At 35.4% G+C, this 66042-nt stretch overlaps 2 protein-coding genes across 3 annotated transcripts; both read right to left on the bottom strand.

Moving 5' to 3' along the window:
- Positions 1–7418: 7418 nt before the first annotated feature.
- On the bottom strand, positions 7419–38819 carry TMF1 (TATA element modulatory factor 1). Its single transcript, XM_034998605.1, has 17 exons — positions 37897–38819; positions 33429–34621; positions 31645–31748; positions 30466–30592; positions 28076–28181; positions 22512–22654; positions 22099–22265; positions 21657–21813; positions 18008–18100; positions 17133–17289; positions 13783–13975; positions 12954–13023; positions 12635–12727; positions 11660–11761; positions 11221–11373; positions 9945–10070; positions 7419–8980 (listed from the first exon to the last, which is right to left on the bottom strand). The coding sequence occupies exons 1-17, from the start codon at positions 38036–38038 to the stop codon at positions 8837–8839; spliced, it is 3270 nt and encodes a 1089-aa protein (XP_034854496.1). The 5' UTR covers positions 38039–38819; the 3' UTR covers positions 7419–8836.
- Positions 38820–40318: 1499 nt separating this feature from the next.
- UBA3 (ubiquitin like modifier activating enzyme 3) lies at positions 40319–64434 on the bottom strand. 2 transcript variants are annotated; one of them, XM_034998004.1, is made up of 18 exons: positions 64349–64433; positions 64122–64163; positions 62138–62258; positions 60704–60784; positions 56864–56946; positions 54222–54302; positions 48987–49030; positions 48603–48667; positions 48141–48296; positions 47160–47262; positions 46731–46844; positions 43101–43154; positions 42567–42603; positions 42402–42483; positions 41984–42084; positions 41586–41649; positions 41422–41476; positions 40319–41114 (listed from the first exon to the last, which is right to left on the bottom strand). In XM_034998004.1, exons 1-18 carry the CDS (start codon positions 64366–64368, stop codon positions 41026–41028), a joined length of 1392 nt encoding a protein of 463 aa, XP_034853895.1. In that variant the 5' UTR covers positions 64369–64433; the 3' UTR covers positions 40319–41025. The 2 variants fall into 2 exon arrangements, with proteins under 2 accessions (XP_034853895.1, XP_034853896.1); XM_034998005.1 differs by lacking the exon at positions 64122–64163 and having other exon boundaries at positions 40672–41114; positions 64349–64434.
- Positions 64435–66042: the final 1608 nt, after the last annotated feature.

The following is a 66042-nucleotide window of genomic DNA, read 5'->3' as shown; positions in this document are numbered from 1 at the left end:
CAGCACGTACTGGTGGTGGGGATTCTCTGGGGTCCTCGTACATTATACAGCAGGGTCCTGGCCCCTCTCCGTACTTCCCGGAAACTCGACAAGTTCAAATGCTGCTTTGCGTTAAGTTTTATCGTTGTATTATAATTATTTGAATTCCTTTGTAATTATATTATTTTATCATAGTTATTTGAACGCCCGTCTCCTACACTGACTGTCTTCGGTCCTGACACCCTTGGTTCTAGTATGCTATCTACTGAAGAGCATAGTAGAGTTGATCATTACGGATTCAACTTGAACTGATTAAAGGAAGGTTGATAACATCAAGATAAACTTACGCGCAGACACATAGAGTCACCACTATTAATATGATATAAAGAAACAAGTTTGCTTCCGAAGGCTTAAATGCTTTTTAAATATTTTGTTTAAGATGCTGTTAAGAGAAGTGTTACAAGTTCCATTAGTAATCTGCTAGATAAGGAATGTTATCTGGATTTTTTTTTTCAAATAATACTGCAAAGACACATGTAGTATTTGACATGTCCCAGGCATAATTCTAAAGATTTTATTTTTATGTTTTGACAGAGAGAGAGACAGTGAGAGAGGGAACACAAGCAGGGGGAGTGGGAGAGGGAGAAGCAGGCTTCCTGCTGAGCAGGGAGCCCGACCAGGACCCTGGGATCGTGACCTGAGTGGAAGGCAGACACTTAAGGACTGAGCCACCCAGGCGCCTGCAGGCATAATTCTAAAGCACTTTACAGTATTAACTCATTTACTCTTCATGTAATAGACTGTGTCTAAGGGAACTACTGCTCTATTATGTCATATACTTTGCCCACCCCATACCAATAAGGGCAGTAATTTTAAAAGTGCTTTCTCAGCTTACTTGTCATGTACATTTTTGTCATGTACAGGAAATGTAGCTTTCCTGTTAGTTGATTCAAAATGAATTGCACTCATTTAAAATAGATTTTTGTCACTGAATATATTTGTATTTATGTATTTTAAACCTAATACATGAGAAAAGTTTCTAAAAAGAGGTTAGTCTCATTGCAAGGACAACGAACCAATTAAATTGGTGTGACATACAGGTGGTACTATTTTAAATGGCTAAATATTAAGTTGTGGTCGTTCAGGCTAAGAGGAAACATGACAGAGCTTTAAGAACATCAGATCCAGTTCTAACATACTGCAGCAGCCATTTGCAACATAGAATTTCCACCCAAAATACCAATCTTAAAATTTAAAGTTTTTCCAAACTGACATTAAAATAAACTCAAATGTCCATTACTAGGAGATTGATTGAATAAACTGTGGTATATCCACACAATGTAGAACTATGCATATGTAAAAAAAAAAAAAAAGAACTGAGAAATATCTCTATACACTTCAGGGTTTGTTATTGAGTGGGCAAAGGATGTGTAATATGCTATTATTCATCTAGGAAAGGGGATATATATATATATATTTGTTATTTTACAAATAGAATAACATTTAAAATGATTACCTATAGGGGGAAGGAGGGAATATGAGTATAGGGACAAAAGATAACTTCTCTGGATGTACGTTATATAGAAGTGGCTTTAGAATCATGTAAATATTTTACATTATAAGACAAAAATTTTAAAAGGTAATCCTTAAAAATTGAAAGTAAAATGAAACTAAATTTAAATGCCATCCAGTTGTAGCATATATCACAACGAAGGAACCATCCCAAGTGACTTTGAAACATAATTAGCACATCCTGGTGGATGTACCCTCAGGACTAAAAGAATTTAAAAAATCACAAACTGTTTTCAGGAACCAAACTGTTAGTGGGAATATTGGTTGGGATACACCAAATAGGAGTAATTAAGATGGTATCTTTGAAGCTGAATTTTTTGGCATGTGGTATAGATGTAAGCCTCATGAGGTTATATAAAAATCCCGTAGTTATGAATTTGGAGGTAATAATGTAAATTAACATATTGTTAAAAACAGATCTCTCCTCCATCATCCATTGAAAAGGCCTAGAACCAACCAACCCTGTAGCAAGATGCACCTGTTTGCCCAGACTATGATCTGCAAACATTTCCCATTAAAAGGAACATGGGTTCCATAGAAAAATGGATCATCTTAGATATGGGGCAGGTAATGTACAAGAAGAAGCTGAAAAATCTTACATGAGGAGGCAGGGAAGCAATCAAAGATTATGAGGGCCATATCAAAAGGACTCAGGAACCAATCTGAAAAGGCTTCCTCTGGCCAAAGATAAGATAATTTAAAGCATCAATAAATGTAACTGTAGGGGCGCCTGGGTGGCTCAGTCGTTAAGCGTCTGCCTTCGGCTCAGGTCATGATCCCAGGGTCCTGGGATCGAGCCCCACATCGGGCTCCCTACTCCGCGGGAGGCCTGCTTCTCCCTCTCCCACTCCCCTTGCTTGTGTTCCCTCTCTCGCTATATCTCGCTGTCAAATAGATAAAATCTTTGAAAAAAAAAAAAAAGAAGAATTGAGTGAGAATGCAAGAGACACAGAGGGGACGGCCTGAGTCCCGACATTTTAGCCCCTGGGTCCAGGTCCCATTCTCACCTGTAGGATTCCCCTCACTTGAGTTCCATGAGATACACCTTCATGATTAGAATAATTTTCTCTTTTCCCTTTAAGATTGCTCTAAGTTGCTTTCAGTTACTTGCAGCCCAAGAATCCTGCTATTTAGCACTGTAGATGCTCAACAGTTACCAAGGACAAAGCATGCGTCCTTTTCCTCTCAGACCTTAGCAGGAGCACATCAAATGTGCTGCTTAGATACCTTATGATTGAATGAATGAACATCATGCCCCAGGCATGGTGTTCTCTACAACTTCTCTGTGCCCAGATTTGGAGAAATCCTTTTACTTCCTGTCTCCCTGTCAATCCTAGAAATCCAATTGTGAATGCAACACGCTGTCAATTTTTCTATTTATGCCATCTATTCCCTCGGCACGCTAATTTCATTCTTCCTATCTGGCAGGGAAAAAGGGACTCGGGGAAGGTGTATTTCCCCTTTAAATACCATGAAAGTTATGAATATTTCTTTCCCAAACTGCCAAAATAATTGTTTCATTTACAGAACTGAAATTCTCCAGGGAACGTCCCAGTGATGTTCTAAATTGCTAACATCAGATATGCAGAAAACAAATATGGGGCGATCCATATGCTCCCAATCCTGAATTTAGCATCTCAGCTCAACACAAACTTGCATTTCAATCACTTTCAGTGAGTTCTGGGTTATGAGTATGTATGTGCAGGGTTAGGGCTGGACCAAAGCCACCGGCCTGGAACCTTTTTGCAGAAGGGCTCTCTGTCTGCACAGCCGGAAGCCTGCCCAAGTTACCGTTTAAAGAGTTCACTTTAAATTAATACTTACAGGCTGCAGATCCCCAGTCAAAGGGGAAGCACGAGAAGGCACGGGCTATGTAATTGCAGGAGAGGTTGCCAAATTTTCTCTCTTCTTATTACTGCTCAAAGAGTCCTATTGCTCAGGGGTTTGGGGGCATGACCAGGAGTTTACCACTTCTCAGGGCTCCATTATGAAAACAACATGTAAGAAGGAATAGTAGAGGGGCACTTGGGTGGCTCAGCCGTTAAGCGTCTGCCTTCGTTTCAGGTCATGGTCCCAGGGTCCTGGGGTCGAGCCCCGCATCAGGCTCCCTGCTCGGCGGGAAGCCTGCTTCTCCCTCTCCCACTCCCCCTGCTTGTGTTCCCTCTCTCGCTGTGTCTCTCTCTCTGTCAAATAAATAAATAAAATCTAAAAAAATAATAATAAACGTAACTGTAATGTTGCTTGAGGCACACATACACTTAAATCCTATAATCAAAAAGACACAACCAGTCAACCAAATGCACAAGCCAAAACCTCATTGTCCATCTCTGATGGCAAAAGGGAACCAATTCTTATGTGAAAACCGGTAAAAAAATAAAAACAAAAAACATGAACACTGGTAAATGAAGAAAATGATTCAAGTGTATTTATCCCATCTTTCCTATATGAATCATGATGCAAGTAACCAAATAGTTGACGAGGTACTTTTTACAGGAACGTTCCATACTTAAACATGATAATCAAGTCCTATGTCTGCAGTTTTCTTCTGAATAGTGTGGATTGAGATGAAGCACAAGTGAACTATAAACGAAACGAAATGGGCCCTGAACTGTTGAACAGTTAAGTTTATGTTAATGAGTATATGGGGATTCATTGTCTGTTCTCTCTCTTGTACAAGTTTGAAATTTTATATAATCATTTTTACAGTGCATTACAATCTTTCTAAATGTGTTTTAAGCTCGTTGCACATATATTGACATTTGGAGAGCTCACAGTGTCAGCAAAATGCTGAACTATCAGAATATATCTTATTGGTTATCTGATATATCCCACTGCTTAAAATGTAATTCAACAGTTCTGAAGTTTTAAGCAAATAAATTTTGACAGAAGTTGACCTTATGCTACAGTTGATCTATACATTTATGGTTTCACAGAAAAGGAGTAAGAGAGGCAGCATTGCAGTTAATGGTTCAGAGCATGTTCTCTGGAGCCGAACTGCACAAATTAGAATCTCATCTTTGCCACTTACTTACTACATGACCTTAAGCAACTAAACCATTCTTCATTTTAAAAATGGAGATGATAATAGTGACTTTAAAAAGCTGATTTGGGGCGCCTGGGTGGCTCAGTTGGTTAAGCGACTGCCTTCGGCTCAGGTCATGATCCTGGGAGTCCCGGGATCGAGTCCCGCATCGGGCTCCCTGCTCGGCAGGGAGTCTGCTTCTCCCTCTGACCCTCCTCCCTCTCATGCTGTCTCTCATTCTCTCTGTCTCAAAAAAAAAAAAAAAAAAAATCTTTAAAAAAAAAAAGCTGATTTGAACATAGAGTACAAGTATACAATCCCTTTTCCAAAATCCTTGGGACGGTATGTGTTCCTGAATTTTTTTGTATACAATAGGGTATGCACACTAAGTTTACTACTTAACACCCTCGATGTGCCCTGGGTCAACACCCCATAATCTCACACAATATTTCTGCAGCAAAATGTATGAATATTCACACCGAATGAGATAAAGTCTCTAAATAGCCCCATGTCAGTAAAGGTTAGGCTTTACCACCAAAGCAGATTTGACAGCAAACATAAAAACACCACCTATCAGCTTTCAGAGCTTTCTACACTTCAGAACAGTGGATAAGGGATTATGATCCTATTTAAGTGAATTAGTTCCACAGTAACAAAGCAAGCACTGTGTTTCCTATAATCAACATGATCACAGATTTTTGAACAGAATGTATTTTTAAAAATTAAGATTATAATTTCAAGAGACAAATGGACATGGCATTGTATAAAACCGAAAGGAACACCTCTATCTGTCCATCACTACCTATAAAAGCAACAAGAGAGTTTAATATTAAGTAAACAGCAATAGCTCTTATTACCCCTTGCTTAGTATTATTTGAAGATTCTAAAATTACATTTACCTTACTTAGGAGCAGGGCAAAATGGAGAATAAATTCTGGATAGCACTAACAGCAAATTCTCTGTACCACAGCTGTGGACTACTAAAGTATTTTGGGTTTTTTGTTTTGAGAAGCATTTAGTATTAAGAAGAAAGAAACAATTTCCATTTTATCTTATTAAAGGATCGTGATTTGCTAAAGGTAAAATGGCTATGTGTAAAGGCAAAAGTTTACAAATACTTTTAAGGATCAAAGTTGCAGAGTTCAGTATTAAAATATGAACTCAGAATAACTTATGAATAGAGGACAACTTATTTTATCATTATTATTTGAATACAGAACTGTTTTAAGACTTTTAGAAGAGTATCCTGACAGTGTTTAAGATTTTTAAGACACAAATCATCCTTACAGTAATTTAGTTGCAATAAGTAAATTCTCAGAATTGTTTTCCAAAAACATATCTTCATTGGAAAAACTATGTCTAATACTAATAACACTCTTCATAATATAACTCAGAAAATTTGGGCTTATCCTCATTTTAAAATATGAATTCCAAAGTTATACAAGTCCTATTATCTTCATAAAACGATACTACCTTCATTCATTGGTACTGGCCAGTCTAAATTATGGTAACAGTGAAATACATTAATACTATTTTAAAATCTTTATTCAAATCAGATCCATGCTTATTTATATTACCTTTCATTTAGAATTAAAATATTTTATCAATCTGTGTAGTTGAAATCATACTTTAGCCCTTTACAAAATATGAAATTAAAATTATAGTGTAAAACTGAATGGAATAGGGAAAATTAGAATTTTAAAGGGAAATAAAAAATTATGATACACTAGGAGAAAATGTACACATACCAGACAAATAGTAGTAAAACAAGATAAAGTATAGTCATTTTCTCTTTTCTCTTGTGGCTTTTTTCTAAATACTACAAATCATATACTTTTAATAAGCATCTGAATAAAATTTTCAATTTATTTATCAAATGCCAATTGAGGAATCATGAGAAAAAAATTTTTACTTGCTTAACTACAGAAACTCATGTTTCCCTAGGTCAGAAATTATCCATATTTAGAATGTCTTAAATCACAATATAGATACATTCAATACATTCCCATTTGTTAAACAGTACACAACTGAAACTTCTCAACAGAGTCAATGAAAAAGAAAAGTCAATCTGGCTTCCCAAGAGTTGGAAAAACACCTACAGTCTGTGCTCAGTTGTCTACGTATCAACAAGGTTCATACCTCTTTTACATATTTCTGAAATTGTTATGATTTTTAGTATCTATTTTCTTTTCAAGAGAAACATCTGATTGCAAACTATTCTCTTAACCATTAAAATATTAACATTATTTTATAAAATATGGATAGAGAAGTTTTAATGACCAACAGTAAAATATAGCAACCAAAATTTCAATAGGTATTCTGCCACTTAAGTGTTTTTCAAGAAACTTATTCACTACACCTTCTCAACTTATAAATGTATTGAGAGATCCAAGTGTATAATAAAACGTATGTGAATATCCATTATTAATTTTTGCATAAAGAACATATGGTAATAATATACAGCCAGAGCCCTAAATAATTGCTTATCATTTTTAAGTTAAATAAATTAAAGACACTTTAAAATTTTAAGTTAAACTGATTTTATTAATGTTAATAAGAATTAAGAAAAGAGAATGTTTAATATTATGAAATTGAAAGGTATAGGAATCTTTTCTCCACAACTGAAGGTTTTATTTTCTCGCTAATGGATATTTTAAAAGAATAATTTCATAATTCCTGAACTTCTAGTTTCAATGACAATTTTGCAACTTAAGTTTCCTATATTTTCTAATTTTATACATTTCTTATTGCTATCAATCTTGTCATTCCTTGTCAGCTCCTGAATATTAAAAAAAAAAAAAAATCCCCCCCAAAAAGTCCAAGCTGACAAAAAGCTATTACACTGCTTTTTACCACTAAAATATAGAAAATTAATTTTATGAATTTGGTTCACACTGAAAGAGTATTTATTAGTGCTACAAATCAGAGATCCAATGACAGAAATACTGTCAGGAATAAAAAAGAACAAAAATGAGGTCACTTGAATTGCCCTGAAAAGCATTCCAAATTCTTCAACATGGCTTGCTTGTAGTTATACTCCAAAGTTCTAGTGTTTAAAATTCAACTAAAAATTAAATGAGAGTTTTTATTTGCAAGTAAAGTCAGCTAAATGACTTCTAGTAATAAGATGTATCAAAATATTTCACAAATCTAAAACAAGGCCTGGTTAACTTTTAAACAAAATAACACTTGGAAGAAAGCACAGCTATTTTTTTAAAGCTATTCCACATTGTTTTTTGTGTAAAGTTCTGAGAAAAAATAAAATGATAAATTATACAGAATTACAGAATGCCAAATTTAAATTAACTCCGATAATTTCTCTACATTGTTATGAATATTCTGTAATATCAAACATTGATTTTTAATGTGCCAAAAAATAAGGCTTTACAAAATGTGAACAATTAGTTTTTAAGTGAAAATGATGGTATTATTTTAATCACTTTTGATTCATTTTATAGGATAGTAAAACAATACCTCTTCAAAATCACTCAAATGTCACTGATATCATCACAAAATCATTTTAAGTAAAATTTTCCACTATCCAATCATGCCTATATAACTAACTGAATAGCTACAGCTTTCACTAGAGAGGTACCAAAATTTGTACAGACTTTATTGTAGAGTCCGGGTGACAGAAATTCTCAGACCACAAAAATTTTAAAGTTTAAATCATTCACCCTTTAAACTTCAGACAGTTGTCAGTGTGACTTCTACTTTAAAAGAAAAAAATTAGTTCAAAATTTAGTAACTGCAGGTTTAATAATTTTTTTTACTAGAACACTTAATGTCCATGTTCATGAAGTAGCAATTAGATATGTTGAAATGTGAAAGATTTCAAAGTTTCAATATGTTAATATCACTCTTTAAATGTCCTTAATATATACAAACACATATAAATTAGATACAATTAATTATATATTTACAATACAACATATGAACACTACTCTCCTTCCCTAACCATATTGATATGAGGAAAAGTAATCTCTGTGCTGATATTCAAGACAAAAAAAAAAAAACAAAAACAAAAAAACCACTGATGCTTTAAAAAATAAATCTTTAAAGAATAGTTTCAAAAATAAAGTTCAAATATTGCACAAAATAATTTAACTGCAAGTATTACTATATACTATAAAACAATTTTTTTTTAGTTTTTGAACTCTACAGTAAATTCCACTTTCTATTTCTATAAAAGAATTTATTGGAAGTCTACATTTAGATATTAAATGTTTACATTCAGTTTGATAGGAATGTAATTTTCAGAAGTTAACTGAGCCTTTGTCTTAAAAGTTCATCTATTTGAGTCTTATACATATTTTTTACATCTTCAAGATCTAATCGAAGTTCTTCTGCCTCTTCTGCTTTTTCTCCATACATCTGCAGAATAGTGTTGTATCTTTGATCCAAATCCTACAAAACATGTGTTCATAATTTTTAAAATAACTCCACAAAACATCTTTAATATTATATTTATATTATAAATGAGTCAACAGTAAGTACCTAGTTAGTAATCTCTTATAAAAATTAAAATGATATTCCAATCTGCTGGAATAAATAGCCAAGTAAAGGAATTAAAAAAAACAACAACAAAAAACCCAAGCCAGATGGTTATCAATTTTATTTTATCTCTCCACTAATCTACAATTCTCCCTATATAAAGCTTAATCTGTCTCTTTTCCCATTAATTTAAACACATGTGATCAAATTTTACTCTCTCTGGTTCATTGTGGTTTAAGTATTACCTGGCATTTTACCCCATAAAAAAAGTTGAAAGAAAATATATTCTCATATACGGCTTAACAATGACTCCTAATACCAAATACGCAAATTGTGATGATACATATAACATCAATGAACAAAATACTAACAAGATCATGTAAAAGAACAGTATTATAAATGAGCCTTGGTCAAATAAAATCCAGTTATTTTCCTATTTGGGGAATGACATGTTATGAAAAATACTTTGTGTAATGTGACAAGAAGAAGATTCTTGAAACTTCTTTGTTGAAATATTAATACTGTTTTCAAAGAAATCATAAAACTTATACATTTTATGTAAACTAACAATATGGAATTTAATGTAACTGGATAAAAATACCTTGGACTCATCCTCCTCTTTTTTTTAAGGATTTATTCATTTTAGAGAGAAAGAAAGAGAGCGAGCGCATGTGTGCGAGCAACAGGGGGAGAGCCAAAGGGAGAGAATCCTGAAACAGACTTCCTGCTGAGTGTGAAGCCTGACATGGAGCCCGACAAGGGGCTCGATCCCATGACCCTGAGATCATGACCTGAGCTGAAATTAAGAGTCAGCCGCCTAACCAACTAAGCCACCCAGGTGCCCCCTTGGACTCATCCTTAAAGGAAGAATACTTACTCTTAGCTGAGTTCGAAGTTTGGGTATCTCCTTTACTTTCTCTTCGAGTTCATCATTTTGATTTGTTAATTTAACTAGCTCTTCAGCCATTATTGCGCGTGTTTTTTCTAGGTTGCCAATTTCTAGCTGAGAAACATTACCGGAAAGTAATTTAAATCAAAGTATATCTTGTTTAATACTTCTACTAATATAAATATATTCAATATTATTTTTGGAGAAATAGTATGTCAACATACAGCCATGAGCTAACTCTTTCTTAAGGAAACAGTGGCAAAAACAAGAGTTTCTGCTCTCCTCAGAGGTTACTGCTTACAGGGCTTACTATGAAAGAAAAAGAACTAAAGAAAATCCAATCATCTGTTTGAAATATGCAGCCCTATATTTTTCTCTAGAGAAACAGCATGTATTTCAGTCATTCTAAATTACTACAGAAATTCAGAGAAATAAAAATATAGTTTAATGCAGCCCCAGCTGTGCAGGTCATATCAACAGAATCTATCATCACTACCCAAGAAGTTAATCTGGGCCCTCAAGTACAGCACTCTGGGCTACATGAACATAACACATACAAAGATTATTCTGATCTTATTTTCCAATTCAAACGCTTGTTCTTTAATAGAGTAATATTTCAACTAACTAAAATTATATAGTAAGATTAAAAGGAAAGATTTACCTCTGAGTGTATCAAGTGCAACAACGAAAATAGGTAAAATGTTTTAACATCTTACCACGTTAAGTTTTTAAAAGGCAAGGTAAGATGGGAGAGTACTGCCTCCCTATTCATGATGCTTCCTCTCACATGCAGGATGTTCTAGTTCTAATCTCTCTAATCTCTTTCACTCCTTCCTCACAAGGGGGAGTGACTTATCTAAGTGGTAAATCTAAGAATAAAATGACTGTTCAGATCAGCAACTTCCCTTTTTTTAATGTTTGGGAAAAGGTGCCTACTAGGAGTTCTCTGCTCTTAGATGCTTAAAATCTTAGCTGGCAGGCTACAACACATAGGAAGGCCCACTCTGGCACCGCATTTGCTGTGATGGGGTAGATAAGTCACCCTAATTCTGGCAGTCAGTTAGCAGGCTCATTTGGCTCTCTTCTTTGGCTATTTTCTCCAACTAGTCTTTATAATTAATATATGTGATATATTTTAAACTTCACATGCCACTATTTTACTTTATTTCTCAATTTGCTCAGAAGTGAGGTAGAGACATAGGGTGCTACTTATTGGGCCCCAAAATTTCATTTACTTCTGTAGCACATTTAATTTTTCTAATACCTGTAAATGAGTAATCTCTCCTTCCCTTAGCTTTAGCTGAGACTGTAGATTTTCAATAATGCTGGATCCTGCTCCCATTCTCACAGCATCATAAAGATTGTTTCCATTTGCTGATACAGACATTGGTCCAAATGAGTGATCATGAGGCTCATCCTATATTAAACAAACCATACACAGTTATTCAGTTATTATAAATGAGTTCCATGATAAGGTTCAAACAAAACGGTTCTGCTAATTCTTGCCTCAAAATGTCCGTGACTTTCTCAAGGGTAGAAAATCATCTCTATTTCCTCAGTGCAATTAGCACTCCTTCACGAATATACAGATGAATTGCCTATGGAATGGCAAGGTCATTGCTGACAGCCAAAATGCTACCTGCATATTTCCTTTATCATCATTGAGTTTAACAACTAGGCACATGTAAGAAATAAAATATCACCTGAGACAGAAAAGATGTTTGTAGCCCTGCCATATCAACTCCACTTATTGAACTCGAACGTGACATGGTGGGAGTGCTAGAAACAGAAAATGGCTTCCGTTCCTTAAGGAGTGAAAAAAACATTCAGGTCACATTAAAGACTAAAATGGTAAATAAAAAAAGCAAGAAACTTTTCTAGGACAAATGACAACAAAGACTCATTCTCATTTCCTCATAAGATGTTAGAGATAGGATTTCTGAAGTCTTATTAAAGGCACAATAGTAATTTAAAATTGTAGACAGACTTGGTCAAATCATCCGAGGACCCATTTATATTACAACATAATTTATTTTTAATGGAATGAGAATGTTTTTGTTCTAACAAGTATATGAACTAACTTCTTCATATTATTATATATTATACAACATATCACCAATTAAACCTAATTCTTTAGAATAAGATTACTAATGAGTTTTCTATACCATCAAGTTTCCAGCTTATCCATTTTATTTTTAATATATATTTTTAAAATTCCAAATAAATTCAAAAGGTAATTTCCATGTACATACAGGCAGTTTTAATATAACATGCTAACTACCAAGTATACTCCAATCCTTCAAATACAGGAAACTCACTTCAGAAAAATTACCTTCCTTAACCAGAAATAAAGTGAATAAACCAGTTTTATTCCCAAGGTGCCTACAGGCCAAATGAAGTGCATTAGTTTCAGTGAAAGACCACAAAATTCATTTAAAAATGGGCAACAGATTCTATCATTCAAATCCTAGAAATCACAGATCTCTTTGGATAAACTCAAATTACTTTGGAACCACTCTGACAGGATACTGATTACGATACTAGAATCTGTCCCTCTATTGATTCTAGACATAAGAAATGATATTTATAAGGTATAGCTAAAATTACATAACAATGATTAATCACAACAGCTACTAACTGGTTACACCAAAAACAAAACAAAATCCAAAATTCAATACCTTTTCTTTTATTGCTTCTTGGGTGAAAATGGCTTTCTTCCTTTCCTGTTCAACTTTCATTTTCTCCATTTCTAACTGACTGTTCAGTAGTGTCTAATGGAGAGAGGTACAGTTAGATAATTTCTGTACTAAATTATCCTTCTAAGTCCATTCCAAAGTCAGGAACATAAAGTATATATTCCTCTTTGTTTTACTACTAAGGACCAACTTCCGAAAGTAGTCACATCACCCACTTCACCATGGCATCTCATTAGTTGGCTACCATCCCCAGCCATTCTCTAGTGGAAGACCGAAGAGGCAAGCAAACACTGGTAAATACCTTTTCTTTCCTTGTCTCTTCAAGCGTTCTTACATATTCATCTTTTAGGTTTTCTAATTCAACCTGGTACCTACAAAGATGACAGTACACACTATTGAAAACTCACTACTTTATTAACTCTTTAATAGATATTTCTACTACCAGCTTGATTTTCCAAATGTATTTTCCAGATGACAGGGGTTTTACACTCAGAAGCCAAGCTACTACTTTTGTGCTTTTATTACATTGCTGCTCTGAGCTAGGATTTAATTTAAAAAGAGACTTTCTAAAAAGAATTTGTATACCACCATTCTGGAATAGATTCAGATTCTGCAAAAGCTTGTTAGGGAGTCCTATGAAAATATCTGTAGAGGTTCAGGTATTTTACTTCATAAATCATTTTTACTTGACCATTTTTTTTTACACTAAAATTTCTAAGGAAGAACTCAGGGAGTAAAACCACACTAATCACAGCCTTAATACAATTTCAGATAGATGAATTTTATTGCTTGTAGTTCCAAAGAACCCAGACATTTATTTAGAAAGATTGGAACACTGCTAAGACCCTTGCAAAATATAAAAATATAAAAATAACTCCAATGAGTAGTCTCCAAACTATTTTGTAGTTACAGTTTCCTTTAAAAAACCTGACTAAAGTAATGAATCCTTTCCCTAGAAAATGCAAATACATATAGAAGACGCCACACAATTTCACGAGCCTATGTTAAAGTTCAATGAATCCCAAAACCATCCCGCTATAATATCCTATTACTAAACACTGTAACATCTTTTTAAAATGCTTTAAGATGTCACAAAACTACCAAGAATAACACTCAAAAAACATGCTCACCTATTATTTTCATCCTCAAGTTTCCTTAGCTTATTTTTCTCTGATTCTAACTGGGCCTGAAATCTACTGTTTTCCTGTCTTAAGAGTGAATTCTGTGACTCCATGGAGGACATTTGAATTTTGTTGGCAAGGAGTTCTTCTGTAGCTGCACGTTCTCTTTCAACTGCTGCTGCCAACAAAGTCTGGGATTCACCTGATCGTAGGATAAAAAAGAAAAATCACATATACCCAAAAGGCCAAGATATCAAATATATTCTGACTTCAAATAGTTAATAATTCAAGTAGCCACACTGAACTCTGGAACTGCTTATTGCCTAAGGCAGGATTGCCTACATAGACAAAAGAACAAATCTTAACTTATATCTGCTTTATTATTTTCTTCCTAAAATATTTTAATTTGAATGTGGAGACACATATTAAAAGGATAATGGATCGACAAATGGTGCTGGAGCAATTGATATCCACAGGAAAAAAAAAAAAAATCAAACTAAATTTATACCATATATGAAAATTAACTCAAAATGGATCATAAACTTAAGTGCAAAACAAAACTATAAAATTTTTAGAAAAAAAAAACAAAACAAAACATAGAAATCTTCAGGATCTAGGAACAGGCAAAGAGTACTTAGGTTTGACACCAAAGCAAAGCCATAAAAAGAAAAACTGATAAATTGGACTTCTTCAAAATTTTAAACTTTTGCTTTTGTGAGCAGGATAAAAAGACAAGCTACAGACTTGGAGGGAAAAAATGCAAACCATATTATCCGGTGTCTAGAATATATAAAGAAATCTCAAAACTTATCAGTGAAAATAAAGAGAATCCAATTAGAAAATGAGCAAAAGACATGAAAAGGTGGGGCACCCGGGTGGCTCAGTTAAGCATCTGCCTTCGGCTCAGGGATCAAGCCCGAGTTGGCCTCCCGACTCAGTGAGCCTGCTTCTCCCCTCCCTCTGCCCCTCCTCCCTGCTGGTGCTCTCTCTCTCTCTCAAATAAATAAATAAAATCTTTAAAAAAAAGAAGACATGAAAAGGTATTTCACTGAAGAGGATATACAAACAGAAAATAAGCACATGAAATGATGTGCAACATTAGTCATTAGGGAAATACAAATGAAAATCACAGTAAGATATCACTACATGTCTGTCTGATTGACTAAAAGAAAAAATAGACACAACACAAAATGCTGGCAAGGATGTAGAGAAACTAGATTACTGTCATACCTATAGCCACTTCGGAAAAACAGTTTGGCGTTTTCCTAAAAAAACTCAACATACAACTACCCACACAACCGAGTAACTGCACACTTAGACATTTAGCCAGAGAAATGAAAACATGTTTACACTAAAACCTGTACAAGAATGTTCACAGCAGTTTTATCTGTATGGAAAAAATCTAGAATGAGCCCATATATCATTCATCAGGTAGATGGTTAAAGAAAATGTGGTATGCACATACCATGGAAACACACTCAGCTTAATGAAAAGACTAAATCACTGATACACACAATAACTTAGATGAACCTCCAGGGAATTATGCTGCGAGAGAAAAAGCGAATCCCAAATTGTCACACAGTATATGATTCTATTTATATAACATTTGAAATTCCATAATTTTAGATGGAGGACAGATTAGTGGTTGCCAAGATTTAGGACACAAAAGGAGGGCCACAAGGGTGACAAATTGAGGTTCCAAAAGGACAACATAAAGGATCTTTGTGGTGTTGGAACCGTTAAACATCTTGAGTGGGTACATGAACCTACACAAAGGATAAAATTGTGCAGAACTTAATACAGACAGACACACACACACACGTTAAGTACCTGTAAAACTGGGGAAATCTGAAAAAAACTAATACATTGTATCAGTGTCAATACCCTGGGTCATGATATATTATAATTTTGCAGTGTTAACATTTGAGGATATTGGGTAAAGCATGCAAGGGACCACCTGTATTATTTCTTATAACTGCATGTAAATCTACAATTATCTCAATAAAAAATTTCAGTTAAAAAAAAATTAGTGGATACAACTCTGAGATTTATTTTTTCCCCACCAAAGTAGACCTAATACTATCTCTATTTTTTTACTTTATATTGTTACATAATGTATTTACACTCCTATTAAAAGCATTATTTGGTATGTGTGTCCCATGGCTCTGCTTATATTCGAGCACAATACCACATATCACTGAGAGGATATAAAGTCCAGTTTAAAAACCACAAGAAAAACAGCTTCTAGTTTTCATTTACTGCTAAAAAATTCATTTCAGAAGCTGTCATTTTCAGATGTCTCATTTTCATAGCAAATGGGTCTTAATAACAAATGACAGACCTAAAATTTATACCTATAAATTAAATAATATATAAAGGTTCACCTAGTTCAGTGATTTTTTAAGCAGATGAATCTTTTTCCAGACATAATCTCACATGGAATTCAAAAAATAACACAAGATCAAAAAGGACGCACTACTTTCATTAAAGCAGCCTGGGATACATCAAGCACCTTAATTATAGAGCTGCCCTCTCACCACGACAGCTAGTCCTAAGACATCTAAGGGATCCACTGAATACTGTTTGAAAACCACTAATCTAGTCTACCCCTCATGATTTATAGGGACACCCATTCAGGCCTGCTTTTATCACTGCTTTTATCATGGTGTCTCTCAAGTTACAGTTAGTTTTAGGCATAGAAAGGACACATGAATTTTTCATGAATTAGCCAGCTTCTGGGATATCTAATAGATGTGTGTGTGTATATGTGTGTGTGTGTGTATGTGTATATATATATAAAGATATATATATATGTATATATGTGTGTGTGTGCGCTACTTATCTGTGCTTGCATAAACATCTTGGAATAATTATTTTCTTAATAACAGCACACAGAGACAACCTGAAGCATTTCTATACAGAAGAATCTTAAGACTCCACAGAATCTGTCTGGTAGAGTTTGATCAGGATCCTTCTTAGACCTATCTCTGGCTCCTGGAATTCTACCAAGGACTAGAATCATATCTGATCTCTATCTCCTATATTATTGCAGACAAGCTAGAAAGGGGTCAAATGTAGCAAAAGACAAGGAAAAAAATGAGTGCAGTGGTCTGTAAATATGGAAGGATGACATGGAAGTATATGGGACAGTATCGGACACACTGTAAGGGAAAACAAATGGTTTGAGTCAATTAGGATATTAGAAAATAAAAGTAAAAAAGGAGAAGAGGTAAAACTCTACAAGTTAGACATAAAGTATAACTATCAAATCAAGTGAATTTCAATTTCATACCATTATTCTAATTCTATAAATAAGAGGAAAGGGCTTTTGCATTGAGCTTAAGAACTAAAGCAGTTACCAAGTCTATCAGAAAGATTCTTCTCTAACTTCTCCCACGATGATGTCTGGGACCCTAGAGTTGCTTGCAAATTTTCTATCTGTCGAAGCAATGGTCTTGTTGTTGATGAAACACTCTGACTCAACTCTTGGTTTCGATTCTCTGCTTCCTGGAGTCTCTGAATCATGAAATTCTTAAGTCACTACCATTAATGGCAATGAAAACTCTAAAAATACTAGCAAACAAACTTTATGAAAGATTTCTGGAAAATATTATTTCACCAAGATAAAATTATTTGTTTTTAATTACATTATTTTCTAATTATTCAATCCTTAAGTTAGAGTTAGAATGCATCAGTATCTAAATAACTACTTCTTTACAAAGCTTTTCTAATATAAAGATAGCTTTTGATTACCTTAAGGTAAAAAAAAGACTGTAATTTAAACCTCCCAGCAGTTGCCTCATCATCCAAATATTTCTAAGTATTTACAAAAACAGAAAGATCAATCTGAGTTGCATTTTCTCTCCATTTTCCCATGCATGTTCACTGACTGAAAATTAACTGAGTAGTGGTATAAAAACTGGCACTGATTATCTGCCCCACAGTAATCAAAGACTGATACTAATAAACTAGCTGTAACGAATGAAAAAAACAATACTCACACAAAATAAATCTATTATGATAAAATTATTTTCTATTAAACAAAATTAAGGCTTCTTATGTTCATTTTTAAAGTGTCCACTCTGGTTTTATTCATATAAGCCACAAAAATATAGCAAATGATAAAGTATGGTAGTAATCCTCTCAATTCCATGAACATTATCTCCACTAAATGACTTTTTTATTTCTAGGAAAACATATCTTTGATTTGTGTTTAGGAAAACTGTGACAGTACCTGTTGGAGTTCACCGATCTCATGGCGTAAATAATCCTCTTTTCTGGCAGCTGCTTGTTCTGCACGTTGCAGTGCCAGCCTAAGGTCCCCAACCTGTATGGGGGGAACCAATACACTATCACAAACAACATCAAAACATTACTTACAACTTCCTAACTACATACTGTATTATGCTGACTTACTGTTTATGTATATTATTTACACTATCCAGTGAGCTTTTACATATTATAACATATCCCATTCATCAAGCAATTCTAAACTGTATGTATACTTGATAAATATATATACTTAGAAAAGCACTGTTAGCGCCCCCCCCCAAAAAAAGGCATATAAACAGGCACAGCCATTGCCATACAATATAGAAGGAGCGACAATGCATCTATAAATGTTTGCAACGTAAGGCAGAATGTGATAGGTATAAAAGCTAGCTGCTATATTCACACACAGCTGCAAATGTAAATGCTATAGTCTTTTTGTAAAACATTATGGCAACATGTTTAAATAATCATAAAACTTTTCACCCTCTTTCACCTGGTCATCCTAGTATTGAGAATTTACTCAGTAGAAGCAGATCTAAACATACAAAGATACTCCCAATACTGTTAGCAAAAAAAGACAAAACTAATATTCTAAATATCCATCAGTAGTAATCTATTTTTGCAAATCTTTATACAACACGAATATGCTCATTAAAAATTATGATGAATGTGGGGCACCTGGGTGGCTCAGTCAGTTGAACGTCTGACTCTTGATTTCAGCTCTGGGTTGTGATCTCAGGGTTGGGAGATCAGCCCGTGTTGGGCACTCAGCAGGGGGTCTGCTTCTCTCCCTCTCCCTCCGCCCCTCCCTCACTTGTGTGTGCATGCTCTCCTTCTCTCATAAAATAAATAAATCTTTAAAAATAATTATGATGGATGTAAAGAATATGTAAAAATTTATAATTTAATCTTAAATGAGAAAACTATAACATATATGATACCAATTATTTAAAAATACATACACAGAGATGAGGACAAGAAGTTAATACCCAAAATTGACATTATTTATAAAAGGTGATGATTTTTCTCTTTTAAAGATTTTATTTATTTGAGAGAGAGAGAAAAAGAGACAGCGTGCACAAGTGGGGAGGGGCAGAAGGAGAGGGAGAGAAAATCCCAAAGAGACTCGGCACAGAGCGCAAAGCCTTATGTGGGGCTTGATCCCACAACCACGAGATCATGACCTAAGGCGAAGCCAAGAGTTGGATGCTTAACCCACTGAGCCACCCAGGTGCCCCTAAAAGGTGATGATTTATAAACGGTAGCCCCATATGCTCTGTCTCCCACTCCCCCAATTTTTATTATTATTCTAGCGTATTTTTAAATTGAAAATATTAAGATTTTATCCAACCCAGTGGTCAGAAACACAAGGGGTACATGGACATGGTGTGTTTTATAATGACAAAATACTGGAAACAACCCAAATATCCATCAGTAAGAAATGACTGAATTAACAATGGTATAATAACAATATAACAACAGTATAAATAGTAACAGTGAAGTATTACAAACTGTAAAAAGAAATTCTGTAAAAAGCTCTAAGTTCTATTATGGAATGAATGATCACCAGAATATTTAAAGAAGGTGAACTGTAAGATGGTATAATACTAAATTATATTTAAGTAAGAACGATGGGCGCCTGGGTGGCTCAGTTGGTTAAGTAAGAACGATGAAGGAGATACAAATAAAAATGGGTATAAATGGGGCGCCTGGGTGGCTCAGTCATTAAGCATCTGCCTTCAGCTCAAGTCATGATCCCAGGGTCCTGGGATCGAGCCCCGCATCGGGCTCCCTGCTTGGCGGGAAGCCTGCTTCTTCCTCTCCTACTCCCCCTGCTTGTGTTCCCTCTCTTGCTCTCTCTCTGTCAAATAAATAAATAAAATCTTTAAAAAAAAAAAATGGGTATAAATGTATCTGTATATATATGTGCAGAGGTATATAAGTAAGTGTATAGATTTATATATTTTCTTGCATTTACAAATAGAAACACTGAAAAAATAAACCAAACACTAATAAAATGGTTACTTACAGGCAAAGAAAGGGGATGGGGATGAGCTAAGTTGGAAGCAAATGTTGTCTTAATATATTGTTATGTAGCTCTCACTTTGGAACCATGTCAATGTTTTACATATTTGTGTAAAATTAAATCAAATCTGCACTGGGGTAAATGAGGAAAGAATAGTCTTTTCAACAAATGGTACTGGGACAGCTGGATATCCATGTGCAAAAAACCTAAATGTGAGAGTTAAAACTATAAAATTCTTAGAAGGAAAACAGATGAAAACCTGCAAGACCTTGGATTAAGCAATGGGGTCTTAAACATGACACCCAAAGCATAGGCAGCAAAAGAAAAAATAAATAAGTTGGACTTCATCAGAATTAAAAAACTTGTACATCAAAGGCCATCGTCAAGAAAATGAAAGACAACCTAAAAAATGAGAAAAAATATTTGCAAATCCTACATCTGATGAGGACCTAATGTGCAGAATACATAAAGAACTCTCACAATTGAACAGTTTTTAAAAAGCCCAATTTAAAAATGGACAAAGGATTTGAGTATTCGAATAAATTTCTCCAAGGAAACTGCAATAAGATATATACAGCCAGGGGCGCCTGGGTGGCTCAGTCAGTTAAGTGTCCAACTCTTGATTTCTGCTCAGGTCATGACCTCAGAGTCATGGGGTCAAGCCCCACATTGGGCTCGAGCCCCACACTGGGCTCTTTGCTCAGTGGGGAGTCTGCTGGAGATTCTCCCCCTCTCCCAACACACCGCCTCAAATAAATAAATCTTAAAAAAAAAATACATATGGCCAATAAGCACATAAAAAGATGCTCAACATCATTAGTCATTAAGGAAATGTAAACAAGGACACCACAATCAGATACCACTTCACACCCACTAAAAGGGCTATAATGAAAAAAAAAAGACATAACAAAAAAATACTGGCAAGACGCAGACTGTCATATATTGCTGATGGGAATGTAAAATGGTGCAATTGCTATGGGAAAGTTTGGCAGGTCCTCAAAAAATTACATATAGGGTTACCGTACTGATCTGAGAGTATATATACATATCTAGAAGAACTTAAACATTCACACAAAAACTTGCAAATGAATGTGTATAGCAGCATTAATCATAATAATCAAAAAGTGAAAATAACCCCAAATATCAATCAACTGATGATTTTATAAGAAAAAGCCTGACAAATTTCAGTTTTCCTCCTCTATCTGAACTACATGGACTCCCACAGATGTTATGAATAAGCTCAGGACTTATATGGATTCTCCTAAAATTATAAGCAATGTTTAGTATTTATCTGCATATGTGCAGTAACACAGTCTTTGCCTTTCATAGTATTATTAAATAAGTCTGAAAGTCACAAAAAATAAGCAATACAGTACAATGTAAGCATCACTTTAACAAAGTTCAAAAAACACACGATTAAGATTGGCACAATCAAGTACTCTTGGAAAAGTGTCCAATAAGATTAGAAAGGAAATTTAACACACGTACCAATATATAAAGTTTGATTCAAATAACTAACGTAATCTTTAATTTGCAAAAGCATAAAGTTTTTAAAGACTAATGTAACTCATTATCTATTGCTTACTTGAATTGCTAATGTTTCTTGCTGCTGACGGGCTTCTTCTTGGGCCTTCTCTAGTGCTGCAGAAAGCTCTTCTTTAGCTTTCATTTCACGACTTAGAGCAGCTTCCTGTGCTTCACTATCCTTTGCAGCATTGGCTTTGTGGAGATCAGTAAGTTCTCTTAAAAAATTAGATGGATAATTTCTATTTAAAATAGTTAATTACATGGCCAAGTTAGTAAAGTTTGCATGTAGATTTCCATAAGAGTTACACAATGAGGGAGAGTTCACCACATAATAAACATTGACTACGGTAACAACTCTTGTGAACTTGCTTTGACCAGTTACAAGTTCATATATAGCTAAGTTTATAAATATTGTTAGTGATTAGATAACAGAAAAAGTATTTTTTCAATATCCCATTCTGATAATTTTAAATGGGTTGCATATTTGTTCATTTTCTTACTTGTATGCACTATCCAGAGCAGCCTGAATACTTCGGTTCTTTTCTTCAAGTTCATCCATATCTACCTGAAGTCGGCCAAGATCCTTCTCTTGGCGTTCCACCACAGAATTTAGTTTTTTAATGCTTTCTCTATGCTGTTTCTCAACTTCTTCTTTGCCATCAAGGACCTATATTATAAAAACAGACAAAAGTATTTTTCAATAAATAACACCATGGTAAATAACTGTATTCCAGGAATCTTAAATGTTACAATAATGAAGAAAAATCTTAACACTCATTTATTAAATTGCTTGATAAATTCTTCCCACATGAAATACCCTGATAAATTATTCTAAATGTTTTATAAACCACAGCCAATTGTTCATATAGGAAGTAATAACAATATATATATCTAGAGAATGGTTAATATTCACCTGTTTTAAATGTTGCAAATCTTCTTCTAGGTCTTTAACTTTTTTGTTCAGCTTTGCAATAATATTTTCATTTTCTTTGTCTTTAGCTCTTAATTTCTTAATAATGTTAGAATTATGCAGCTGCTGTTTTGAAAGTTTTTCTCCTGGCAATGGCAAAAATAAATAAATAAATAAATAAATAAATAAATAAATAAATAAATTCAAACAATGATTCTTAAGAATCTGGATTGAATGTTTTATCTAACCAGTGACATAAAATGATAGAATATTTTTAAAATCACAAAACTGTAACCACGAATGTTAAACTGATTTGGACAAAAACCATCAATGAATGCTAAAATTACTAGGTGGAAGGATAGTAGACAATAGGATATTTACACCTTAAAAAAATCATTCCCACATATTACTTATGGCTTATGAAGAGAAAAATGTGCTTTTACAATGGAGAAATCTGGCTGTCACCACCTTAACGAAACATTGTTTTGACATCACCAATTGTGGTATATTATGCATTTACTGATATAAGGGAGAGGTGGGTACACAGTATCAGCAATGATATTTCTCACTAGAAATTTTATCTGAATCTAATCATGAAGAAACGGATAAACTCCTGAACATGGGGAATATGTAGGACAATTGGCCTGCACTCTACAAAGTCTTCAATGTCATTAAGAGAGAGCTATCCTAGATCGGTAGAAGACTAAAAGGACATAATGGTCAAATGCAATATACAAACTTTGACTAGATCTTGGGGCAGGACAAATGACCAGGTATAAAAGTCATTTTTAGAGACCATGGAGATAAATAATGAAATATATGCTGGAGTACACTTCTGAATTAATACTGATTTTCTTAGGTATGATTATGATGTTGTGTTTGTGAAGCAAAGTGTACTTGCTATTGGGAGATGGAGACTTAGGAATTTAGGAGTGGACTACAGATTCACTGCAATATCTATCAAAATTCCAATGACATATTTCACAAAAATTTTAAGAAATCCTAAAATTCATGCGGAACCACAGAAGACCTCAAACAGCCAAAGCAATCCTTAGCAAGAACAAAACTGAAAGTATCACATTTTCTAATTTTAAAACATGTTATAAAGCTATAGTAATCCAAACAGTATGGTACCGGCATAAAAACATACAGACCAGTGGAACAAAATAGAGAGCTTAGAAAATCCACACAAAATTTAGAAATAAATTTACAGCCAACTAATCTTCAACAAAGATGCCAAGAACACATAATGGGGAAAGAACAGTCTCATCAATAAATAGTGATGGGAAAACTGGACAATCATATGCAGAATGAAACTGGACCCTATCACACACCAAATACAAAAGTCAACTCAAAATAGACTTAAGACTTAACATACCTGAAACTGTAAAATTACTAGGAGAAAACACAGGGAAAAAACCTTCTGACACTGGTGGTGGCAATGATTTTTTGGGGTATGATCCCAAAAGCATAAGCTACAAAAGCAAAAATAGACAACTGGGATTGCATCAAACTAAAAAAATACTGCACAGCAAAGCAAACAATCAATAGACTGAAGAAATAAGTCTACAGAATGGAGAAAAATATTTGCAAGCCATACTTCTGATAGGGGATTAATATCCAAAATATACAAAGAACCCATACAACTCAACAGCAAAAAACAAATAAGCCAATTAAGAAATGGGCAAAAAACATGAACAGACTTCTCAAAAGAAGACATGTGAATGGCCACCAGGTATATGAAAAGGTGCACAACATCACTAATCATTAGGGAAATGCAAATTAAAACTACACCTCACACCTATTAGGATACCTATTATCAACAAGACAAATCATAAGACCTGGCAAGGATGTGGAGAAAAAGGAACCTTGGTATACTATTGGCAAGAATATAAATTGGTACAGACACTTTGGAAAACAACTTGGAAATTACTCAAAAAATTAAAAATAGAACTACTATATGATGCAACAACCCCACTTCTAGATATATATCCAAAGGAAATAAAATCAGTATCTCAGAGATATGTGCACTCCGCAGCATTATTCACAATACCAAGTTACGGAAACAACCTAAGTGTCCATCAATGGATAAAGAAAGACAATGTGTTGTGCACAGAAATACAAAGAATTATAAGAGAATACTATGAAGATTACATATGCCAACAAACTGGACAACCTAGAAAAAAAAAATTCCTAGAAACATAAAATCTCCCAAAACAATCAGAAAGAACAAGCAAATCTGAACAGGCCAATTGCTAGTAACAAAACTGAATTGGTAATCAAAAGACTCCTCTCAAAAGACCAGGAGGTCTTCACAGGTAAGTTGTACCGTTTAAAGAAGAATTAGTATCTATTCTTCAAATTTATTCTATGAGGCCAGCATTATCCTGATACCAAAACCAAAGCCACACAACACAAAACTAAACCTATAAGCCAATATCCCTGATGAACATAGATGTAAAAATCCTCAACAAAATATTAGCAAACTGAATTTAACAATACATTAAAAGGATCATACCATATGATTTCACTTATATGCAGAATCTAAAACAAAACAAAAAAAACCTAAACAAACAAGCAAACAGGAAACACTCAAAAAGAGAAAAAAACATGGTGGTTGCCAAAGGGGAAGTCGGGGTGGAGGACTGAAATAGGTGAAAGGGATTAAGAGGTACAAACTTTTAGTTATAAAATAAGTCAGAGAAATAAAAATTACAGTATAGTGAATATAGTCAATAATATCGTAGTAATGTTACATAGTGACAGATGGTGATTGTATTTATGGTGAGCACTGAGTAATGGAATTGTTGAATCACTATGTTGTACACCTGAAACTAATATAACATTGTATGTAATTATACTTGAATAAAAGTATATACAAATGTGTAACTTGTTTTGGTATCTAAAACTATAAGTATTTTCCCAATTCATTAAATATTCTAAAAAATAAAAAAGCGGCATGTGTGTATATAAAGTAATATTATTTAGCCTTGAAAAAGAAGAAAACCCTGCCATTTGTGATAATGTGGATGAAACTGGAGGCTGAAATAAGCCAGACCCAGATACTGCATGATCTTACTTATATGTGGAATATAAAAAAGTTTAACTCGGGCACCTGGGTGGCTCAGTTGGTTAAGCGACTGCCTTCAGCTCAGGTCATGATCCTGGAGTCCCTGGATCGAGTCCCGCATCGGGCTCCCTGCTCGGCAGGGAGTCTGCTTCTCCCTCTGACCCTCCCCCTCTCATGCTCTCTCTATCTCATTCTCTCTAATAAATAAATAAAATCTTTAAAAAAAAAAAAAAAGTTTAACTCACAAAAGCAGAGAGTAGAATGCTCGTTACCAGGGATGGGGGAAATGTGGAGATACTGGTCAAAGGGTACTAAGTTTCAGTTATGCAGGTGAATAAATTCTGCAGATCTAATGTACAGAATGGTGACTACAGTTAATACTACTATATTATACACTTGAAATTTGCTAAGAGAATTGATCTTGGGTGTTCTCATCACATAAAAAGATGTTAACTACATGAGGTGATTGATATATTAATTAGTTGACTGTGGTAATCATTTCACAATGTATATGTGTATCAAAAAATATATACAATTTTTATTACTCAGTTATACCTCAATAAAGCTGGAAAAAAAGAATTTAGGAGTGGAATGCTATTTCTGTCACCTACATTCAAATGGTTTGGCAAAAGGGAAGTGCGTGTGTGCAAAAAGATATGAAGCAGGTGTGCCTAGATGTTAATAACTGATGAAGCGAGGTAATAAAGTAATCAGCTATTCATTGTAGTGTACTTTCAGCTGTTAGTCTTTCAGATTTTCAGCTGTGAATTTAAAAATATTTCTGGGGGAGAGGCACGTGGGTGGCTCAGTCAGTTAACCATCTGCCTTTGGCTCTGGTCATGATCTCAGGGTCCTGGAATGGAGCCCCGCATCACGCCCCACATGGGGCTTCCCGCTCAGTGGGGGAGTCTGCGTCTCTCTCCTTCTTCTCCCCGCCCCCACTTGTGTACCCTCTCTCTAATAAATCAATAAAATCTTTTAAAAAAATACTTCTGGGGGATACAGAGCAGTAAGTAAATAATCCCATATGAAATCATTCTATTTTCAGTATAAAGAAGTTCATTAAGCAAAAGAGAACATCAACCCACCTCCTACCTAAATTAATAAATACCAAAATAGTGACACTTGATATAAATATTTTAAATATTTTTTTTAATTATGAAACCATGCACACAGTCTTCTCCTCAGTTTCTAGTGTTGTAACACAGGCAGTTCATGACCTCAACATGTCTTGAGATAATGATTATGTGTTTTATCAATTCTCCCTTCATTCTTCTATTGCAGTGTTTAGACTGTGCTTTATAATTATCTGTGTACTTATATTTCCCTCTCATTAAACTGTAAGTTCCTAAAAGACAGGGAGTGTGTCATATGTATTACTGTATCAAACATAATATCTGACACACTTAACTGTTAAATATTAGCTGAATAAATGAAAAAGAAAGATTGGGTAAAACTAACTTTTTCAAATACAGTGATTATTTCCAATTCTTTTCAAACACTTACTCTGGAAATTCTCTTTAGTTCAATGATTTGAAATGCTCATCCCACCACTATTTGTAATATTAACATTTTAGAAATAAATGTACAACATTAGGAAAACAGTAAAATAAATTACGGTATATATAGCCATATAATGGACTTTAATACAGCCATTAATAATGCTAGCAAAGCATTTAATAGCATAGGGAAATGTAAAAGAATTACGAAAATGTAAAAGATTACAGATTAAATACATGACCTTAATTATGCTTAACAATGTATTAAAAACATTAAAAAAGAACTATAAGAAATTGATAGTTCCTTATAAAACCGATTATGATTCTTTTTTTCTTCCTACACCTCCTAAAACTTAAAAAATTTCTGCAAGTAGTGTTATTCTTAGAACTAGAAAAACCTTAATTAAGAGGAAAAGAAAAATTCATTTAATCACCTTTTCCAAAACTACCTTCTCTCCTTATGTATAAAGAAATTAATCCAGTGTCTATTTATAATTTATCTCATGAAGGATATTTAATTTCTATAATCTTGCTAATTTTAAGTCTTTTTCATAGAGGGCTAAATAACTGAAAAATTAAAACAAGAATATAATGAAAAGTTCACTATCAGTCGACCAAACAATATGATGATACCACACAGTACCCACGCTAGAGATTCAGATACTATATAAATTCCAGGATTATAACCTTCAAATATCTTGGGTTACATGACAGGCTCTAAAACCTGTTAAAAAGCTTTTTTATGAAAGCACAAACATTTATTTTTCAGCAAGTTATTTTTTTTTACCTCCCTAGAAACAAAAGGCTACATACATGCATCTCTGCCTCTATACATATTGCTCCCCATTCTTCCATAAATTGTCACCTACCATTTCTGAGGTTTAAGCACAAATCTTTCTTGCTTCCAATTATTTTTTATTGGGAAGTAGCAGCTAATCATGTGGCAAGCATTTCTCCTGTTATGGTATTTTTCATAGTTAACTAAATACTTTACGCACCTTCTTCCATTAACCCTCGGATCTGCTCTTCTTTCTCTTTCAAAAGGTCTGAAGTCTCACTACTATTTAATCTAGTAGCAAGTTCTTCCTTTATACTTTTAATTTCCTAATAAAAAAAAAGGAATGTGAATACCATAAAGAATTACTTTCACTCTCAGCATATTTTTCGATTTTTTCCATATTCAAAGAAGTCATCAATAATGAAATTCTCGATAAAGTTCTGTAAGTTTTATTCTGTTAAATTGAGTTTATTACCTCAGTTAACTATGTAAACAGCTTTGAAACAACATAGAAAACCTGAATTCAGATATAAACAGGTTTTAATATGGAAATGCAAATGAGAATAAGTTAACTTTCAATACCTTTCTTGAGTATCTCTATACACATATTTTCAGGTTAAACATTATATTTAGAATAACATATGTCTCCATTTTTCACTGTATTTCTTTTCCTCATCTAAAACTTGCACTTGCTAGTGCATTGTAAAATGAGGGAAAACATAATTATATAAGGTTCAATTTACTTTAATAAAGCAGAAATTCAGCAAGAACATGTCAAGACAGTTTATCTCTTAAAACCACAAATGGAGATGTGAAAAGTGTTCTATGATTTAAAATTAGGTTTTAACCAATGACCTGAAACCAAACAACAGCTAAAAACAACTAGCATTAGGTATTAAACCATGCTTTGTATCTATTATCATTTTATCCTCACAACAATCCTATGAAGGAGGTCCTTTATTCAACTACACAAATAAGAAAACTAAGACACAGCAAGACTGAATAAAGTTTGAAGGTCAGAGAGCTATTAAGTGGTAGAGTTTAATTTGAAACCAGGTTTATGAGTCCACAAAGCCCATGCTCTGTACCATCCACAACACAGCTGTGCATTTTCCAGCTGTTTCCTTGATTCATCCATCAAGGCCCAATAAGACTATCCTGCCTTCCATGAAACTTTCCTCAATTCCCCTGGTCAGAATTCATCCTCTGTGATACCATTCCAAACGCTTATTCATCTTTATCTGTAACTTATTTTATTCTGCCTAGTACTACATAGGTGTTGACATTATCTGTTTTCCATCATTAGATAAGCAAACTCTTTACTTAAGGTAATTCAATTCACCTTGAATTTCCTACAGATCCTAAGTAGGGGGTTTATATATATCAGTACACAAAAAATCTGTTAAAACTTAGAGCCCAAGCTTTTCCCACCTATAGTCAATGGTTTGGGTCTATTTTAGATCTACAATTCAAAGTACATTACAGGAAACAAGCATTACTTAAAATCTAATTTTTTTTTTTAATTAGTTGACATTTTTTTTTCTTTTTTTTTTTTTTTAAATCTAATTTCTCAATTAGACTGGTCTAGATGGAATACTATAGGGACAAGAAGAGATAAGTTGGTTACGTAGTCTCAGGTTTTTGTCAGTATCTGAAATGAGCTAGCTAATTAAAGCAACCTAAGCAGAAGGAAGTCTATGACTTATTTCTCTTCTGTAAGAGTATACAAAGAAAAAAATATAAATATTAACACTGGTCAAGAAGAAGGAAAGCAACTTAACTGAGAAGGGCAAATGATGAGAAAAGTTATTACTAACAGTTGGGATAGAAGAAATAATTACTAACCTTAGCTGGTTACCAACTTCTGAAATAGCCAACTGCTACAAATTTTAAGAATTAGAACAATGGTTCCCAACCAAGAGTGACTATGCTCTCAAGAGGACATTTGGCAAAGTCTGCCAACATTTTCAATTATCTTAACTCATGGAAGGGGGTGATGGACGTGCACTGGGAGAGGAGGAGGTGAGGGTGACACTGGTGTCTTGTAGGTACAGGCCTGGATGCTGGTAAACACCCTACAATGCACAGAAAAGTCTCATACAACATAAAATTATCCAGCCCAAAATGTGAATAGTGCTGAGGAGAAATCCTGTATTAGAATAAATCAATATTATGCCTCACAAGAGTCACTAACCCTTACAATTTTTTTATTTTAAAATTACTTTGACTTGAAGAAGAACATATATGTTTGAAATAGTTAGACAGTAACAAATGAGAGTAAGGATATATTTTTTTAATTTACACAGTGCCTTTTAGATTTAATTGTTATTTATTTTAATGAAATTATCATTTATAAAAATTATTCTAATGATCCTAGCTATGTATCTTGCAAGGACTTATAGATAAATTATACAAATACTAGCTTAAGATTCTTCTAGTATCAAAAATCTGTAAGTCTGAAGATACTAAAAAATCTACAATTTAAGTGTTAATATACTATATGGTATCCTTTAATCTTACTTTTTTTCCATACCAAAATATTATGAATGCATCCCTCAAAAATCCATGTCTGTATAGAATTTAATTAATATTATTTTTAACTTTCATTACCTTTTTAGCAGCATCTCTCTCTTTGCAGGCTAGCTGAACTTTCTTTTCTGCTTCTGCAATTCTTTGAGTAAATTCATCTTTCAAAGAAGAAATGCTGCTGCTTTCTTCTTTTACTCTAAACATTTCACTAAATTAAAAAACAACAGAGACAGAGATACTGGTTTACATATTCCTAAGGTAACAAGATGAGTGCAGTTTGCAAAAGGAAAATAACATTGTCTTCAACATATACCTTACTAAAACAGTTTAGTTTTAAGCCTGTTAACTTTTAAGAGAAAAATTACCTGCTTAATTTATTTTAAAGCACCTAAATGAAAACCCATTAGAAAATGAAAATGTCAGGGCGCCCGGGTGGCTCAGTCGTTAAGCGTCTGCCTTCGGCTCAGATCATGATCCCAGGGTCCTGGGATCGAGCCCCGCATCGGGCTCCCTGCTCTGCGGGAAGCCTGCTTCTCCTTCTCCCACTCTCCCTGCTTGTGTTCCCTCTCTCGCTGTCTCTCTCTCTGTCAAATAAATAAATAAAATCTTAAAAAAAAAAAAAAAGAAAGAAAATGAAAATGTCACCAATATTTGATGTGTAAAAGTAAGATAATGGTAAACAAAATTTTTCATTTTTCAATCTATTTTACTAATCACCTCCTTAAAGCAAACAAATATTCAGTGTCTTTTTAAATATCATAGTTTTCTTTAAATACACATTTTAAATCTCTTATACTGAAAGGGAAAATGGTTTTTTGGGTTTTTTTTGCAAAATACCTCTCTTCAATGCCAAAGGTAATATGGTAAAGATAATTTGAGGAGAAAAGAAATCTCTACAGTGAGAATTGAAAAACTATTCCATCTTCTTTCTTTCTTTCTTTTTTTAAGATTTTATTTATTTATTTGTCAGAGAGAAGGAGAGAGAACAAGCAAGAATAGCAGCAGGCAGGGGGAGAAACAGCCTCCCGGGTGAGCAAGAAGCCCGATGTGGGACTTGATCCCAGGACCCTGGAATCATGATCTGAGCCAAGGCAGACACTTAACTGACTGAGCCACCCGGATGTCCCACTATTCCACTTTCAATAATTATACACAAGTTAAATTTCAAACATTTTAGTTTAAAAAACATTCTTAAATAATAACCAAGTATTTGGGCTTCTACAAAACATACAAAATTATTCACATTTGTAAAATACTTACTCTTTCAGATTATCATAGGCTTCTTCTAGAAGTGCTTTTTCTTTACTAAGAGATAATAACTGAGCCTCCCTTTTATCCAGTTTCTCATTCAGAAATTCAAGTCTCTGAATAAGGAGAATACACAAAAGTCATGCATTTAACCTTAAAAAACCATTTCTACATGCAGTTGATGAGTTGTAAAGGTAAACTAATCACTCTAATAAATAAAACAGCATTATCTCATGAAAGGAATTTAAAACAATACCAAGAACACAGTGAATTCAGAACAACAAGAACTCATACATAGCCGGTAGGAGTATAAATTAGTAAACCACTTTGGAAAACAATTAGACAACATCTAGTTGAAGATCTACACACCCTTTAACGTAGAAAATTCTTTTAGATATACTTTAGAGGAGAAAACTCTTGCATACATATACAAGAATATTTACAAGTTTTTTACAGCAAGACAAGAAGAGATAAGTTGGTTACGTAGGGCTTTAAAGCCTCTAGTAGTAGTCTGTATCTTAGCTGGGTAGCAAATATACAAGTGTCTGTTATTCGATTTTATTCTTTAATTCAAATATGTAATGTGTAACTTTTTTAGTATGATACTTTGCATTTAAAAAATAAAAGCAATTTTAGAAAATCTATAGGCATGTAACTTTAAAATCTCCAGAATATATCAGTATAAAGCTAAACAAAAAGGAATGGTTAGAATATCTTACTCCTTAGGTCTTGCTGAAGTAATGATAAACTTGTCTATGAGGGGAGGAATGATGCTTTTACGCACTAAAAAAAAAAGTCTTACCTGATTGAGGTCTAGGTTAATTTAGAAATCACTTACCTTCTGAAAGTAGCTCAAAAATATCTTACTGATACTAAATAGTGTTGGTTTCAGGAATTCAAACTGCTATTAGAGCTAGCGCATGGCATTTCATTTGTGAATAATATTAAACCTAGGTAACAGAATCTGGCACTTTTTTTTACATTAAATAATTCAATACATGGCACTTACAGGACATTTCTTCAAGACATCCTATATCTCAGAGGAGTCTATTAAAGATGCCAAATCCAACTCAATTTCTATATCTAAAAATCATAGGAAAAACCAAAACTGTGACTTAATGTTAAAGAATTTACACCACTTTCCTTTTATATGTATTAGGTAGAAGCAATTTGTCATTCCTAAGCAATACCATTGTTCCTTTGACATTTCCCATTCTTATTCATGTAAGATAGCTATCAGGGAAACATCAAAATAACATAAAAGAGAAAACAAGTAATTAACAACAACAGAAACACATCAATAATTAATTAAAGACTACATTTTTCATTTAAGATCTGCTACAAATAATGTGAACAGGCGAAAATTTTTTGATGTAAAAAAAAACCATGTATTTAAATTCATTTCAGCACCTTTACCTACAAAGGATTTGAAGATATATGTTACCTTAAGACAATCCTTTGCAAAATGACTAATTAATGAGCACAGCATACAAGAATTGTAAGGTGAAAGGACTCAACAGTAATGGCGCAAGATGGAAACTTTTTTGTTTAGTTATACTGAAATATCCATTTATGTTATCACAGTTGTCTCAGAGAAATTTCAAATAATTTAGCATCAATAAATCAATTTTAAAATCCTTAATGGCACACTTAAATGTCAAAATGCCTGTCTTTTTTAATCAGTACTAATCATTAAACAATACTGAATGCTAAAAATAAACAATGAAAAGAAAATAAACAATGATTTAATCTCTGGAAAGCATATTCCCAAATCCCCTTCTGGTTTCTAGAGTTACCTTGCAAACATCTTCCTTCTCAGAATGTGCTTCTGGCTTACTTTCAGCAGCTTCGCACTGCTCAGCCACCTTGTCTAAGGCAGTATGTCCTTCATTTATTGGTGTAACAGAAACCAAAATATCAGGCTGTTCACAATTAACAGGTGTTGCACTTCGTCCACTTTCTTCCAGTTCTGTTTCCTCTGTGGGTACAATTAATGTTTCATTCACTTCTTCAGACTTTCCTTCAACAGATTCATTTATTTTAGTTTTTGAAGTTGAAGGATTAACTATAATAGGTACTAAAGCATATCCCTTGCCTGACAGTTCATCATCTGAATTGATTTCACTTACACTACGGCTATCCAATGACTGTACACTAAATGAGTCTATTCTTTCAAAAGCATCAGAAGAGCAGCAACTCTCGGTGAGTTTTTGGAAATCATCTAAACGATTATATTCAGGACAAGCAGATGCTGAGAGAAGCTGGAAAGATGTCTGCATCAAGTGAAGACTTGATTTGGAATCTGTAGTCTCTTGTCTCGAACTTGCTGAGCTCTCACTTATTACACTTTCATGATCTAAAACTTCAATGTCACTGGTGGTAGAAGTACCGGACGAGAAGGTACTAACAGGAGGAGAAGGTGTATTACTCTGTCGGTCTTCATGTTTTTGTTCCTTAGGTTCCAAAGCCATGTCCTTTGTGTCTGCCGTAGATATATTAGATATGTTTTCTCTAGTTGTTTTCACATTAATTACACTTTCAGACACTTTCAAACGTACAGTTGACACCTTCGTATCAGGTTCTTTATTAACAGTTTCTTCATGCTTGCCCTCAGTTTTAGGTGACAGAGTATCTACAGCGAGAGTTTCCCCTGGTACACATGGAGTAGAGTCTTCTACTTTTGACTCAGTTGTTTCAGGTGTTCTTGACAGTCCAGTGTGCAAGGATTCCTGTAAAGCGCTTTTCACTTCTTCTTCTGGTCGTTGTGATTTAGCTGGTGGTTTTGATACCACTGGACTCTTCTGAATGGTCTGGACATCCGTTGGAGAGAGAAAGGCACTGAAGAAATTTTCAGATTCATCTACCACAGTTCTCCGAACTGGCTTTGTAATTGCTTTAGGAGAGGCTACTGGCTGACTCTGAGGTTCAGTGTTTGACTTTAACCCCCAGGTTGAAGAATCCCATCCTCCACTGACAGGGGTACTTATTCCTTTGACCAAAAAAAATAAATAAATAATAATAATAAATAATATATATATTATTAAAAGAGAAGAGAATAAGTTATATGTATTTTACATTAATATTACAATCATTATATATAAGTCAATATAAAGTTTTAAAAAAGGAAACTTATGGACTATAACCTGTAATTTGGACCTGTTAAGATCCTGCTTACTGTATAATTAATTAGTTCATTGTTGAACTTTGGGCCTTAAAGAGGAAAACTGGTATGGATCTGCCCTAAAGGAACCAGGAGTAAAGACCAGAGACCAAAATGGGCCTGGCCTACCAGAAGCAAGTATGTTATTCCATTAAACAACAAATTAAGAGAGTACCAGTATATGTTATATAACTCATGCTAAGTCTAAGACACATGTGATGCATCTCACAACAACAGGCAGTATCCTCACTTACAGGTCATGCATGAGTAATCACAGCAAACTGACCCTACCTTCAATTCAGTTAGTTTCATATTAATTTTATTCTTCTAATATCAGTAATAAAACATGGTTATGAGTTGGACAGAGGGTAACACTCAAAAACTAAACCCAACATACTGATGACAAATGTTCTTTTCCAAAGATCAAAGTAAACTGATGGGAACAGTACCTTCCAGAAAACAAATTCATTTTTTATCTACTTAATGACAAGCTCATTCTCCAAGTGTCACTCTCCAAACCCACTCTATGAGAAAGTTTTGTTCCCTTCCTAAATTCCAAATTTAGGAGGAATTTAGAAGGTCTTATGAATTTCAGGGGCAGCGGGCTGGCTCAGTCAGTGGAGCATGTACCTTAGTCTCAGGGTTGGGGATTCGAGCCCCACACTGGGTGTAAAGATTACTTATAAATAAAATCTAAAAGGGGTGCCTTGGTGGCTCAGTCGGTTAAGCTTCCAACTCTTGATCTCACGGGCCTGAGTTCCAGCCCCACATTGGGCTCCATGCCCAGCGTGGAGCCTATTTTAAAAAAATAATAAATAATAAAATAAAACCTAAAAAAAAAAATCATACGACTTTCAAAGATGTGCATTTTTTTAAGAAGTATATATATATATTTTTATAAATAGATGGTAGTTCACACTAGGCCTTTTTAAAAACACTAAGAAGAAAATAACTATCTTCTGGGTAAAAAAAGATAATTCAGTCACAGAAATACATGCTACTAAAAATCCCAATGATAAACAAAAAATGACATATTTACTAAAATATTTAAAGCATTTCTTCTAAAAAAACCTTCTTTTTCTAAATTCAAAAGTGGCTGAGCAGAATTATCACAAATTCTGCACAATTAGAGGATGGTGGGGAGAGAACAAACACTGAAAAGCTCCTAAACACTATTATGTCCTAAATTAAAGTCTATCCTATAATATGACTTCAGAAGTTTGTAGGAAACTTCAATTTGGGGACACAGTTTTATACCCATTGGTTCAGTATATGAAAACAATGAAAAAAAGGAGAAAACCAGAAGTAAAGATGCAAATGAGCAAGCAAGCTTAAGTGTGCTAATTAGTTTAAGTTAGTAGGTCATCTTGAAGAATGACAGAAGTTAAATTTGCCTCTTGAAGAATGTTTTATACAAATTCCGGGGGGGGTCATCTGATATCCAGTAGTCATCTTTGAGTAAGGCAATGTAAAACATAGGTGATCAATAAATATTCACAGCATTTCACTAAATCTGAATCTATTCTGGATAACCTATTTTGAAAAATGAATCATATAGACTGATATGGGAAACAAAGGCAAAAGAAAAATTATTAAATTTCCTTCCTACTTGCAGCCCATTGACAAGTCCTTGAAATAGGCAGAGTGACATTCCTTTAGGAACTCAGTTGCCTCAATGTTAATACTTTGCTAAGGACAAAAGGAAATCTTAGCCCGACCCCGCAGGATCCTGTAAGTCTACTTTAACATATAAAAATTCCTTTGGAAACCTCCCTTATCTCTATCCCCAAGATACATGTTGGCAATCATCCTTCCAAGGATATGATCCACCGATCTACATCGAAGAGTTTCATGACTGAGTTTTTACTCAACAGTAATAAATGACTTTTTCCTAACAATAGCTAGCCCCACTTGAAAGTATAAAAAACGTATAAAATGGGCACTCCTCATGACCCCAGTGCAGCTCCATGGGTCCTGTCCCCATGCTTGAATAAAACCACCAAGAATTCTTTCTTGGCAGTGGGCTTTGAACCCTAACATCTTTCCTACATCATAGAAGATTCAAGCCCCAGATTTCATAAAATGAGTATCCTTCTATCTTAAGTTTATATTCTGTCTCTTCTAAAGTTTAGTGATTCAAAATGTGGGGTATCTGTGAAAAAAGAAGTTGAGCTACTCCAACAAGGTCATATAGCATCTTGTATAAGGTAGTAAGATCATGACATACAGACATAGGCCAAAAATATCTGAAAATGAGGTACCTCCAACTTAGGTCCTGACTTTTCAAAGATTTAAAATTAAAAACAAATCGGAAAAATTTAGTCAACACTTATTCTTTTTTCACAGAGGTTCAGAGGCCCCACCCCCACCCCAATGCAAATTTTTACCCCTCACACCAAAAATGCTGAACTGTTCCTTAGACTTAAAGCCAAAGCAAATGAAGATCCCTGAAAGATTCAGCTTAAGAAATCTGACAAAGGGAGCCAAAGGCAGCTCTTTGGAAATACAATGTGATGAAACCCAAAACTCCTGCGCCGGCTTCCACGGGTGATACCTCCACCATATTCTGCCCCTCACCTGCTGTGTAGCCTAGAGGAAGTTAGTTACAGCCTTTCTCGGCCACACGGACTCTAACGAACCTAACTGGAGGAGCTGTCTGGAAGATGAGAAAGCCACAAAAAAGCACATTCCGCGCTCCCAAGCACGGAGTGCTCATTAAGTGTTAGGGACTGTTCCTCCCGTTCCCGTCAATGGACTTCAGACGCTGTCTCCCAAAAAGTGTCCGGAGCCCGCAGCAATTCCGGTTTCTGCATGCTCGCGCTCCGAGCTACGACTAGGGAGGGCGGGGCCAAAACCCGACAAATCGCGACCGGGTTTTCCGAGGCCGGCAAGACCCGCACCCGGGGCTACGGGCCCAGAGGACCCCGGGGCTGGGATTTCCCTTAGGAAAACCGCGAAAACCCACTTAGAGAAACGTGGACGGGCTGGGGAGACACAACTTGCTCAGAACTCTGTCAGCGGGTAAGGATCCCTGTCTACACCTCTTCACCTGTTTGCCTCCGCGAGCACAGGGACCCCCGGGACCCCGCTCCTCTCTCCCTTACCCGGCTCTCCGTACGGAATGGTCTCGGCCCAGGCGCTCGGCTCTTCTTCCTGGATATCCAGGACCCTGTCGATGGACTTCTGGGCCTGGGACAGGGCCTGCTTCGCGAAGCTGGAGAGCTGGGAGGCGTTGAACCAACTCATCTCCCCTCCTGAGCCGGCGGCCGCGGCGACAGCACCAAGCGGGAAGACCGAGGGCCAGGCCGACCGGCCTCAGGCCCGGGAAAGGGTGCACCGGAGCGGCCTCGCCCCCTTCCTCGCTCGGCGGGCCCTGTCAGCGGCTGGCCATGCCCCCGACGGTCTCCCCCGAGCCCGGGATGTTACCCTCAGCCCTGACCGCACAGCTGAGCCCAAAGGCGCGGACTGCGCATGAGCTGGCTTCTTCCACGTACACAACCACCAAACCCGGGAGCCCAGAGTTCCGTCAATAGACGGAAGAACCGGAGGAACGTTGACGTCACATCCGGGGCCCGAAGCGTGTCGTTAGTTACGAAGAACGCGGAACTATTGCTGTGGATGCTGATTCCAGGCACAGCGCGCAAATTCCTGGCCGCCAGAGAAGCTCTGTGGCTACGAGCAGAGGTAGAGTCGTCTGGGTAGGAAAGCTAGTTCTCACGTGAGTTCCCTCCTAGAAGATAGCTCACGTACTAAAAGCTAGCGCCTAGCCAGCAAGAATTGCAGAGGAAGTTTGGCTCTCGCCTAGTAGCAGCTTGCCTCAAATATTTGATCAGTCCTGTGTTAACGTGGCCTCGCGCTGGAACCCTGGGTTTGGGTTTGCCTAAGGAGACTGCACGCTGTGTAAAAGGCCTGATCCAGTCCTCCTGATGACGTAGGTAAAAAGGCGTCTTCTGCAAGCTGTTGCAGAAGGTTCGAACGTGGGTACGGAAGGCACCACCTCTTCACAATGCAGGGCCACTCTTGGCCCCAGTCAAAACAAACCTGAGAAACACTAAAACTATGAATCTATTAATGTGTGTTGTGCACATTATTTGAAATACGACTTTTTCTGCGTTCACTCTTCAAACATTTCGCTATTTGAAAAAAATTGCTGGCCTTCCTAATCTGGTCAGTGGCTATGGGATTTGGACTCCATAACTTAAACGCAAAATTCTGTCAACATTTAAAATCGGATTCCATACAAAAATGCAGATTTCCAGATGATTTTGAAATATATGGATACCAACATGGAACAGTTAGCTGAGGTCGTTGCCCCTTTGGACAAATAATTTTCACTCCATTTGCCACAAACCCCACTAATCTTATTAAACCTCTTACTATACTTCCCTGCTGTATTTGCATTCCCTGCCTGTCCCCTGTATTTGAGTACTTTACCTAAGTGTAAGCAACTATGCCATAAAATAATTATTTTTCTTTAAAACAAAATCAGATTTAAATTCTACCCTTGAGAAGTTATAACCTTCCAATAATTTCATCTAACCAGTAAAAATTTGCATGTTGATACTCTTAATATTTAGTAAACTACACAAGTAGTAGGTTACCCATGAAGTATTAAGCTGTCTACAGCTTAAATAAGTAGACTGCGAGGAGGTTGGGGCAGATTGGGCTTGGAACCCCTGTTCCAAGATTTCTAATTGTACAGTTTTGGGTAAATGATGCAAACTTTTTTGTTTTTAATATTTATTTGTTTTAGAGAGAGAGAGCAGGGGGAGGGGCAGAAGGAGAAGAGAGAGAGAATCCTCAAGCAGACTCCCCACTGAGCACGGAACCAGACACGGGGCTCAATCCCAGAACCCCGAGTTCATGAACTGAGCCGAAATCGAGAATTTGGTCCCTCAACCGACTGAACCACCCCAGCGCCCCTGATTAAACTTTCTAAAACCTTTTAGCTCTCAGATGGAGATATTATCACCTTGAGAATTATTAGAGCACCTGTATAAAGGAGGTGCTAAATGTTAGTTGCTTCATATTAAAAAATTTAAACTGAATCTGTAACTTTAAATAAAGCATATCTATGTATCTCATATGACTTTATAATGAAACAAATTATTTGTCAGTTTGGAGCTAGAAAGAATAATAAAAAATTTAACCCAGTGACATGTAATCACAAGGTTTTTGAGTAGAAAATTGCCATCTAAGTAAAAAACTGAAATACATAATGCATGTTCCCACACTGAGATACTAAAACTAATTTTTCAAAACTTACACTAAAATTTTCTTTTAAGGCTTATTTTTTTAGTGGGAAAAAGGCATTTTAAGAGACTTTAATAAGATTCCACTTCATTACATTATTATGTTTGGAGCAAATTAAATCAGGAGATATTTATTGTGGTAAAAGTATTAATTCAGGTACCATAAAAATTTTGTATTAGTAATCCTGCTACACATTTAAAAATTATTCCTATATTACTATGGAACTACTTATTACTATCCTTAATATACTTTAAAAAATTTCAGTGAGAAAAGTTGACAATATATGATTTTATTAATAAATAGTGTGAAAGCATCAGTGATAACTGCCTTAACATTAAATTCTTCTAAACATCCATATCTTGGCTTTAATATTGTGCATATTGGCCTCTATGGCACAAGTAAACATGAAAATAGTTCCCATTTCCATGCATAGGTATTCAGCTATAACACCATTTACAAATTATTATGGACAAAGTAACCTTTTCAATAATTAATATTCATTTGGACAACCACAATTAAATGAATATTAAATCAAGCAAGAAATAGGCTATGTTCAATATGCTGTAGATGTCAGGGTATAATACTCAATGTTATTTAAAACTTAATTTTCTTTTTTTCTTTAAAGGGCTATCTTTTCTATATGTGGGTGCTCAAATGAAAACTGAGGAATGCATTCTTCGACCACAGTAACAAAAGTCAGACACAAGAGAGTGCTTGTCCCTCTTCCTCTGAAAGAAGCAATACATTTGCTCATTATCTCTCTCTCCAGGCATCATTTCCCATATTATTAATGAAAATGCTTACAAATACCAACCCCAAAATTCTGTCTTCAAGGGGAAGTTATAAATTTAAAAAAGAGTGGTTCATTATATAAAAAAAGTCAAATTCCAGCAACACTAATGCTAAAAATGACATTAAATTTCTTAGCATCCATGTAATATATTTCCATGAGTTTTCTATTATGTGCAGGTTTATTTTCCTTAAGAAGTAAAATGAAGTTTGAATAGTACAGTCTGTGGTGTGGTGACATCAGCAACTGCCAGTTCTTGCCCATCAACGAGTCCCAATTCTAAAACAGAAAAAGTATAATTAACCCAAGCAAAAAAGTCTCAACAAAAAGCACAACAACACACACATACATATAAAGTTTTATATCTAGATAAACATCAAAATCTAGTTCTCTTTAATCAAGGTACTATTATATTGGATTTCTTAGAGATTTTTTAATATTCTACTAAAAGAACAATTCTATTATTGCTTCTAAAAATATAATTACAATTTAAAGGCATTAAAACAAACCTAGAATAAGCATTTATTACTTTTACCAAGAGAAAAAAAAGAAGAAATTGACTAGTAAATATATTCATTTAAAATACCTTTCAAAGTCTTGGACAGATTTGGCCTTGTTCGTTCTTCAATAGAGGTTACTGACTAGAAAATAAAATTATTTTAATGTAAAGCATATTAAATGAAATTAAACTTGTAATATAATTTTGTGGAAAACAAACTAAAAAACAAAAAACAATCAAACACTGATTACCTGTAAGTAAAGTGTTCTATTTTTTCCCTCTAATGTGGCTGTGATGGCTGGAGATTTCATCTGCCTAAATAATAATGAGAGAGGAAACAAACAAAAAAAGATCACTTTTTAAAAACAATTCTTGTTTTTTTAAAGTTTTAAGATCACAAAAGTATTTTTTTTTTTTTTTAAGATTTTATTTATTTATTTGACAGAGAGAGATAGCAAGAGCAGGAATACAAGCGGGGGAGTGGGAGAGGGAGAAGCAAGCCTCCTGCTGAGCAGGGAGCCCAATGCAGGGCTCGATCCCAGGACCCTGGGATCATGACCTGAGCCGAAGGCAGACGCTTAACGACTGAGCCACCCAGGCGCCCCCACAAAAGTGTTTCTACAACAGAACAAAAGTCCACAACACTTACAGAGAAGCACTATTAGTTAAATAATCCAAAACCTCCTGCAGTTTAGCGGATGGAGAAAACTGAATATTCTGAGGAAGTTGGCTACATGCTGGGCAGTTTTCCTACATATATAAAACACAACAAATCATAGTGGCACATGAACCAATAATAGTCTATAATGATGAAATGAGAATCAAATTGTTTTATAATCATGCATATTTCCTATGAACAAATTTTTATGCTTTAAAATCTCCTAAATTATTATGCTACATAGTATTTATTTCAGGCTATAGTGCAAAAGATAGACAGTGAGTAGGTTCTAGAAGTTAGAAAATACTTAGGCTGTGGGCAATTTCATTTATATTTCTAACCTGTAATGAATATGTAAAAATCTAAGTATGCGTGATCAAAAAGTTTTCATTAGTGTAATATTACTAACCTTTCTCTCTGCTTCAAATGTGTATGTGTACAGTCCATCTACATCATTGAATACCAAGTAATTATTAAGAGGAATATATGCACTGTAAAGAAAAATGGTTCTTTATATAATTGAGCCAAATCAAAACATCAATTTATATACATATTAAAAAATGAAATCCATTACCTTGTGGCTATTTTAAAAACCTCAGTGGCACACACAGCTGAAGAGGGGAGAAAATAAAGGTGCTTCAGCTCGATGCAAATTAGACATTTAAAATTTCAAGTTTTTTTAAAAATTAGTTATAGATAAACTTATAAGGCAACTGATTAAAAACAGATAAAGAATATACTCTCAAAAATGAAGAAGTAGTAAATTTTATATTTGTTTTGTATAATCCAAGCAATAGAGTAGCATTACATGCTTTCCTTCCTCTTCTTCAGATTAATGAGCAACCTGTCACACTGATTAAAAGGAAAGGTACTAAAATGTCCCCTTAATGCAGTGCACCTTATGACAGAATGTAAGACAAAATATATACAGATCTAACAGCTTGTTCTTTTTGGACAGCTTAAAAATTACACCACTCACCTAAGAAGATATCAAATTCCTAGAATACCAGTTTTCTGAAACCAAGTAGCTGCAGAAATGTCAGTTTAGATAGTGAATCAAAAATTTAAGGAAAGAAAACAAAGTTAAGTAGTGGCCATTTTTCCTTACCTGCAATGACTGCATTTGTAGAAGCTACTGCAGGAATGATTCGTTTCACTACTCCTGAAAAAAAAAATATTGATTAAAATATGGTCATTTCTTTTAAAGAATAGGTATCTTAAATTAGAAAATCTGATTATTAAATATCATTTTCCACAACTTGATTTTTCAGGCTTTCAAGTCAGAAAATAAGTTTAACAATGAAATGATCTTCTTTCACATTCCCATAATTTTATGTTCAGGATCTTAAACAAGTTACAGTAGCAAAGAAAACTCTTCACTAAGCTTCAAATAAAGATGAGACAATATAATAATAGCTAACAATTAGAATGTTCCAGGCACAGTATGAAGAATAAATAAGATAGGACAGAATTTTCATAACACCCTTATTAAGTCTCCTTAACTCTGATTTTAAAGATAAGAAGAATGAAATTGAGACAAATTAATATCCAGTTAGATATCTAGTAAGTGATAGGAATGGCATACGAACTACACTCAGTGAGGTGTGACTAAAGTATAAGGAATAAGAGTTAACTAATTTTCTTCATATACTAGTTTCAGCCATTTGATTCCCCAAAATTTACAACAAACAAAAAACTGCCCCTCGTCTTCTCGTTTCACTATGTAACATGGACTGCACGAAATATTAACTATACCTCTATTTCTACTGCACGTTTTCCATGTATCAGTATTCACAGATTAGGAATGAATAAAGCTCTACCTTACAGCATTTTTTTAAAGTAAAATATAAATATTCCCCAACTGTATTTGAATTGCTCATTTTAGAAAACAAAAACTTCAGAAAAAAGTAGCCATATTATCTTGGGGTGTGGAGAGCACTTAAAAGACGTGTCCCCAAGGCTTCAGGTGTAGGCAGATTTCAAAAACTTCAGAAAAAAGCCAAATAATCTAAGACATGAAGACAGTGCAGAAGTTTGGAAAGCTGTTTTCAAAATGTTAATTCTGGCTATATGATCACATATAATTTCAGAGAAAGGGAAATAGGGAGGAGCCAACTTCATGATGGTCAAACCGGAAGCTCTCCAGTGAACCACATAGAGCAAGATGTACTGAAAGGAAGAATAGGTAGTCACAGTGAGGAGTATAAGACCTAGTGCCCAATAAGAGCCAAAATGGTAAAGAGTCCTCTCATCCCCTACCCCTTAAAAAAGCTGGACTTCACTTCCAATTTTGCTTCTGTACTCCTTGTCAAGGCTCTCAATCATGAGGCTCAAAAGTACATACCAAACCTTGCTAAAAAGTACAGAAAGATGAATGAGACTACATATTGAAATGAGTTTATAGTTCCTGATCAGGACAAACTGAAATCATTTAATTCAAACAGATACCACATGTACCCTATATGCCAAACTGTTCTAGGTGTTGTGCAGAGTAGCAGTAAAAATAACCTATTTGCTCTGACAGAGCTTTCCTTCTGCTGAGGGAGATAACATGCAAGTGAGTAACAAAATTTCAAATACTGAAGAGTTCTATGAAAAGAAAGTAAAACAAGGTATATGGTAGAGTTGGCAACGATGGACGGAGTGGATGATCAGGGAAGACCCTCTCAGGGAGGTGGTAATTTGAGCTGAAACCTAAAACCGTAAGACCCAGCCATGCAATGGCCTGGGGAAAGAGCATTTCTGTAAATAGTTAAGGGTAAACGCCCCAAGGAAAGGATGTATGAGAGTGTAAGTATGAAATATTCTTTGCACAGTAAAATGAGGTTACCGTTATTTCTGAGAAATTATAAAAACATCGATAGTGAAATGGCTCAGAAGTCATTTTCAGTTGAATGATCAAGTAAACTGGTTAACTTGATACCTGAGCGATAAGCAGCCAGCCTTAACGGGATCCAAGGAAGGACATTCCTGGCATTAAGAATCAGGAGTATTAAAGTTCCAACGCGGGACTGAGTTTGGTGTGTTCAAAAACAAAGCAGGTTGGAATAGGGGGAATATAGGGAGCAACAAGGAGCGTGTAAGAATAGAATTATTAAATGACATCACCAGAAATCAGAAAGTATGAGGAAATAATCACAGAAAAGAAACGGCACATTTTCCAAAAGAAGACAAAGCTTTTTTTCTGATGAACTCAGTGATGAACCTGGGACAAAATTTTAGAAAGATGAACTATGAGTACTTAGATTAGGAAACACTGATCACTAGACTGAGCATTGTGATTGTTCACTGAGACAAGTCATGTTGGACGCCATTTCTGTGACTAGTAACTTGGCCACTCAGGGAAATGTGGAAGATAGTACATCCAGGCTTCAGGAGAGCAGTTAGAAAGGTCTCTTATGTGAACAAGACAAAGAAATAGGAAGTACTCAAAAAGGCCTGATCAGGAGATGAGAGAAAACTAAAAGGGCCTGACCAGAAGTATGATTCAAATGTCTGTTCTCAGGCAGTTCAGTCTCGTTAAAATTTTTAACTAGTTATACGGAATGGAGATAAAGCATGATTATCAAAATAACAGATGAAAACATGCTGGAAAGAATAGGTAAGTTGCCAGGCATAACAGGGTATATACAAAAGGTTTAAGAATAAACTTGTAAAGACCCATACTTGAGTATAGAATGACAAAACTACCACCTCAAAAAACTGCCAAACCTATAATGGGAAGATGGGGCTTAGGAATTGCATGTAGAGAGAACTTCCAGATTTTAGTGGACAGTGACCTTAAAGAAACAGAAGTATAGCACTAACATAAACGACAAAGAAAGAACAAAAAACCTTGCTCTCCTCTAAGACTGCATCAATTATCAGAAGTCTATTTTAATCTCTGCATGCTGCATTCTAGCCTAGATAAGAGAAGTATGGATAACTAGAATATGGTTACAAAAAGAAAAAAAAAAAAAAACAGGATGGGAACTTAATGTCAGCCAACATGTAAAAGGGTTATAGGAACTAGAAAGATTGATGACAGTGATTTGGAGGGAATGTGATTACTGTTCCATATATGTTAAAGGCTATTACTTAAAAGGGAATTTGATTTATATATGATGTACCCTGGGACAATACTCAGACCAAACTAAAGATGGAGACTTCTGCTCAATATACAAAATAATTATCTTAACAGTCTTACCAAATGTGAAATAGATTGCCCCAGGAGGTGACACCTTCCTCTTCAGTGAAAGGTAAAATGAATGGTTTGACTTAGATGATTTAGGACCTCTTCAGTTCTAGTAAGATTCAGTGATTTTATTAAGTTCCTCCTAGCTGGGGTGCCTGGGTGGCTCAGGGAGTTAAGCGTCCGACTCTTGGTTTTGGCTCAAGTTATGATCTCAGGGTTGTGAAATTGACCCTGCAATGGGCTCTGCGCTCAGCGTGGAGTCTGCTTGAGACTCCTTCCCCCTCTGCTCCTCCCCCACCTTGCAAGAGCGCGTTCTCTCTCTCAAATAAATAAAATCTTAAAAAAAAAAAATTCCTCCTAGCAAAGTAGTATGGATTCTGTCAATTCTGTTCCCTCCAGCCAAATTTAGGACACCTGCAAACTATCATTTCCATGGTACCTTGACTGAATCTCAAATGGCCGGTACTATCTGAAATCACTTACCCATTATTTCCTTCAGAGCATCCCAACCCCTGAAAATGGGATTATCCCAAGGTTATAATTCATGACAATTCACTACCTTACCTTGAGTGAGTCTATAGGTAACACCCCTAATATTATATTGTGATGCTCTCTCGAGGGACTTTTGGAAAATCCACTGAATATGATCAGGATCATCTCCATCTAATGGAACTCCTTCTGTTAGGAAAAACAAAAAACAAGGAGAGTAAGACAGAAACATGCAAACTTAAATCAACTTGTCTTTTAATGTAATTACACAACTGAATAATATAATAAATAAATATTTATGTAATAAATACTTACATAAATAAATACATAGTCACAGTGAGGAGTATTAATGTAATTATAAACAGTAAGGAGTTTAATATAATTATACAAATGAATAATATAAATATATATTTATTTACATAAATAAATACATAGTCACCGTGAGTAATTTAATTATGTAAATTACTCTTACATAATTCCAGATTATGAAATTCAGTTTATTACCTCCAAAAGGCTGCTCCTTAGGCCACTGCAGTATCCTTACATACTCAATACAGTGTTCTGGTAGCCTGGGCATAGATGCAATGGTGCACATGGGAAAATTAACCTAAAACCACAGTTTGTGCTTTTTAGTAGATTTTAAACAATAAATTATTTTAGACTACTTAGGACTACTTCGTAAAAGTAGATGGTAGGTTATAATTCTTCTTAGCTTTCCACTTATAAAAACAAAACATTTTATAACACTAATAATGCTTCTAAAACTAAAAGACAGCATCTGAGTCACTTGACTTACATTCATACAGGAATGTAGGTTTGCGCTACATTTACAGGGTATATAAATTTAAGCTTTGTTAGATCATAAGAAGTGCTAAGTTCTCAAATATGAGCATTTTATTATGTTTACATGATATTTAAATCTGAAGGTATAAAATAAACCAAAGCAAAAGCAAATTCAGAGTTCAATCAATTCCAAGTAAGTTCTCAAATATGAGCATTTTATTATGTTTACATATTTAAATCTGAAGGTATAAAATAATGCAAAGCAAAAGCAAATTCACAGAGTTAAATCAATTCCAGGTAAATACTAAAAATACTATATTTATAAATCAAAATTCTAACTATTCCTTAAAGTGGGTGTATAGCTTAAAGAGCCTCATTTTTGGAAGGATCATTCTCATCCCTGGTATCTTTATCTCCCTGAATCAATCACAGGCAAAAACCAAAGAAAACAGATTATAGCCTTACCCCAACATATAAGAGTAATTGATCCCTTGATCCCTCTCTCCAAATGAAAAAATTAATACCATGATATTCAGTTCCTATCTTTCCACAGAGAATTTCATATTTTATCTTTCTTCTTAGTATGATTTTTAAAATATGGTTACCCCTAATTAAAAATCCTCAATATTGACTACACTTAATAATTAATCCTAACTCTATCCCAAGAGACTATAAAACAAATGCAGGTACTTCTTTGATTACCTGTGGAGGATACAGTTCTAGTGTACATTCAATACAAGCAGTCATTCCAGGGAGAATCACCCGGGCATTTCCTTTAAAACCTTCTGTCCCCCCATCTATCAAAGGGACAATGGAGCTTGGATCTAATACACCATCTTCATAATTCAGAAGAGATATCTAGGAAAATTATTTAAAGGCAAGAGAGGGGAGTAAGAATTCAAAAAAAGGAACATGCTGTCAAGTAGTTTCACAAATCAATTGCACTATTGAGTACTAGATTATCAAACCATGGGATCACTATATTAGCAATTTATATTCTCACTTGAAAATTAATGACTGGCAATATATCATGATGTACATCTACCTAGTTGAAAATTAAATAAACTCTGATTTGTCAAAAATATAGTATGGCATTCTAATTTTTGGTATGTTAAGAGCAGCAGCAAGAATTTCAAAGAACTGTAACAACATTAAAGTCTTTACCAGCATGCCATTTATCCATCTTCTGGCTATGATAGAGTCCAGTCCACATACTATTATATGAAATTCTATGGAAGAAAAAGCAAGTTTAGCTTTTAAAAATGCCACTGCACAAAATAATTCGCTTTCTAAGAAACAAGCCCCCCCTCCACGTTTTATTATAACACAAACACACACAGCTCCTAATCCTTGAGTATTCCTTACTCAAGACAGCATATAAAAATGCAGCTAATGATGTCGGCTAAGAATTAAAACAGTGGCATTCTCTGTTCAACCTCACTGAAAAGCAAACATCAAGAGATGAAAACAAATGAAGAAATAGCCTTCAAATAGCCAACAACTAAAATATAATAAGAATTTAGTGAGAATTTTAAGTGGACAACTTACGTCGATAGAAAGTGTCATTAAAATCCTGAATCTTGTTGAAATGTCTGAATATAAGTAAAGGAACTTAAGCTGCTAAGTTTTTAATTTATAAAGTGAATTTAACATGCTATAAGGAGCAAATTATAAGTGTACACAAGAAATAAATCATCAATGTTCAAAGCAGTGGAATTCAGGGAATATGACAAAATGAACACAACTCTAATTTGTGACAAAACCTCTTTTCTAAACATTCCTCTCCTAACTACTTCGAGTAGTTTCTCTCATCCCTGAACCCCCATATTACATTTATGTCTGTTATACTCTCTACTCTTGCTTCAGTTTTTATATAAAACCGTACATCCTGGGAAAGCAGACTGTGTGTCCTCAACCATTAGCACCAAGCAAAGAGGCAATAATGCATTTTAGTGAAGGAAACAAGCATATTACAACTCCCATTTAGGCATATGACTGCAAGACTCAGAACACAAATAAACACCTTGTACACCTTAAATGTATATAATGTTATATATCAAATATTTTCAATTAAAAATAAGAGTTACTGCTGCAAAGCTAATTTAAAAAAAAACAGATGTTTCCAATTGCTTTTTCAGGTACAAATATGATTTGTTATTTTGGGGGTAAGGGGAGGTATGAATTATTTGTTCCTCTCTCAGTTTTCCAAGTCTCTTTTTACTCTACCAAACCCAATCAGTAGTCTTTCCCTGCCTGGAGGCTGCAAAAAGAACCTCATCAAAAATGGCTGTGGGTGGGCGCCTGGGTGGCTCAGATGGTTGGGCGTCTGCCTTCGGCTCAGGTCATGATCCCAGGGTCCTGGGATCGAGCCTCGCATCGGGGTCCTGGCTCGGCGAGGAGCCTGCTTCTCCCTCTCCCTCTGCCTCTCTCCCTGCTCATGCTCTCTCTGTGTCTCAAATGAATAAATAAAATCTTAAAAAAAAAAAAAAAATGGCTGTGGGTGTTAATCAATTATAGCACTTAATATTTTAACAGCACATGTATACAAAAAATTTTAATTTTTCTAATGGAGCAATTTTCTGTTTAATAATATATATACTTCTCCAAAATTACAATAAATAATCCATTATATAGTTTAAAAAACCAAAATGGAGAAAAGAGGGATAATATAAAAATACACTTGTCCTAGATTTTTTAATTCTGGCCTACAAATAAAGCTATAAAAAATAGATTCAATTCTCGCCCTCACCCATTCAGGGTTCTTTTCTTTTTAAATGCTAGGCAAACAGGAGGCATTAGCTACAGCTAGAACAGGGAGGTCAAAAGAGAACCAGATGCAGCCACTCTGGAAAACAGGATGGAGGTCCCCCAAAAAGTTGAAAATAGAGCTACCCTATGACCCAGCAATTGCACTACTGGGTATTTACCCCAAAGATACAAATGTAGTGATCCGAAGGGGCTCCTGCACCCCGATGTTTACAGCAGTAATGTCCACAATAGCCAAACTATGGAAAGAGCCCAGATGTCCATCGACAGATGAATGGATAAAGATGTGGCATATATATATATATATATATATATTTATATTATTTTTTTAAGATTTTATTTATTTGACAGACAGCGAGAGAGGGAACACAAGCAGGGGGACTGGGAGAGGGAGAAGCAGGCTTCGTGCTGAGCAGGGAGCCCGACGCGGGGCTCGATCCCAGGACCCTGGGATCATAACCTGAGCTGAAGGCAGACGCTTAACGACTGAGCCACCCAGGCGCCCCATGTGGCATATATATTTAATAGAATATTACACAGTCATCAAAAATATGAAATCTTGCCATTTGCAACGACATGGATAGAACTAGAAGGTATTATGCTAAGCAAAATAAGTCAATCAGAGAAAGACAATTATCATATGATCTCAGTGATATGTGGAATTTAAGAAACAAGACACAGGATCATAGGGGAAGAGAAGAAAAAATGAAACAAGATGAAACCAGAGAGCGAGATAAACCATAAGTGACTCTTAATCATAGGAAACTGAGGTTTGCTGGAGGGGTGGAGGGTGGAGGGATGGGGTAACTGAGGATGGACATTGGGGAGGGTATGTGTTGTAATGAGCACTGAGTGTTACATAAGACTGATGAATCACAGACCTGTGCCCCTGAAACAAGTATTTAAAAAAAGAGAGAGAACCAGAGCAAGCAGAGGAATAGCAATAATAGGACCCAGGAGCCACACCAAGAAATCCCACATCCTAGATTTCTATAAAATACCTGAAGTTCACAGATCTAACTTTTAGAGTATGCACGCATATTCTTCTTTTTCTTTCTCCCTACGGAGGCCTGTATTTACCTTTTTAAACATTTATTTTGAAATAATATAGATCCACAGGTTGCAAAGCTAGTATAAGAGGTCCCATGTGTTTTCTTTTTTTTTTAAAGGCATGCAGTGTGACATTTTTATTCAACTTATCAAAAATTTTTCATGTGTATGACAACCCTACTACAAAAAAAATATTTTTTAAATGCTTTGGGTTTTTTTGTTGTTGTTGGGTTTTTTTTCTTCTTGCTTTTTTTTTTATGTTATGTTAATCACCATACATTACATCATTAGTTTTTGATGTAGTGTTCCATGATTCATTGTTTGCATATAACACCCAGTGCTCCATGCAGTACGTGCCCTCTTTAATACCCATCACCAGACTAACCCACCCCCCACTCCCTTCCCCTCTAGAACTCTTGTTTGTTCCCATGTGTTTTTCATCCAGTTTCCCCCAATGGTTACATCTTACAGGACTATAATCTCAAAACCACAAATACATTGATAAAACGAGTATGTACAGTTCTGTGATTTAAATACTTGTGTAGATTTGTGTAGCTACCACCACCATAGTTACACAACTATTCCATCACAGCAAAGCTCTTCCGCCTGCTACCCCCCTTTAGAGTCCCACCTCTCCATCCCCTGATGCCTAATCCCTGGCAATCATTAATTTGTTCTGTCTCTAATTTTGTCATTTGAAGAATGTTACATAAATAGAAACATACAACATATGACCTTTTGAGACTGGCATTTTTCATTCAGCATGTCTTTGGTATCACCCAACTTGTTGCCATGTTTTCTTAATTCCTTTTTATTGCTTAGCCATACTCCACAGTATGGCTATACCACAGTTTAATAATTCACCTAGTGACAGATGTTTGGGTTGTTTCCAGTTTTTGGCTAATGCAAATAAAGATGCTATGAACATTCAAGAACAAGTTTTATGCAGACCTAAGTATTTGTTTCTCTGGGGTAATGCCCAGGAATGAAACTGCTGAGTTGCATGCAAAGTATATGTTCAGGTTTTTAAAGAACAGCCTATTTTCCAGATGACTATACCATTTTACATTTCCCACTAGCAATGTATGAGTGATCCAGTTTTTCCGTAGCTTTGCCAGGATTTTATATTACTATTTATTACTTTAGCTATTTGAAGTGTGTAGTAATATTTCACTGTTGTCATAATTTGGATTTCTCTTATAGTGATGATGAACATCTTCTCATGTGCTTTTTGCTATCTTCTTTAGTGAAATGTCCTTTCACATTTTCTGTCCATTTCCTAATTGCCTTGTTTTTTCACTGCTGAATTTTGTGAATTCTTTATTTATTCTGGATGAGTCTTCTGTCAGATACCTACTTCATAATTATATCCCATTCTCATCATTGTATCTCATTCTCTTAACAGGGCCCTTCACAAAGCAAAGTTTTTAATTTTGATATAGTTCGATTTATCAATATTTTCTTTTATGGATACTTTTTTGATGTGATCTAAGAACTCTTCACCAAGCCCTACATCACAAAGATTTTCTCCTACACGGTCATCCAAAGTTTTAGATTTTATGCTTAATATATATGATGCATTTTGAGTTCATTTTTATAATTTTGAGGCTTGAGTTGGGATTCATATTTTTGCCTATGGCTATCCAATGGCTCCACCACAATTTGTTGAAGAGATTATTATCCTTTCCTCCAATGAACTGTTTTTGCACTTTTGTCAAACATCAACTGGCCATATTTGCCTGTGGCTATTTCTGGTTTCTCTGTTTTACTGATGTGTGTCTCCATCTCTGCTAACATCACACAGTCCTGATTATTGTAGGTGTAGTAAGTCTTGAAATTATACAGTGATTCCTCCCACTTTATTCTTTATCAGAATTGTTTTATTTTAATTTTTTTAAAGATTTTATTTATTTGAGAGAGAGTGCGTACAAGCAGGGGCGGGGGGCAGAGGGAGAAGCAGACTCCCCGCTGAGCAAGGAGCCCGATGAGGGGCTCCATCCCAGGACCCTAAAATCATGACCTGAGTCAAAGGCACATGCTTAACCGACTGAGCCACCCAGGCGCCCCTCAGAATTGTTTTAGGTATTCCTTCACCTTTCCATATAAATTTTAGAATAATCTTGTCTGTATCAACAAAAAATTTTGCAGGGATTTTGATAGAAATTGTATTAAATTTGTATACAAACCTGGGGAGATATGACATCCTTACTATGTCAAATTGCCCAATTCTTGAATACAGAGTATTTCCATTTATTTAGACCTTCTTTGATTTTCTTCATCAGCATTTTGCAGTGTTAACATACAAGTCATATACTTAATTAGATTTACACCTAAGTATTTCCCCCTTTTTTGAGCGGTTGTAAATGGCATTCATTGCATTTTAAATTTCATTCTCCAGATTTTTACTGCTAGTATACAAAAAATACAATTGATTTTTGTATGCTTATTTTGTATCCTCTGGCATTTCCCAAATAGCAAAGCTCACCTCCTGAATTTCTATAAAACACTGGAAGTTCTCCAGATCTAAAGAACACTTCTTTTTAAAAACACACTTCTTGGAAAAATAAATTTACTCTGATACACATTCCATTTGGTTAATATATAGTCTATTCAGTCTGCTACTGTAGGGAGACACAAAGATTAACTATAGCCAGACAAGGAACTTAATAGTCTAACATAAGAGATATGCAATTCAAGCTGAAATTAAGGGCAATAATGCAAAATAAACAACTGCACTGGCTGTAAATGCTTAATTTAAAAATTAGGGCAAAAAGTATTTATATAACCTTAAAGAAAAGACTGGAAGGACTATAGAGCAAAATGTCACCAGTAGGTACCAGTAATAAGCTTACTGCTAATTTTTTTTTTTTTTTTGGCTTATCTGTATTTTCTATGTTAAACACCTCCTTTATAATAAAGAAAACACAAAGCTTTAGAAAGTTAAGTAACTTTTTGTCAAAAGGATACGGAACTACATTGCAATTAGGAACTCTGTCGTTTAGAAATTCTGCAGCAACTTCAGCCTTAGGTCTTCCAACATCTTTAGGCCTACAGGAAAAATTACATTTAAATTATCATTCATGATATAAATCTAGATGATCTATATAATTTATTTTCAGACATAAAAAATATTCACGGTGAGCTTATTTAGAGGATATTTAGAAGGAACACTTTTATTTAAATATTTTTGATGAGTCATTAGCCATTCAGCATCAAATGTCAACGCCTGCTGATGTTCCAAATGAAGTATTTACAAGTACTGACAAGTCTAATTATTTCTTAAATGAAAATATAAAACAGTGCTCCCCCCACCCCACCCCCCGTGGAAAGCATAACAATGGCATGCTTCCTGGCCACTTCTCACTATGGCATTTCCCAATGTAAAATATTATCCCACACCCAGAGCCTTCCAAATCTGCCCTGAACCCCAGAACCTCAAGGTGTTACTATGGAGGTCTTGGCTGAAATATATACAGGATTCATTCTGGAGATACAAGAACCTTCATTTATCCTCTTCTTCCCGGGTATGCTGATTAAACAGTGAATTTTATGTCCCAAACGAAGCCATAAGCACGTTTTTGAAGAAGAAATAATGCCAAAGGCATTATCTAAAATTGCAAATGACCCAAACATTCTTAAACTAAAAACAGAAGACCTCAAAACGTCATTTCTAGGTAAGAACCATAGCTATAGCTAGAAAAGGACACAGGGAAGTCTCTCTTTTAATCTCAGTACAAATGGTATTTTCTTTCGTAGTACTTCCTCATTCTCCTCACAAAAGTAAATCACTCCCTCACACATACATAGTAAGTGCTTTATTACTATTTTTTCACAACATTTTTCATTAGCTACAGAGGTCTATCATACCCACTAGACTATAAACACCTGGAAGACAGTAACCATATTCTTCTCTTTATATTCCTTCATATATAAGCACAGAATATTTTAAAAATAAATGAAAATTTAAAAAAAATCAATGTTCCTAATAAAAACTACTTCTTTTAAAGAAAAATAATTTAACAGGTCGATTTTCTTCTCTCCAATAAAGCAGTGTGCTTCTCTTGATTCAAAGCTTCTGGTAAGAGTTTTATTCTGACTTTGTCCTATAACTAGGCTCTAGTTATAAATCAAGGAACCTGATTTCAGTACTGCATTCAACCACTCTGGACAGAGCTCTTTTGGTAAAGAGAATAAAGGAGACTTTGAAGGTTCTTTTATGTTGTGGATTATATGTGCTTCCACAGTAGATCCCAAATAAAAAAACTCCTAGATGGTTTCTGTGGAGACTGCTAATTTACCTTTCCAGAATTAGGGGATCAGATTGTTCCACCTAAAAACTGCACTTTGAACAAAAAGGCCTTTCACAGGTATCATCTTTGGAGGACACCTTGGCCTAATTGCTTAATCTTGAATACAAGTACCTGCCCTGAGGGCTGCTCTGAGATCAAAGGAGGTAATATAAAGAGTTTAGGAAGTGTTTACTACAACCTAAGCACTCATAAATTGTTACGATTTTCAATCATTATTTTAGCTACAAACTAAAGGTTATGGTCTATTATCAATAACCAATCAACTCAGTGTTATCTTTGTTAGAGCATTCATATACTAAAAATGTGTCAGGATCCACAAAGTTTTCTGTAGAGAAGGGTAATTTCAAGGGTTAAAAAATAAATAAATCAACAAAAAAATAAAGCCTAAACATTAAACGTAGAGTTCACACTGCAATTACAATACTTCCTTAATCTGACTTTGTTTAACCCATCCTTCTGCCTCTTTAATATCTTCCACAGAGAGATTTCATGCCTATCCAAAAATTTACCTTCTCTGCTAACCTAACCTTATACTGCATACCTCCATCTATCTGAGCACTTCCTGCTAATAATCTAATCACTAGAGAGAAAAATAAAAGTCCTTATCTCTCCATATGTATAATTCTTTGACCCAACGGCACTTATAGCTGAGCTTGTCAAATCTCTAAATGCTACATACTAAAATTCACTAATGAACCTCTCCTCATGCCTGCATATATGCCCACCTGCAGTTTGTAAGTCATTTCTAACAATCCATTCCTAGATGCTTTCTGTATTTCATGTTTGTCTATGATAATTATCCCTTTATTCCATTTCAACTGCTCCTGGGTTTTCTCTCCCTAACTGTCGACTTTCTTTTTTTTTTTTTCTGTAAGAAAGTCCAAACTCTCTCACAACTTCATTGCCCCAGTGTCACCATACAATTCTTGGCTCATAAATCCCCACCAATATATCTCACTAGGGCCTATTATTCCAGCTACTGTTGTCTTATGAAATCAACAGAAGGAAAAGAGCCCTGCTCCATGTCTTCAGAGCACAATTATCCCCCAAATCACATAACCCATTTGGAAATCTCTTTAAACAACAATAACAACAACAACAAAATCATATATTTGTTTATAAAACTAGTTTCACCAGAATGCTCACAATTTTCTTGCAAACTTTTACCTAAAAAGGGAGTGGTAGTTATTTTTAAAATAAAATTAGTTACCCTCTCATAGTTTTAAAAAAATTATTAAACTACAATGTACTCAAATTCAAGTGATTATCAGAATTTTAAACTAAGATCTTAAAACTTACCTAAATAAAAACTGCCTATTTAGATTGGAAACATCTATAGTGTCCATGTCTATAACATGAATCTGTCTAAAACCAGACAATGCCTGTGGGAATAAAAAAAATCCAATTAAGCAGAAGTTTCCGCACATTTGAAATTTTAAGATTTGTTTTTAAGGTAGTCCTAAATTTATAAATGCTCAATAATAAATTCTACATAATTGTATTCAATGGTTAAAGAGTCTTACAAAGTATGTAAAATTCAGGGTTCTTGTAAAGGTCAAAAATGTGTAACTGAGTACTCAGTCTATAACCAAAAGAGAAAAACTCAGAATTTCTACAGTTGTTTTATAATCCCATAAAAACATTTGTAAAGTTTGTTGTTTTGCTGCTGCCGCCAGATGTTTTAATTTTACTAGTCTTACTAATAAACTGAATTTGCTATTCTTTTTCAGAATACTGTTAAAAAGCAATTCCTACAAGTTTTATCTTAGTTTACAGAACATTAAGTATGCCACGATTCAGAAATAACTATTAGAAGTTGTATATTATCAACACACATATGTACACAGCACATGTAAAAGGAGTATCTTAAAAGTATTGAGTCAAGAACAAGCAATCAAAAAAGCTAGGGAAAAGCAACAAACTGTTGCAGTACAACCACTGCTCAAATTTACCAGCAGAAGCAAAAGATTAAAAAAAAACAAGTCTCAATAATTAATCATGCTTTTCTGGTCTTGGTCAGTTAAGTAGTCAAATTAAATCAGGTGTCAATAAGTTCCCTACTTGGGCGCCTGGGTGGCTCAGTTGGTTAAGCGACTGCCTTCGGCTCAGGTCATGATCCTGGAGTCCCGGGATCGAGTCCCGCATCGGGCTCCCTGCTTGGCGGGGAGTCTGCTTCTCCCTCTGACCCTCCTCCCTCTCATGCTCTCTGTCTCTCACTCTCTCTCTCTCAAATAAATAAATAAAATCTTTAAAAAAATAATAATAATAATAATTTCCCTACTTTTCGGCCCCTCTTATAGGAAGAGATCCTCCAGAGTTGTCTATACTTGCTTTCTCATATTCCTGTCTCACACTTACACTAAACAAGCTTTCACTCCCACCACTCTGCAGAAAACTGCTCTTGTCAAGGTCACCAGTGACTCCCATGTTACTACTTCTAATGACAATTTTCAGTCTCTCTGATCTTACCCACCTGAAGTATCTTTAAAATACATTCTTCACTTGGTCACTACACTCATGTGAAATCTGAACATTAAAAACTGGTTTCCAGTTCACCTCACTCAGGAGTTTTCCTCCTACTTTACTGGCCAGAATTTGGAGTGCCCTTGTGCTTAGTTCTGGTTAGTGCTGGTGATCTCCGACAATCTTATAAGATAAAGCATCATTTTACAGACATCTCAAACTTAACAGTTTCCAAAACCAAACTCAATCATCCTTGCTCACCAACACCACTAAATCTATTCTTTTCCCAGTGTCTCCCATTTCAGGGAATGCTAACTCCATCTTTCCAGTTGCTCAGGGGAAAAACCTTGTCGTGTCATCCTTGGCTCCTCTCTTCCTCTCATGTTCCACAATTAATCCACTAGTGAATCCTGTTGACTCCAACCTCAAAACATATCCATCATCTGACTGCCTCTCACCACCTCCAACGCTACCATCTTGCTCCAAGTCATTGCCACCTCTTGCCTAGATGACTGCAACAACCTTCCAACCAGCCTCTCAGCTTCCTGCTCTGTTCTTCCTTGAGTCTTCTCTCCGTACATCAGGCACAGTGAACCAGGTTAAAAGTCAGATCAAATCAACTCATCTGCTTAAATCTCTCCAAAGTCTTCCTGACTCAGAGTAAAAGGCAGTTTTTACAGTAGCCTCTAAAGCCATTTGTAATATTCACTCTGAGCCCTTCCATCTCCCATTACCTCTCGATATCCTGTGGGAAACTGCTCACCCTTGCCCATTTCTGCTTTAGCTCTAATAACCTCCTTGCCTCCTAGAACATAAAAGCCATGCTCCCACTTCACAGATTTTGCACCAAATGTTCCCTCTGCCTAGAATATTCTTGCTCACCTCTCTGCTCAAATAGCATCTTTTTGTAAACCACTTCCCTTCCCACCAGGCTACCTATCTTCCATTCTTCCTTTCCCCATAGTATTTATTACCATCTGACATACTATGTATTTTACTTGTCTTTTTCCTTCCATAAGCCCCACAAACACAAACACCTGTCACTATTTTTCAATGCTGTATCTTTAGTTTTCAAAATGGTGCCTGGCATATGGGGGGAGGAGGTTCTATAACTATTTTCTCAATCAATAATATTAATATCATATTCTTTTTTCAGAATGAGCCTTTGGGGGGGACCTACAGTCAATTTAAAAAACCATGTACATCTCTCATATATTTATGTCTGAAATAAGCAAAGTAACAAGTGGTAATTGACAAGCTTTAGTTTTCTTCTTTTAAGACATTACAATGCAATACATAACAAGGCCATTCCTAAAGTTGTTTGACAACTATTCCTCAGATCTAATCTCCAATTTACATTTAAAATCACTATATGTCACATTTGCAAGTAACAGCTTCATAATAGAAAAAGTTAAGCATTAGAGGATTTTTACATAGAACGCCTACCAAAACCACTACCCATCTTCCATAAATCCTTCCCTTCTAGAACTCTTTGGTACTGCAAGGGTTTTTATGTTTGAGAAAATTCTGTCATTCTGGCACCCCATCCCATAGTATATCATACATAATGCTATTTATTTTGTGTAAGACTTGTCTCTCCAGTGAAATTTGAAATTCATTAAGGACATAGACTATGATGACCTACAATCCCTTCAGAACTGAGCACAGCAGTTAAGTACCAAGAAGTGTATTAAGTTTCTGCAGTTACACTAAGAGTGACATTAATATTTTCTTAGCAAAATGAATGTAGCTGTTGACATTTAAACTATAGCCACAAGGCCAACTTTTTAGGTCCCTCATCTGGCTATGTGACCTGATTCACTGTCTAAGGATTTCCTCTCGCATTTCCCATTTTCTACACACCACTGAGACGGCTGACATACAACACCTTTAAATCAATTCCTCCCCTATCCATTTTTATTAAATAAACCAATAAAGCCTTATAAAAAGCTATTTGTGGTTATGGGAAGTCAGTAAAACTAGTAAGTCACATATCATGGATTTCAAACCAGTACACAGAAATAGCTTATCTAAAGAGTACCCCCTCTTAAGATGATATTCAGTGAAAACCAACTGACCAAAAAAAAAGCTTAGCTATCCCAAATTTTATGTTTAAGTCATGTAATGACCTAATAGTTCAGTGAAAAGCACAACTGACTAAGAATTAATGACCTGGATTAGGTTCTACGGATATCACTATTCAGAAAAACTGAGGCAAGTCATTTAACATCTCTAAACCTCAGTTTCTCCCTCTATATAGAATGACACAATATCCTAGCCACCTAATCGGGTTATTTTGAGGAACAGAAGAAATAATTCTTTAAAATTACATGTTAAAATATGAATTACCAGTTTTGTTATTTACATCACTGAAATTAATGACTGCTATGCAAGAGGAAGCACAAAGATTTGTTTGATAAAGATCAGAGAAGAAAACAAGAATTTTCTATCAATGACTTTATAGTTGGGGACTTTAGAGCGTTCCAGTTATATCATTATTTTAATTACTATCTCGAATTTGACCTGCTAAATTTATCTAACAAAGGCTCACAGGAAAAAAGGTTAACAATCATAATAAAGAAATTTCCTAGTACTAGAACAGAAAAAGAAAAAGCTTTAATTATCACAAAGAGAAAAAAATACATTTTTATATATATATATGCATATATATATTACCAGATTTTTTAGGAGCTCACATCCTAAGCCGCCAGCTCCAATGACCAGAACTTTACATGTATCTAACAAAAACTGGAGAGACTGTAAAGAATGAAAAGGCGTATTAAAATCTGTTTGATAATAACCATAAGTACCATCAATAAAGCAATAAGCCATAAAACAGTTTCTGATGTTTCCATGAAAAATGCAATTGAGGATAAAGAGCAGACTTTGTATTTAATAAACTATTTTAAATTTATGAACAAGGTAGAACCAGAAATTCTGTAATCTAATGATTTCAGAGGGTTTCAATTTTAATGTTTTTAAATTGACTTTAATTTTATGAAATTAAAAGGTTATTTCCAACAAGAAAAACTACTATACCTAGTTAATTAAGACTTATCTTTTTTTTAAACTTTGAAAGGGGATGGAAAGTATCAAATTTAACTGACTTGCTAAAAAGCGAAAAGTATAAAAACCTTAAAACAGAGCCTCAAGCACTGCACAAGGTGTATAAAGGTCTTAAGGTAAAAAGGTAAGAACAATAATTGCTGCTTTTGAATACAGTGAGTGAAACTTACAAAACAAGAGATGACAGGAAGAAAAAAACAGTAAAACTCTTAGAAAATTGTACATCAGCAGAAATACAATTTAAAACAATGATTTAAGAACGGTATCGTAAATTATCCAGCAAAAAAAAAAAAAATTCAGAAGCACAAGAAACTATGGTGGAGTATCCAAAGAAACACAAAATACTTTCGATTCTGTCCAAGATTAAAGGAGAGAAGTTATACTGATACAGTGAATGAAACCCAAGAGTCTGTACCTTAATTTTAGGAGTAGCATAATACTGCTATTTCAAAACAACATCTCTTTATAAACACAAAAGACAGAAGAATGAACTATAAAGAATATATTTTCTACCTTGCAGTAAAAAATAAGTTGTATTTAGTTGAACATTTGCCTTATGTCAAACACTACCAGTCCAAAATTCTATCCCTCTATTATATAGCAGTCATATGATTTTTAACATGCAATTAATTATTTTCAATTCTAGGTAAAGATGCTCATTTCAACTAAATTTCAAAATTTAAGCAAGCACATCTATATTTCTATCAAATTTAATTTCTCATAGTAGGGTTAAAAAGGGGACTGTGTCTCAAAAGTCATTTTAAAACTGTAATTTTCAGTGAAGTATAACTTAGAATCTTAAATGAGATTATGCAGTTCTTTTACTCTTGAGAATTTTCAACATATTACATGAGAAATGTGAAAATAATGACTCAAATATCTGTCATTCAATTATAATCAGTTGCAAATATTCAATTTAGTATTTTAAGGTAACTTATACAATTGTTAATAGTTTTATTAAAGAGCAAACTAAAAAGAAAGCATTTTATTATTTTTGAAACATAAAACTATTAGAGGAGTTATTTAAAAATAAACATTTCTCACTTCAGTGCTGGGTTCGAAATCAGGGTGTGTGAAGGGTCCAGATCGCTCGAGGAACTTCTTTACATGGTTCCAGCGACCTTCCCAGTCTCCAGTGTCCCCACACCCACCATCAACAGCCATTCTGCACAGAACACAGTAAATTCAGCTGCAAAGATCAGTAGGAAAAAGCCACACCTACAACTATTATGGTTTCCCCAAATGAAAAGTAACCACACCAGACCTGCTTAAATAAAAAGGGAAATATCAATGTGGTTATGCTTATGCTTTGAACTTTCCTCTTGGCTATTATCTAGTTTATTTAATGTTAAGAACGACACATATGATGAGATAAATCAGTCTACATGTTTCTGGGATCCTAAAGCACCCCAAGATCAAACCTGGGATATTATTGGTCAACTGGTGAGAAATGGGCTTCTCCACATTTGGAATTTATAAAAGATCACTGTAAACTTCCCCAGTTTGTTCCAACAACACACTTGGATCAGAAAAAAAAAAAAAAGGAAGAAAGAAAAAAAAAAAGAAACTCCACTTTCATAATAGTGAAGCTTCAAATCTAATATAATTCATGTGTCCTTTCCAAGTTTGAAAGATGTGATTTAATGATTATTTTTGATGAGAAGAACATTCACATATTTTTCCCTGAAAGAGATCCCAATTTTCAAAAAAGAATCTTAACACTATGAGGTGTTGTTTCCACTCAACACAAAAGAAGTTTGGGGTTACAATTGCACTACAGATAGGCACTACCATCTAAAAACTTTTTAGAACATACAACTGAATAAAGAGGGACTCCTCTAACAAAATACAAAATGTATTTTCTAATGGAAATGTATTTTTTACTCTCTGAAGGATTTATGTTTGGTTGTGATTATTTTTAATTTTCAAATTTCCCGTAACCCACAGTTTCTACCTCCAAACGTATTAGTAATATCCAATTTTTACAAGTATTGCCTAACAATAAAGACCATAGCATTTGATGTCAAGCTGGGTCTGGTTCCCCAACAACACTGTGACCTTGAGCTGATTATTAATGGCTATAAATCTCATTTGTAAGTTGTCTGGAGCTACTTCTTAGGGTCAGAACAAGGATAAAGAGATAATCCACACAGAGGCCTTAGTACAATACCTGCCATATAGTAAGCATTCAAGCCTTTACTGTCATTTTAAGCAAAGGTGGAAAGGAAAGGAAAGGTGGGAAGGAATGTGAAATTAAGCTTGTCATTCCAATCCTTTTGCAACTGAAATGAAACTTTCGGAGGGAGACACATAAGGACTAAAACACGCTACTGGGAACTGGCACAGAAATTACTAACTCACCACACCCCCTGCAAGAGTACCTTCTACTCCTCCCATGTAGGGAGAAGAAAAATTATGCGGCGTGGGCCAGGTTAGAAAACAGATTAGATCTGTCTCACCAGCACAAAACTAAACATCTGATAAAAAATAGGGTGTGTAACACATGGAGAAAATAAACTCTTTGGAGTCAACATTAACCCTTAAGAGCCAACTATTTTGCAAAAATGAAGTGCTTAGTACAAAACCTTACACATAAAGTTCTCATAAAAAGTTTGCAGTAATACTATTGTCTCGGTGTTTACGAAAGGCCAAAAAGGGCCGAGTGTCCGTTTCACGTGTTTAATAAAGATTCCCTTTCCACAAGGTCACGGCTATGACAATTTGGGGTGGGGGGGGTGGGGCTCAAGGGTCCTTACGCAAGACCTTTGGGTCAAATACCACCCCGGCTGGCCGGTGCCGGGCCTGCTGCGGTGGACCCCGGGCCCGGCGCCCGCCCGCGATACAGACGAGGAGCGGCCCGCCGGGCCCCTGGGGCTCCGGGATGGGGGTCAGGGGATGAGGCCGCGCGGCCTGCGCTCCGGGTGCCCCCCTCCCAGCCCCCCGGGCCCGCTGCGGCTGGTCCCCTAGGCCTGGGGTGGGGGGAGGCGGGGGTCCCCGGAGAGGGCCCCGGCCTCCCGGCAGCACTAACTTCTCAGCCAGCAGCTCCTCTATTCTCCTTCTTTTCTTCTCCCTAAAAGAAAGAGAGAATAAAAGAAGGGTCAGCATCACGCTACACACCGGGCGCCGCGAGGGGATGGGGGGCGAGGGGACGGGGCGGGGGGTGGGGGGACCCCGGGTGGCGGCGGCGACCGCCCACCGCCGCGCTCTCTCACAACCCAGCCCGGCCCCGCACGCCCGCAGAGCCCGAGTACTTACGGCTCCTCGCCATCCGCCATATTGTTCTCCGCCTCTTCCCAGGTGCCCCCAGGGCGGGCGGGGCGGAGGGGCGGAACGAAGCGAAGGGGCGGGGCCGCCAGGGAGAGTTGGAACAGGACGGGGAGGAGCGGAAAGGGGCAAGGGGGCGGGGCCAGGGGAAGGGGTGGGGTTGACGGCGCGGAGGCTCCCTTGGGCTTTAAAGCTTTTGCATGTAATTATAATCTTGATTAACTACACTTAGTTACATAAATCTTATCCAGTGTATAAGTTGCGTGAAAATATACACATAATACATTATACGTTTATACAATTTACGTGCTAATTAATAATTATAAAAAATGGTATATTCTGCGAAAAAACTCCTTGGGAGAGCCACCCTCATGCTGCAGAGCGTCTCTCTGAGGCAAAGCATCGGAGTAATTTTCACCTTAAATTTTCAGGAAACATTTTTGCATAAGAGTACACACTTTAAGAATAAAATCTAAATCAGTTTATAGTGGTGGGATGGAGAGATTATCATTTTCCTCCTTTGTGAATATCAATGGTAATCTTTTAATGTCACATGATTCTGTCAGATAAGAAGTTCAGCAGAAATGGAACTGGATAGAAAAAAACATTTTTTCTGGGGAAAAATATGTATTTAAATAAAAGTATAAAGAAAAAAAGCATAAAAATTAAGGAATAATTTAGAACACCTATAATCGCATCACCTGAAGATAAATGATTAAATTTGGACTATTTTCTTCCATAGTCAGACATAAATGATGGATAGATAGATGTAAGTGTGTGTATGTGGGGGGGCGGGTGTCTGGATGACTGGATACAAAACATCGTATTCAAAAAAATATATGTATGTATGCGCATATATATACATATATCCTTTCTTGGAGCCGGAAAAAAATTAGATTTAGAATTAGGAAGAACAGTTTAAATTCTTAACTCTCCACTTAACAAACTATAAGAGTCGGGATACTGCTGGGTCTTCATTTGTAAAATATTTGCCTTGTAAGACTGAGAACTGAATGAAATACAGTGGTTCTCAAAATATAATCCCCTGATCAGTCCTATTAGCATCACTTGGGGAATTGTTATAAATGCAAGTTTTCAGGCCCCATCCCCAACCTTCTGCAAAACCCTGGATGATTCTGTGCAAAATAAAGCTTGAGAACCACTGACATGGAGTACGTAAAACCTAATGGGTACTCGGTAAATGTAACTGCTGTTAATAAATTATATGTTGTCTCCTCTTTGTCCTTTATTATCCCTCAATCAGGTTCAGTTCAATAGCACTCATTGAGCTGAAAGTCAGTGCCAGGCAGTAAATGGGAGAAGACAGAGTTCACAGTCCACAGTCTGTAGCAGGAGACACCAGCCACTTTCGTGGGTCACATGTCTCAGTATCAACCTAGAAACCTCTTTTTTTTTTAATTTTGCCGAGACTACTCTGCAGATAGAAACCATTGAGATTAAGCCCACACTTTTCAAAACAGACTCATGCGGGCGGGGCCCCAGCAATGCTACTCTCTGATCAGAGAGGAGACCTTCCGATTAGTGGCAGCAAGCTCCACAGCCCCCCTCAGATGATAAAAACCAACAGGTGCTTTAGAGATCATCTAGTCCAAACCTACCCATTTCATAGGGAGGAAGCTGAGGCCTGGGAACAGGGTGCTGATGGACAATGAAGAGGACTGCAA

The sequence above is a fragment of the Mirounga leonina genome, unplaced genomic scaffold (assembly GCF_011800145.1).
Source record: "Mirounga leonina isolate KUSES-001 unplaced genomic scaffold, KU_Mleo_1.0 Mir_94, whole genome shotgun sequence".
In the NCBI taxonomy this organism is placed as follows: domain Eukaryota; kingdom Metazoa; phylum Chordata; class Mammalia; order Carnivora; family Phocidae; genus Mirounga; species Mirounga leonina.
The sequence above is the reverse complement of the archived record's forward strand: the minus strand, read 5'-3'. Positions and strand labels throughout refer to the sequence as shown.

What these genes read in the sequence shown, in the direction of transcription:
- TMF1 (XM_034998605.1), bottom strand. Translation starts at nt 38,038, where the DNA reads ATGAGTTGGTTCAACGCCTCCCAGCTCTCCAGCTTCGCGAAGCAGGCC. An exon ending in GCCTATGATAATCTGAAAGA is followed by an intron (nt 30,593 to 31,644) that starts GTAAGTATTTTA and finishes TTTTTAATTTAG; the next exon opens with TGAAATGTTTAGAGTAAAAG. An exon ending in CTTGAGGATGAAAATAATAG is followed by an intron (nt 13,024 to 13,782) that starts GTGAGCATGTTT and finishes TCATCTTTGTAG; the next exon opens with GTACCAGGTTGAATTAGAAA.
- UBA3 (XM_034998004.1), bottom strand. Translation starts at nt 64,368, where the DNA reads ATGGCGGATGGCGAGGAGCC. An exon ending in TAGAACTGTATCCTCCACAG is followed by an intron (nt 47,263 to 48,140) that starts GTAATCAAAGAA and finishes CTGTGGTTTTAG; the next exon opens with GTTAATTTTCCCATGTGCAC. An exon ending in CATTTGAAGCAGAGAGAAAG is followed by an intron (nt 42,085 to 42,401) that starts GTTAGTAATATT and finishes TTATATATGTAG; the next exon opens with GAAAACTGCCCAGCATGTAG.